The sequence below is a fragment of the Heptranchias perlo genome, unplaced genomic scaffold (genome assembly GCF_035084215.1).
Source record: "Heptranchias perlo isolate sHepPer1 unplaced genomic scaffold, sHepPer1.hap1 HAP1_SCAFFOLD_82, whole genome shotgun sequence".
In the NCBI taxonomy this organism is placed as follows: domain Eukaryota; kingdom Metazoa; phylum Chordata; class Chondrichthyes; order Hexanchiformes; family Hexanchidae; genus Heptranchias; species Heptranchias perlo.
In genome coordinates this window covers 1,011,735-1,083,823 of record NW_027139855.1, presented here as the reverse complement: position 1 = coordinate 1,083,823, position 72,089 = coordinate 1,011,735, and positions in this window count along the sequence as shown.

The following is a 72,089-nucleotide window of genomic DNA, read 5'->3' as shown; positions in this document are numbered from 1 at the left end:
CGAAAAGTTCTTGTATTTTAAGATAAAATCTTACGCTATTGAAGAAAAAACTCCCAGCTCGCTGAAATATGTTCATTTGCTGAAAACCAACAAAACCACGAAAAGTTCTTGTATTTGAAGATAAAATCTTTTTGCTTTGAAGAAGAAAGATCTCGCTGACTGAAATAAGTTCATTAGATGAAAACCAACAAAAATTGACAAGAACCACGAAAAGTTCTTGTATTTTAAGATAAAATCTTACGCTATTAAAGAAAAAACTTCCAGCTCGCTGAAATATGTTCATTTGCTGAAAACCAACAAAACCACGAAAAGTTCTTGTATTTGAAGATAAAATCTTTTTGCTTTGAAGAAGAAAGGTCTAGCTGACTGAAATAAGTTCATTAGATGAAAACCAACAAAAATTGACAAGAACCACGAAAATTTCTGGTATTTTAAGATAAAATCTTGCTCTATTAAGGAAAAAACTTCCAGCTCGCTGAAATATGTTGATTTGCTGAAAACCATCAAAACCACGAAAAGTTCTTGTATTTGAAGATAAAATCCTTTTTCTTTGAAGAAGAAAGGTCTAGCTGACTGAAATAAGTTCATTAGATGAAAACCAACAAAAATTGACAAGAACCACGAAAATTTCTGGTATTTTAAGATAAAATCTTACGCTATTAAAGAAAAAACTTCTGGCTCGCTGAAATATGTTCATTTGCTGAAAACCAACAAAACCACGAAAAGTTCTTGTCTTTGAAGATAAAATCTTTTAGCTGAAAAGAAGAAAGATCTAGCTGACTGAAATAAGTTCATTAGATGAAATCCAACAAAAATTGACAAGAACCACGAAAAGTTCTTGTATTTTAAGATAAAATCTTACTCTATTAAGGAAAAAACTTGCAGATCGCTGAAATATGTTCATTTGCTGAAAACCATCAAAACCACGAAAAGTTCTTGTATTTGAAGATAAAATCTTTTTGCTTTGAAGAAGAAAGATCTTGCTGACTGAAATAAGATCATTAGATGAAAACCAACAAAAATTGACAAGAACCACGAAAATTTCTGGTATTTTAAGATAAAATCTTACTCTATTAAGGAAAAAACTTCCAGCTCGCTGAAATATGTTGATTTGCTGAAAACCATCAAAACCACGAAAAGTTCTTGTATTTGAAGATAAAATCCTTTTTCTTTGAAGAAGAAATATCTGGCTGACTGAAATAAGTTCATCAGATGAAAACCAACAAAAATTGACAAGAACCACGAAAAGTTCTTATTTTTTAAGAGAAAATCTTACTCCAGTTAGGAAAAATCTTCCAGCTCGCTGAAATATGTTCATTTGGTGAAAACCATCAAAACCACGAAAAGTTCTTGTATTTGAAGATAAAATCTTTTTGCTTTGAAGAAGAAAGATCTTGCTGACTGAAATAAGTTCATTAGATGAAAACCAACAAAAATTGACAAGAACCACGAAAAGTTCTTGTATTTTAAGATAAAATCTTCCGCTATTAAAGAAAAAACTTCTGGCTTGCTGAAATATGTTCATTTGCTGAAAACCAACAAAACCAAGAAAAGTTCTTGTATTTGAAGATAAAATCTTTTTGCTTTGAAGAAGAAAGATCTCGCTGACTGAAATAAGTTCATTAGATGAAAACCAACAAAAATTGACAAGAACCACGAAAAGTTCTTGTATTTTAAGATAAAATCTTACGCTATTGAAGAAAAAACTCCCAGCTCGCTGAAATATGTTCATTTGCTGAAAAACAACAAAACCACGAAAAGTTCTTGTATTTGAAGATAAAATCTTTTTGCTTTGAAGAAGAAAGATCTCGCTGACTGAAATAAGTTCATTAGATGAAAACCAACAAAAATTGACAAGAACCACGAAAAGTTCTTGTATTTTAAGATAAAATCTTACGCTATTAAAGAAAAAACTTCCAGCTCGCTGAAATATGTTCATTTGCTGAAAACCAACAAAACCACGAAAAGTTCTTGTATTTGAAGATAAAATCTTTTTGCTTTGAAGAAGAAAGGTCTAGCTGACTGAAATAAGTTCATTAGATGAAAACCAACAAAAATTGACAAGAACCACGAAAATTTCTGGTATTTTAAGATAAAATCTTACTCTATTAAGGAAAAAACTTCCAGCTCGCTGAAATATGTTGATTTGCTGAAAACCATCAAAACCACGAAAAGTTCTTGTATTTGAAGATAAAATCCTTTTTCTTTGAAGAAGAAAGGTCTAGCTGACTGAAATAAGTTCATTAGATGAAAACCAACAAAAATTGACAAGAACCACGAAAATTTCTGGTATTTTAAGATAAAATCTTACGCTATTAAAGAAAAAACTTCTGGCTCGCTGAAATATGTTCATTTGCTGAAAACCAACAAAACCACGAAAAGTTCTTGTCTTTGAAGATAAAATCTTTTAGCTGAAAAGAAGAAAGATCTAGCTGACTGAAATAAGTTCATTAGATGAAATCCAACAAAAATTGACAAGAACCACGAAAAGTTCTTGTATTTTAAGATAAAATCTTACTCTATTAAGGAAAAAACTTGCAGATCGCTGAAATATGTTCATTTGCTGAAAACCATCAAAACCACGAAAAGTTCTTGTATTTGAAGATAAAATCTTTTTGCTTTGAAGAAGAAAGATCTTGCTGACTGAAATAAGATCATTAGATGAAAACCAACAAAAATTGACAAGAACCACGAAAATTTCTGGTATTTTAAGATAAAATCTTACTCTATTAAGGAAAAAACTTCCAGCTCGCTGAAATATGTTGATTTGCTGAAAACCATCAAAACCACGAAAAGTTCTTGTATTTGAAGATAAAATCCTTTTTCTTTGAAGAAGAAATATCTGGCTGACTGAAATAAGTTCATTAGATGAAAACCAACAAAAATTGACAAGAACCACGAAAAGTTCTTGTATTTTAAGATAAAATCTTACGCTATTAAAGAAAAAACTTCTGGCTCGCTGAAATATGTTCATTTGCTGAAAACCAACAAAACCACGAAAAGTTCTTGTATTTGAAGATAAAATCTTTTTGCTTTGAAGAAGAAAGATCTAGCTGACTGAAATAAGTTCATCAGATGAAAACCAACAAAAATTGACAAGAACCACGAAAAGTTCTTATTTTTTAAGAGAAAATCTTACTCTATTTAGGAAAAATCTTCCAGCTCGCTGAAATATGTTCATTTGGTGAAAACCATCAAAACCACGAAAAGTTCTTGTATTTGGAGATAAAATCTTTTTTCTTTGAAGAAGAAAGATCTAGCTGACTGAAATAAGTTCATTAGATGAAAACCAACAAAAATTGACAAGAACCACGAAAAGTTCTTGTATTTTAAGATAAAATCTTACGCTATTGAGGAAAAAACTTCCAGCTCGCTGAAATATGTTCATTTGCTGAAAACCATCAAAACCACGAAAAGTTCTTGTATTTGAAGATAAAATCCTTTTTCTTTATAGAAGAAAGATCTCGCTGACTGAAATAAGTTCATTAGATGAAAACCAACAAAAATTGACAAGAACCACGAAAAGTTCTTGTATTTTAAGATAAAATCTTACGCTATTAAAGAAAAAACATCTGGCTCGCTGAAATATGTTCATTTGCTGAAAACCAACAAAACCAAGAAAAGTTCTTGTATTTGAAGATAAAATCTTTTTGCTTTGAAGAAGAAAGATCTCGCTGACTGAAATAAGTTCATTAGATGAAAACCAACAAAAATTGACAAGAACCACGAAAAGTTCTTGTATTTTAAGATAAAATCTTACGCTATTAAAGAAAAATCTCCCAGCTCGCTGAAATATGTTCATTTGCTGAAAACCAACAAAATCACGAAAAGTTCTTGCATTTGAAGATAAAATCTTTTTGCTTTGAAGAAGAAAGATCTCGCTGACTGAAATAAGTTCATTAGATGAAAACCAACAAAAATTGACAAGAACCACGAAAAGTTCTTGTATTTTAAGATAAAATCTTACGCTATTAAAGAAAAAACTCCCAGCTCGCTGAAATATGTTCATTTGCTGAAAACCAACAAAACCACGAAAAGTTCTTGTATTTGAAGATAAAATCTTTTTACTTTGAAGAAGAAAGGTCTTGCTGACTGAAAAAAGTTCATTAGATGAAAACCAACAAAAATTGACAAGAACCACGAAAATTTCTGGTATTTTAAGATAAAATCTTACTCTATTAAGGAAAAAACTTCCAGCTCGCTGAAATATGTTGATTTGCTGAAAACCATCAAAACCACGAAAAGTTCTTGTATTTGAAGATAAAATCCTTTTTCTTTGAAGAAGAAAGATCTGGCTGACTGAAATTAGTTCATTCGATGAAAACCAACAAAAATTGACAAGAACCACGAAAACTTCTTGTATTTTAAGATAATATCTTACGCTATTAAAGAAAAAACTTCTGGCTCGCTGAAATATGTTCATTTGCTGAAAACCAACAAAACCACGAAAAGTTCTTGTCTTTGAAGATAAAATCTTTTAGCTGAAAAGAAGAAAGATCCAGCTGACTGAAATAAGTTCATTGGATGAAATCCAACAAAAATTGACAAGAACCACGAAAAGTTCTTGTATTTTAAGATAAAATCTTACTCTATTAAGGAAAAAACTTGCAGATCGCTGAAATATGTTCATTTGCTGAAAACCATCAAAACCACGAAAAGTTCTTGTATTTGAAGATAAAATCTTTTTGCTTTGAAGAAGAAAGATCCAGCTGACTGAAATAAGTTCATTTGATGAAAACCAACAAAAATTGACAAGAACCACGAAAAGTTCTTGTATTTTAAGATAAAATCTTACGCTATTAAAGAAAAAACTTCTGGCTCGCTGAAATATGTTCATTTGCTGAAAACCAACAAAACAACGAAAAGTTCTTGTATTGGAAGATAAAATCTTTTTGCTTTGAAGAAGAAAGATCTAGCTGACTGAAATAAGTTCATCAGATGAAAACCAACAAAAATTGACAAGAACCACGAAAAGTTCTTATTTTTTAAGAGAAAATCTTACTCTATTTAGGAAAAATCTTCCAGCTCGCTGAAATATGTTCATTTGGTGAAAACCATCAAAACCACGAAAAGTTCTTGTATTTGAAGATAAAATCTTTTTGCTTTGAAGAAGAAAGATCTTGCTGACTGAAATAAGTTCATTAGATGAAAACCAACAAAAATTGACAAGAACCACGAAAAGTTCTTGTATTTTAAGATAAAATCTTCCGCTATTAAAGAAAAAACTTCTGGCTCGCTGAAATATGTTCATTTGCTGAAAACCAACAAAACCAAGAAAAGTTCTTGTATTTGAAGATAAAATCTTTTTGCTTTGAAGAAGAAAGATCTCGCTGACTGAAATAAGTTCATTAGATGAAAACCAACAAAAATTGACAAGAAACACGAAAAGTTCTTGTATTTTAAGATAAAATCTTACGCTATTGAAGAAAAAACTCCCAGCTCGCTGAAATATGTTCATTTGCTGAAAACCAACAAAACCACGAAAAGTTCTTGTATTTGAAGATAAAATCTTTTTGCTTTGAAGAAGAAAGATCTCGCTGACTGAAATAAGTTCATTAGATGAAAACCAACAAAAATTGACAAGAACCACGAAAAGTTCTTGTATTTTAAGATAAAATCTTACGCTATTAAAGAAAAAACTTCCAGCTCGCTGAAATATGTTCATTTGCTGAAAACCAACAAAACCACGAAAAGTTCTTGTATTTGAAGATAAAATCTTTTTGCTTTGAAGAAGAAAGGTCCAGCTGACTGAAATAAGTTCATTAGATGAAAACCAACAAAAATTGACAAGAACCACGAAAATTTCTGGTATTTTAAGATAAAATCTTACTCCATTAAGGAAAAAACTTCCAGCTCGCTGAAATATGTTGATTTGCTGAAAACCATCAAAACCACGAAAAGTTCTTGTATTTGAAGATAAAATCCTTTTTCTTTGAAGAAGAAAGATCTGGCTGACTGAAATAAGTTCATGAGATCAAAACCAACAAAAATTGACAAGAACCACGAAAACTTCTTGTATTTTAAGATAATATCTTACGCTATTAAAGAAAAAACTTCTGGCTCGCTGAAATATGTTCATTTGCTGAAAACCAACAAAACCACGAAAAGTTCTTGTCTTTGAAGATAAAATCTTTTAGCTGAAAAGAAGAAAGATCTAGCTGACTGAAATAAGTTCATTAGATGAAATCCAACAAAAATTGACAAGAACCACGAAAAGTTCTTGTATTTTAAGATAAAATCTTACTCTATTAAGGAAAAAACTTGCAGATCGCTGAAATATGTTCATTTGCTGAAAACCATCAAAACCACGAAAAGTTCTTGTATTTGAAGATAAAATCTTTTTGCTTTGAAGAAGAAAGATCTTGCTGACTGAAATAAGATCATTAGATGAAAACCAACAAAAATTGACAAGAACCACGAAAATTTCTGGTATTTTAAGATAAAATCTTACTCTATTAAGGAAAAAACTTCCAGCTCGCTGAAATATGTTGATTTGCTGAAAACCATCAAAACCACGAAAAGTTCTTGTATTTGAAGATAAAATCCTTTTTCTTTGAAGAAGAAATATCTGGCTGACTGAAATAAGTTCATTAGATGAAAACCAACAAAAATTGACAAGAACCACGAAAAGTTCTTGTATTTTAAGATAAAATCTTACGCTATTAAAGAAAAAACTTCTGGCTCGCTGAAATATGTTCATTTGCTGAAAACCAACAAAACCACGAAAAGTTCTTGTATTTGAAGATAAAATCTTTTTGCTTTGAAGAAGAAAGATCTAGCTGACTGAAATAAGTTCATCAGATGAAAACCAACAAAAATTGACAAGAACCACGAAAAGTTCTTATTTTTTAAGAGAAAATCTTACTCTATTTAGGAAAAATCTTCCAGCTCGCTGAAATATGTTCATTTGGTGAAAACCATCAAAACCACGAAAAGTTCTTGTATTTGAAGATAAAATCTTTTTGCTTTGAAGAAGAAAGATCTTGCTGACTGAAATAAGTTCATTAGATGAAAACGAACAAAAATTGACAAGAACCACGAAAAGTTCTTGTATTTTAAGATAAAATCTTACACTATTAAGGAAAAAACTTCCAGCTCGCTGAAATATGTTCATTTGCTGAAAACCATCAAAACCACGAAAAGTTCTTGTATTTGAAGATAAAATCTTTTTGCTTTGAAGAAGAAAGATCGAGCTGACTGCAATAAGTTCATTAGATGAAAACCAACAAAAATTGACAAGAACCACGAAAAGTTCTTGTATTTTAAGATAAAATCTTACTCTATTAAGGAAAAAACTTCCAGCTCGCTGAAATATGTTCATTTGCTGAAAACAATCAAAACCACGAAAAGTTCTTGTATTTGAAGATAAAATCTTTTTGCTTTGAAGAAGAAAGATCTCGCTGACTGAAATAAGTTCATGAGATGAAAACCAACAAAAATTGACAAGAACCACGAAAAGTTCTTGTATTTTAAGATAAAATCTTACTCTATTAAGGAAAAAACTTGCAGATCGCTGAAATATGTTCATTTGCTGAAAACCATCAAAACCACGAAAAGTTCTTGTATTTGAAGATAAAATCTTTTTGCTTTGAAGAAGAAAGATCTTGCTGACTGAAATAAGATCATTAGATGAAAACCAACAAAAATTGACAAGAACCACGAAAATTTCTGGTATTTTAAGATAAAATCTTACTCTATTAAGGAAAAAACTTCCAGCTCGCTGAAATATGTTGATTTGCTGAAAACCATCAAAACCACGAAAAGTTCTTGTATTTGAAGATAAAATCCTTTTTCTTTGAAGAAGAAATATCTGGCTGACTGAAATAAGTTCATTAGATGAAAACCAACAAAAATTGACAAGAACCACGAAACGTTCTTGTATTTTAAGATAAAATCTTACGCTATTAAAGAAAAAACTTCTGGCTCGCTGAAATATGTTCATTTGCTGAAAACCAACAAAACCACGAAAAGTTCTTGTATTTGAAGATAAAATCTTTTTGCTTTGAAGAAGAAAGATCTAGCTGACTGAAATAAGTTCATCAGATGAAAACCAACAAAAATTGACAAGAACCACGAAAAGTTCTTATTTTTTAAGAGAAAATCTTACTCTATTTAGGAAAAATCTTCCAGCTCGCTGAAATATGTTCATTTGGTGAAAACCATCAAAACCACGAAAAGTTCTTGTATTTGAAGATAAAATCTTTTTGCTTTGAAGAAGAAAGATCTTGCTGACTGAAATAAGTTCATTAGATGAAAACGAACAAAAATTGACAAGAACCACGAAAAGTTCTTGTATTTTAAGATAAAATCTTACACTATTAAGGAAAAAACTTCCAGCTCGCTGAAATATGTTCATTTGCTGAAAACCATCAAAACCACGAAAAGTTCTTGTATTTGAAGATAAAATCTTTTTGCTTTGAAGAAGAAAGATCGAGCTGACTGCAATAAGTTCATTAGATGAAAACCAACAAAAATTGACAAGAACCACGAAAAGTTCTTGTATTTTAAGATAAAATCTTACTCTATTAAGGAAAAAACTTCCAGCTCGCTGAAATATGTTCATTTGCTGAAAACAATCAAAACCACGAAAAGTTCTTGTATTTGAAGATAAAATCTTTTTGCTTTGAAGAAGAAAGATCTCGCTGACTGAAATAAGTTCATGAGATGAAAACCAACAAAAATTGACAAGAACCACGAAAAGTTCTTGTATTTTAAGATAAAATCTTACGCTATTAAAGAAAAAACTCCCAGCTCGCTGAAATATGTTCATTTGCTGAAAACCAACAAAACCACGAAAAGTTCTTGTATTTGAAGATAAAATCTTTTTGCTTTGAAGAAGAAAGATCCAGCTGACTGAAATAAGTTCATTAGATGAAAACCAACAAAAATTGACAAGAACCACGAAAAGTTCTTGTATTTTAAGACAAAATCTTACTCTATTAAGGAAAAAACTTCCAGCTCGCTGAAATATGTTGATTTGCTGAAAACCATCAAAACCACGAAAAGTTCTTGTATTTGAAGATAAAATCCTTTTTCTTTGAAGAAGAAAGATCTGGCTGACTGAAATAAGTTCATGAGATCAAAACCAACAAAAATTGACAAGAACCACGAAAACTTCTTGTATTTTAAGATAATATCTTACGCTATTAAAGAAAAAACTTCTGGCTCGCTGAAATATGTTCATTTGCTGAAAACCAACAAAACCACGAAAAGTTCTTGTCTTTGAAGATAAAATCTTTTAGCTGAAAAGAAGAAAGATCTAGCTGACTGAAATAAGTTCATTAGATGAAATCCAACAAAAATTGACAAGAACCACGAAAAGTTCTTGTATTTTAAGATAAAATCTTACTCTATTAAGGAAAAAACTTGCAGATCGCTGAAATATGTTCATTTGCTGAAAACCATCAAAACCACGAAAAGTTCTTGTATTTGAAGATAAAATCTTTTTGCTTTGAAGAAGAAAGATCTTGCTGACTGAAATAAGATCATTAGATGAAAACCAACAAAAATTGACAAGAACCACGAAAATTTCTGGTATTTTAAGATAAAATCTTACTCTATTAAGGAAAAAACTTCCAGCTCGCTGAAATATGTTGATTTGCTGAAAACCATCAAAACCACGAAAAGTTCTTGTATTTGAAGATAAAATCCTTTTTCTTTGAAGAAGAAATATCTGGCTGACTGAAATAAGTTCATTAGATGAAAACCAACAAAAATTGACAAGAACCACGAAAAGTTCTTGTATTTTAAGATAAAATCTTACGCTATTAAAGAAAAAACTTCTGGCTCGCTGAAATATGTTCATTTGCTGAAAACCAACAAAACCACGAAAAGTTCTTGTATTTGAAGATAAAATCTTTTTGCTTTGAAGAAGAAAGATCTAGCTGACTGAAATAAGTTCATCAGATGAAAACCAACAAAAATTGACAAGAACCACGAAAAGTTCTTATTTTTTAAGAGAAAATCTTACTCTATTTAGGAAAAATCTTCCAGCTCGCTGAAATATGTTCATTTGGTGAAAACCATCAAAACCACGAAAAGTTCTTGTATTTGAAGATAAAATCTTTTTGCTTTGAAGAAAAAAGATCTTGCTGACTGAAATAAGTTCATTAGATGAAAACGAACAAAAATTGACAAGAACCACGAAAAGTTCTTGTATTTTAAGATAAAATCTTACACTATTAAGGAAAAAACTTCCAGCTCGCTGAAATATGTTCATTTGCTGAAAACCATCAAAACCACGAAAAGTTCTTGTATTTGAAGATAAAATCTTTTTGCTTTGAAGAAGAAAGATCGAGCTGACTGCAATAAGTTCATTAGATGAAAACCAACAAAAATTGACAAGAACCACGAAAAGTTCTTGTATTTTAAGATAAAATCTTACTCTATTAAGGAAAAAACTTCCAGCTCGCTGAAATATGTTCATTTGCTGAAAACAATCAAAACCACGAAAAGTTCTTGTATTTGAAGATAAAATCTTTTTGCTTTGAAGAAGAAAGATCTCGCTGACTGAAATAAGTTCATGAGATGAAAACCAACAAAAATTGACAAGAACCACGAAAAGTTCTTGTATTTTAAGATAAAATCTTACGCTATTCAAGAAAAAACTCCCAGCTAGCTGAAATATGTTCATTTGCTGAAAACCAACAAAACCACGAAAAGTTCTTGTATTTGAAGATAAAATCTTTTTGCTTTGAAGAAGAAAGATCCAGCTGACTGAAATAAGTTCATTAGATGAAAACCAACAAAAATTGACAAGAACCACGAAAAGTTCTTGTATTTTAAGACAAAATCTTACTCTATTAAGGAAAAAACTTCCAGCTCGCTGAAATATGTTGATTTGCTGAAAACCATCAAAACCACGAAAAGTTCTTGTATTTGAAGATAAAATCCTTTTTCGTTGAAGAAGAAAGATCTGGCTGACTGAAATAAGTTCATGAGATGAAAACCAACAAAAATTGACAAGAACCACGAAAACTTCTTGTATTTTAAGATAATATCTTACGCTATTAAAGAAAAAACTTCTGTCTCGCTGAAATATGTTCATTTGCTGAAAACCAACAAAACCACGAAAAGTTCTTGTGTTTGAAGATAAAATCTTTTAGCTTATAAGAAGAAAGATCTGGCTGACTGAAATAAGTTCATTCGATGAAAACCAACAAAAATTGACAAGAACCACGAAAAGTTCTTGTATTTTAAGATAAAATCTTAATCTATTAAGGAAAAAACTTCCAGCTCGCTGAAATATGTTCATTTGCTGAAAACCATCAAAACCACGAAAAGTTCTTGTATTTGAAGATGAAATCTTTTTGCTTTGAAGAAGAAAGATCCAGCTGACTGAAATAAGTTCATCAGATGAAAACCAACAAAAATTGACAAGAACCACGAAAAGTTCTTGTATTTTAAGATAAAATCTTACTCTATTTAGGAAAAATCTTCCAGCTCGCTGAAATATGTTCATTTGGTGAAAACCATCAAAACCACGAAAAGTTCTTGCATTTGAAGATAAAATCTTTTTGCTTTGAAGAAGAAAGATCTTGCTGACTGAAATAACTTCATTAGATGAAAACGAACAAAAATTGACAAGAACCACGAAAAGTTTTTGTATTTTAAGATAAAATCTTACACTATTAAGAAAAAAACTTCCAGCTCGCTGAAATATGTTCATTTGCTGAAAACCATCAAAACCACGAAAAGTTCTTGTATTTGAAGATAAAATCTTTTTGCTTTGAAGAAGAAAGATCTCGCTGACTGAAATAAGTTCATTAGATGAAAACCAACAAAAATTGACAAGAACCACGAAAAGTTCTTGTATTTTAAGATAAAATCTTACGCTATTAAAGAAAAAACTCCCAGCTCGCTGAAATATGTTCATTTGCTGAAAACCAACAAAACCACGAAAAGTTCTTGTATTTGAAGATAAAATCTTTTTGCTTTGAAGAAGAAAGATCCAGCTGACTGAAATAAGTTCATTGGATGAAAACCAACAAAAATTGACAAGAACCACGAAAATTTCTGGTAATTTGAGATAAAATCTTACACTATTAAGGAAAAAGCTTCCAGCTCGCTGAAATATGTTCATTTGCTGAAAACCATCAAAACCACGAAAAGTTCTCGTATTTGAAGATAAAATCTTTTTGCTTTGAAGAAGAAAGATCTAGCTGACTGAAATAAGTTCATGAGATAAAAACCAACAAAAATTGACAAGAACCACGAAAAGTTCTTGTATTTTAAGATAAAATCTTACACTATTAAAGAAAAAACTCCCAGCTCGCTGAAATATGTTCATTTGCTGAAAACCATCAAAACCACGAAAAGTTCTTGTATTTCAAGATAAAATCTTTTAGCTTTGAAGAAGAAAGATCTCGCTGACTGAAATAAGTTCATGAGATGAAAACCAACAAAAATTGACAAGAACCACGAAAACTTCTTGTATTTTAAGATAAAATCTTACTCTATTAAGGAAAAAACTTCCAGCTCGCTGAAATATGTTCATTTGCTGAAAACCATCAAAACCACGAAAAGTTCTTGTATTTGAAGATAAAATCTTTTTGCTTTGAAGAAGAAAGATCTAGCTGACTGAAATAAGTTCATCAGATGAAAACCAACAAAAATTGACAAGAACCACGAAAATTTCTTGTATTTTAAGATAAAATCTTATTCTATTTCGGAAAAATCTTCCAGCTCGCTGAAATATGTTCATTTGGTGAAAACCATCAAAACCACGAAAAGTTCTTGTATTTGAAGATAAAATCTTTTTGCTTTGAAGAAGAAAGATCTCGCTGCCTGAAATAAGTTCATTAGATGAAAACCAACGAAAATTGACAAGAACCACGAAAACTTCTTGTATTTTAAGATAAAATCTTACTCTATTAAGGAAAAAACTTCCAGCTCGCTGAAATATGTTTATTTGCTGAAAACCAACAAAAGCACGAAAAGTTCTTGTATTTGAAGATAAAATCTTTTTGCTTTGAAGAAGAAAGATCTAGCTGACTGAAATAAGTTCATCAGATGAAAACCAACAAAAATTGACAAGAACCACGAAAATTTCTTGTATTTTAAGATAAAATCTTATTCTATTTCGGAAAAATCTTCCAGCTCGCTGAAATATGTTCATTTGGTGAAAACCATCAAAACCACGAAAAGTTCTTGTATTTGAAGATAAAATCTTTTTGCTTTGAAGAAGAAAGATCTCGCTGACTGAAATAAGTTCATTAGATGAAAACCAACAAAAATTGACAAGAACCACGAAAAGTTCTTGTATTTTAAGATAAAATCTTACACTATTAAAGAAAAAACTCACAGCTCGCTGAAATATGTTCATTTGCTGAAAACCAACAAAAGCACGAAAAGTTCTTGTATTTGAAGATAAAATCTTTTAGCTTTGAAGAAGAAAGATCTGGCTGACTGAAATAAGTTCATTAGATGAAAACCAACGAAAATTGACAAGAACCACAAAAACTTCTTGTATTTTAAGATAATATCTTACGCTATTAAAGAAAAAACTTCTGGCTCGCTGAAATATGTTCATTTGCTGAAAACCATCAAAACCACGAAAAGTTCTTGTATTTGAAGATAACATATTTTTGCTTTGAAGAAGAAAGATCGAGCTGACTGAAATAAGTTCATGAGATGAAAACCAACAAAAATTGACAAGAACCACGAAAATTTCTTGTATTTTAAGATAAAATCTTACACTATTAAAGAAAAAACTCCCAGCTTGCTGAAATATGTTCATTTGCTGAAAACCATCAAAACCACGAAAAGTTCTTGTATTTCAAGATAAAATCTTTTTGCTTTGAAGAAGAAAGATCTCGCTGACTGAAATAAGTTCATGAGATGAAAACCAACAAAAATTGACAAGAACCACGAAAACTTCTTGTATTTTAAGATAAAATCTTACTCTATTAAGGAAAAAACTTCCAGCTCGCTGGAATATGTTCATTTGCTGAAAACCATCAAAACCACGAAAAGTTCTTGTATTTGAAGATAAAATCTTTTTGCTTTGAAGAAGAAAGATCTAGCTGACTGAAATAAGTTCATGAGATGAAAACCAACAAAAATTGTCAAGAACCACGAAAACTTCTTGTATTTTAAGATAAAATCTTACTCTATTAAGGAAAAAACTTCCAGCTCGCTGAAATATGTTCATTTGCTGAAAACCATCAAAACCACGAAAAGTTCTTGTATTTGAAGATAAAAACTTTTTGCTTTGAAGAAGAAAGATCGAGCTGACTGAAATAAGTTCATCAGATGAAAACCAACAAAAATTGACAAGAACCACGAAAATTTCTTGTATTTTAAGATAAAATCTTATTCTATTTCGGAAAAATCTTCCAGCTCGCTGAAATATGTTCATTTGGTGAAAACCATCAAAACCACGAAAAGTTCTTGTATTTGAAGATAAAATCCTTTTGCTTTGAAGAAGAAAGATCTGGCTGACTGAAATAAGTTCATTAGATGAAAACCAACAAAAATTGACAAGAACCACGAAAACTTCTTGTATTTTAAGATAATATCTTACGCTATTAAAGAAAAAACTTCTGGATCGCTGTAATATGTTCATTTGCTGAAAACCAACAAAACCACGAAAAGTTCTTGTATTTGAAGATAAAATCTTTTTGCTTTGAAGAAGAAAGATCTGGCTGACTGAAATAAGTTCATTAGATGAAAACCAACAAAAATTGACAAGAACCACGAAAAGTTCTTGTATTTTAAGATAAAATCTTACGCTATTAAGAAAAAACTTCCAGCTCGTTGAAATATGTTCATTTGCTGAAAACCATCAAAACCACGAAAAGTTCTTGTATTTGAAGATAAAATCTTTCTGCTTTGAAGAAGAAATATCTCGCTGACTGAAATAAGTTCATTAGATGAAAACCAACAAAAATTGACAAGAACCACGAAAAGTTCTTGTATTTTAAGATAAAATCTTACACTATTAATGAAAAAACTCACAGCTCGCTGAAATATGTTCATTTGCTGAAAACCAACAAAAGCACGAAAAGTTCTTGTATTTGAAGATAAAATCTTTTTGCTTTGAAGAAGAAAGATGTAGCTGACTGAAATAAGTTCTTTCGATGAAAACCAACAAAAATTGACAAGAACCACGAAAAGTTCTTGTATTTTAAGATAAAATCTTACGCTATTCAGAAAAAACTTCCAGCTCATTGAAATATGTTCATTTGCTGAAAACCATCAAAACCACGAAAAGTTCTTGTATTTCAAGATAAAATCTTTCTGCTTTGAAGAAGAAATATCTCGCTGACTGAAATAAGTTCATTAGATGAAAACCAACAAAAATTGACAAGAACCACGAAAAGTTCTTGTATTTTAAGATAAAATCTTACACTATTAATGAAAAAACTCACAGCTCGCTGAAATATGTTCATTTGCTGAAAACCAACAAAAGCACGAAAAGTTCTTGTATTTGAAGATAAAATCTTTTTGCTTTGAAGAAGAAAGATCTTGCTGACTGAAATAAGTTCATGAGATGAAAACCAACAAAAATTGACAAGAACCACGAAAAGTTCTTGTATTTTAAGATAAAATCTTACACTATTAAAGAAAAAACTCCCAGCTCGCTGAAATATGTTCATTTGCTGAAAACAATCAAAACCACGAAAAGTTCTTGTATTTGAAGATAAAATCTTTTTGCTTTGAAGAAGAAAGATCCAGCTGACTGAAATAAGTTCATTCGATTAAAACCAACAAAAATTGACAAGAACCACGAAAACTTCTTGTATTTTAAGATAAAATCTTACGCTATTAAAGAAAAAACTTCTGGCTCGCTGAAATATGTTCATTTGCTGAAAACCATCAAAACCACGAAAAGTTCTTGTATTTGAAGATAAAATCTTTTTGCTTTGAAGAAGAAAGATCTAGCTGACTGAAATAAGTTCATTAGATGAAAACCAACAAAAATTGACAAGAACCACGAAAAGTTCTTGTATTTTAAGATAAAATCTTACGCTATTAAGGAAAAAACTTCCAGCTCGCTGAAATATGTTCATTTGCTGAAAACCATCAAAACCACGAAAAGTTGTTGTATTTGAAGATAAAATCTTTTTGCTTTGAAGAAGAAAGATCTAGCTGACTGAAATAAGTTCATTAGATGAAAACCCACAAAAAGTGACAAGAACCACGAAAAGTTCTTGTATTTTAAGATAAAATCTTACGCTATTAAAGAAAAAACTTCCAGCTCGCTGAAATCTGTTCATTTGCTGAAAACCAACAAAACCACGAAAAGTTCTTGTATTTGAAGATAAAATCTTTTTGCTTTGAAGAAGCAAGATCTCGCTGACTGAAATAAGTTCATTAGATGAAAACCAACAAAAATTGACAAGAACCACGAAAACTTCTTGTATTTTAAGATAAAATCTTACGCTATTAAAGAATAAACTCCCAGCTCACTGAAATATGTTCATTTGCTGAAAACCAACAAAACCACGAAAAGTTCTTGTATTTGAAGATAAAATCTTACTCTATTAAGGAAAAAACTTCCAGATCGCTGAAATATGTTCATTTGCTGAAAACCATCAAAACCACGAAAAGTTCTTGTATTTGAAGATAAAATCTTTTTGCTTTGAAGAAGAACGATCCAGCTGACTGAAATAAGTTCATTTGATGAAAACCAACAAAAATTGACAAGAACCACGAAAAGTTCTTGTATTTTAAGATAAAATCTTACACTATTAAAGAAAAAACTCCCAGCTCTCTGAAATATGTTCATTTGCTGAAAACCAACAAAACCACGAAAAGTTCTTGTATTTGAAGATAAAATCTTTTTGCTTTGAAGAAGAAAGATCTATTTCACTGAAATAAGTTGATTAGATGAAAACCAACAAAAATTGACAAGAACCACGAAAAGTTCTTGTATTTTAAGATAAAATCTTACACTATTAAAGAAAAAATTCCCAGCTCGCTGAAATATGTTCATTTGCTGAAAACCATCAAAACCACGAAAAGTTCTTGTATTTGAAGATAAAATCTTTTTGCTTTGAAGAAGAAAGATCCAGCTGACTGAAATAAGTTCATTAGATTAAAACCAACAAAAATTGACAAGAACCACGAAAACTTCTTGTATTTTAAGATAAAATCTTACGCTATTAAAGAAAAAACTTCTGGCTCGCTGAAATATGTTCATTTGCTGAAAACCATCAAAACCACGAAAAGTTCTTGTATTTGAAGATAAAATCTTTTTGCTTTGAAGAAGAAAGATCTAGCTGACTGAAATAAGTTCATTAGATGAAAACCAACAAAAATTGACAAGAACCACGAAAAGTTCTTGTATTTTAAGATAAAATCTTACGCTATTAAAGAAAAAACTTCCAGCTCGCTGAAATCTGTTCATTTGCTGAAAACCAACAAAACCACGAAAAGTTCTTGTATTTGAAGATAAAATCTTTTTGATTTGAAGAAGAAAGATCTAGCTGACTGAAATAAGTTCATCAGATGAAAACCAACAAAAATTGACAAGAACCACGAAAAGTTCTTGTATTTTAAGATAAAATCTTACATTATTAAAGAAAAAACTCACAGCTCGCTGAAATATGTTCATTTGCTGAAAACAAACAAAACCACGAAACGTTCTTGTATTTGAAGATAAAATCTTTTTGCTTTGAAGAAGAAAGATCTTACTGACTGAAATAAGTTCATTAGATGAAAACCAACAAAAATTGACAAGAACCACGAAAAGTTCTTGTATTTTAAGATAAAATCTTACGCTATTAAGGAAAAAACTTCCAGCTCGCTGAAATATGTTGATTTGCTGAAAACCATCAAAACCACGAAAAGTTCTTGTATTTGAAGATAAAATCCTTTTTCTTTGAAGAAGAAAGATCTCGCTGACTGAAATAAGTTCATTAGATGAAAACCAACAAAAATTGACAAGAACCACGAAAAGTTCTTGTATTTTAAGATAAAATCTTACGCTATTAAAGAAAAAACTTCTGGCTCGCTGAAATATGTTCATTTCCTGAAAACCAACAAAACCACGAAAAGTTCTTGTATTTGAAGATAAAATCTTTTTGCTTTGAAGAAGAAAGATCTCGCTGACTGAAATCAGTTCATTAGATGAAAACCAACAAAAATTGACAAGAACCACGAAAAGTTCTTGTATTTTAAGATAAAATCTTACACTATTAAAGAAAAAACTCCCAGCTCGCTGAAATATGTTCATTTGCTGAAAACCAACAAAACCACGAAAAGTTCTTGTATTTGAAGATAAAATCTTTTTGCTTTGAACAAGAAAGATCAAGCTGACTGAAATAAGTTCATTGGATGAAATCCAACAAAAATTGACAAGAACCACGTAAAGTTCTTGTATTTGAAGATAAAATCTTACTCTATTAATGAAAAAACTTCCAGATCGCTGAAATATGTTCATTTGCTGAAAACCAACAAAACCACGAAAAGTTCTTGTATTTGAAGATAAAATCTTTTTGCTTTGAAGAAGAAAGATCTCGCTGACTGAAATAAGTTCATCAGATGAAAACCAACAAAAATTGACAAGAACCACGAAAAGTTCTTGTATTTTAAGATAAAATCTTACGCTATTAAAGAATAAACTCCCAGCTCACTGAAATATGTTCATTTGCTGAAAACCAACAAAACCACGAAAAGTTCTTGTATTTGAAGATCGAATCTTTTTGCTTTGAAGAAGAAAGATCTGGCTGACTGAAATAAGTTCATCAGATGAAAACCAACAAAAATTGACAAGAACCACGAAAAGTTCTTGTATTTTAAGATAAAATCTTACTCTATCAAGGAAAAAACTTCCAGCTCGCTGAAATATGTTCATTTGCTGAAAACAATCAAAACCACGAAAAGTTCTTGTATTTGAAGATAAAATCTTTTTGCTTTGAAGAAGAAAGATCCAGCTGACTGAAATAAGTTCATCAGATGAAAACCAACAAAAATTGACAAGAACCACGAAAAGTTCTTGTATTTTAAGATAAAATCTTACTCTATCAAGGAAAAAACTTCCAGCTCGCTGAAATATGTTGATTTGCTGAAAACCATCAAAACCACGAAAAGTTCTTGTATTTGAAGATAAAATCATTTTTCTTTGAAGAAGAAAGATCTCGCTGACTGAAATAAGTTCATTCGATGAAAACCAACAAAAATTGACAAGAACCACGAAAAGTTCTTGTATTTTAAGATAAAATCTTACGCTATTAAAGAAAAAACTTCTGGCTCGCTGAAATATGTTCATTTGCTGAAAACCAACAAAACCACGAAAAGTTCTTGTATTTGAAGATAAAATCTTTTTGCTTTGAAGAAGAAAGATCTCGCTGACTGAAATCAGTTCATTAGATGAAAACCAACAAAAATTGACAAGAACCACGAAAAGTTCTTGTATTTTAAGATAAAATCTTACACTATTAAAGAAAAAACTCCCAGCTCGCTGAAATATGTTCATTTGCTGAAAACCAACAAAACCACGAAAAGTTCTTGTATTTGAAGATAAAATCTTTTTGCTTTGAAGAAGAAAGATCAAGCTGACTGAAATAAGTTCATTGGATGAAATCCAACAAAAATTGACAAGAACCACGTAAAGTTCTTGTATTTGAAGATAAAATCTTACTCTATTAAGGAAAAAACTTCCAGATCGCTGAAATATGTTCATTTGCTGAAAACCAACAAAACCACGAAAAGTTCTTGTATTTGAAGATAAAATCTTTTTGCTTTGAAGAAGAAAGATCTCGCTGACTGAAATAAATTCATGAGATGAAAACCAACAAAAATTGACAAGAACCACGAAAAGTTCTTGTATTTTCAGATAAAATCTTCCTCTATTAAGGAAAAAACTTCCAGCTCGCTGAAATATGTTCATTTGCTGAAAACCATCAAAACCACGAAAAGTTCTTGTATTTGAAGATAAAATCATTTTGCTTTGAAGAAGAAAGATCTAGCTGACAGAAATAAGTTCATTGGAAGAAAACCAACAAAAATTGACAAGAACCACGAAAAGTTCTTGTATTTTAAGATAAAATCTTACGCTATTAAGGAAAAAACTTCCAGCTCGCTGAAATATGTTCATTTGCTGAAAACCATCAAAACCACGAACAGTTGTTGTATTTGAAGATAAAATCTTTTTGCTTTGAAGAAGAAAGATCGAGCTGACTGAAATAAGTTCATTAGATGAAAACCAAAAAAATTGACAAGAACCACGAAAGGTTCTTGTATTTTAAGATAAAATCTTACGCTATTAAGGAAAAAACTTCCAGCTCGCTGAAATTTGTTCATTTGCTGAAAACCATCAAAACCACGAAAAATTCTTGTATTTTAAGATAAAATCTTCCGCTATTAAAGAAAAAACTTCTTGCTCGCTGAAATCTGTTCATTTGCTGAAAACCAACAAAACCACGAAAAGTTCTTGTATTTGAAGATAAAATCCTTTTGCTTTGAAGAAGAAAGATCTAGCTGACTGAAATATGTTCATTAGATGAAAACCAACAAAAATTGACAAGAACCACGAAAAGTTCTTGTATTTTAAGATAAAATCTTACACTATTAAAGAAAAAACTCACAGCTCGCTGAAATATGTTCATTTGCTGAAAACCAACAAAACCACGAAAAGTTCTTGTATTTGAAGATAAAATCTTTTTGCTTTGAAGAAGAAAGATCTTACTGACTGAAATAAGTTCATTAGATGAAAACCAACAAAAATTGACAAGAACCACGAAAACTTCTTGTATTTTAAGATAAAATCTTACGCTATTAAAGAAAAAACTCCCAGCTCACTGAAATATGTTCATTTGCTGAAAACCAACAAAACCACGAAAAGTTCTTGTATTTGAAGATAGAATCTTTTTGCTTTGAAGAAGAAAGATCAGGCTGACTGAAATAAGTTCATTAGATGAAAACCAACAAAAATTGACAAGAACCACGAAAACTTCTTGTATTTTAAGATAAAATCTTACTCTATTAAGGAAAAAACTTCCAGCTCGCTGAAATATGTTCATTTGCTGAAAACAATCAAAACCACGAAAAGTTCTTGTATTTGAAGATAAAATCTTTTTGCTTTGAAGAAGAAAGATCTAGCTGACTGAAATAAGTTCATTCGATGAAAACCAACAAAAATTGACAAGAACCACGAAAAGTTCTTGTATTTTAAGATAAAATCTTACGCTATTGAGGAAAAAACTTCCAGCTCGCTGAAATATGTTCATTTGCTGAAAACCATCAAAACCACGAAAAGTTCTTGTATTTGAAGATAAAATCCTTTTTCTTTGAAGAAGAAAGATCTCGCTGACTGAAATAAGTTCATTAGATGAAAACCAACAAAAATTGACAAGAACCACGAAAAGTTCTTGTATTTTAAGATAAAATCTTACGCTATTAAAGAAAAAACATCTGGCTCGCTGAAATATGTTCATTTGCTGAAAACCAACAAAACCAAGAAAAGTTCTTGTATTTGAAGATAAAATCTTTTTGCTTTGAAGAAGAAAGATCTCGCTGACTGAAATAAGTTCATTAGATGAAAACCAACAAAAATTGACAAGAACCACGAAAAGTTCTTGTATTTTAAGATAAAATCTTACGCTATTAAGGAAAAAACTTCCAGCTCGCTGAAATTTGTTCATTTGCTGAAAACCATCAAAACCACGAAAAATTCTTGTATTTTAAGATAAAATCTTCCGCTATTAAAGAAAAAACTTCTTGCTCGCTGAAATCTGTTCATTTGCTGAAAACCAACAAAACCACGAAAAGTTCTTGTATTTGAAGATAAAATCCTTTTGCTTTGAAGAAGAAAGATCTAGCTGACTGAAATATGTTCATTAGATGAAAACCAACAAAAATTGACAAGAACCACGAAAAGTTCTTGTATTTTAAGATAAAATCTTACACTATTAAAGAAAAAACTCACAGCTCGCTGAAATATGTTCATTTGCTGAAAACCAACAAAACCACGAAAAGTTCTTGTATTTGAAGATAAAATCTTTTTGCTTTGAAGAAGAAAGATCTTACTGACTGAAATAAGTTCATTAGATGAAAACCAACAAAAATTGACAAGAACCACGAAAACTTCTTGTATTTTAAGATAAAATCTTACGCTATTAAAGAAAAAACTCCCAGCTCACTGAAATATGTTCATTTGCTGAAAACCAACAAAACCACGAAAAGTTCTTGTATTTGAAGATAGAATCTTTTTGCTTTGAAGAAGAAAGATCAGGCTGACTGAAATAAGTTCATTAGATGAAAACCAACAAAAATTGACAAGAACCACGAAAACTTCTTGTATTTTAAGATAAAATCTTACTCTATTAAGGAAAAAACTTCCAGCTCGCTGAAATATGTTCATTTGCTGAAAACAATCAAAACCACGAAAAGTTCTTGTATTTGAAGATAAAATCTTTTTGCTTTGAAGAAGAAAGATCTAGCTGACTGAAATAAGTTCATTCGATGAAAACCAACAAAAATTGACAAGAACCACGAAAAGTTCTTGTATTTTAAGATAAAATCTTACGCTATTGAGGAAAAAACTTCCAGCTCGCTGAAATATGTTCATTTGCTGAAAACCATCAAAACCACGAAAAGTTCTTGTATTTGAAGATAAAATCCTTTTTCTTTGAAGAAGAAAGATCTCGCTGACTGAAATAAGTTCATTAGATGAAAACCAACAAAAATTGACAAGAACCACGAAAAGTTCTTGTATTTTAAGATAAAATCTTACGCTATTAAAGAAAAAACATCTGGCTCGCTGAAATATGTTCATTTGCTGAAAACCAACAAAACCAAGAAAAGTTCTTGTATTTGAAGATAAAATCTTTTTGCTTTGAAGAAGAAAGATCTCGCTGACTGAAATAAGTTCATTAGATGAAAACCAACAAAAATTGACAAGAACCACGAAAAGTTCTTGTATTTTAAGATAAAATCTTACGCTATTAAAGAAAAATCTCCCAGCTCGCTGAAATATGTTCATTTGCTGAAAACCAACAAAAGCACGAAAAGTTCTTGTATTTGAAGATAAAATCTTTTTGCTTTGAAGAAGAAAGATCTCGCTGACTGAAATAAGTTCATTAGATGAAAACCAACAAAAATTGACAAGAACCACGAAAAGTTCTTGTATTTTAAGATAAAATCTTACGCTATTAAAGAAAAAACTCCCAGCTCGCTGAAATATGTTCATTTGCTGAAAACCAACAAAACCACGAAAAGTTCTTGTATTTGAAGATAAAATCTTTTTGCTTTGAAGAAGAAAGGTCTAGCTGACTGAAAAAAGTTCATTAGATGAAAACCAACAAAAATTGACAAGAACCACGAAAATTTCTGGTATTTTAAGATAAAATCTTACTCTATTAAGGAAAAAACTTCCAGCTCGCTGAAATATGTTGATTTGCTGAAAACCATCAAAACCACGAAAAGTTCTTGTATTTGAAGATAAAATCCTTTTTCTTTGAAGAAGAAAGATCTGGCTGACTGAAATAAGTTCATCAGATGAAAACCAACAAAAATTGACAAGAACCACGAAAACTTCTTGTATTTTAAGATAATATCTTACGCTATAAAAGAAAAAACTTCTGGCTCGCTGAAATATGTTCATTTGCTGAAAACCAACAAAACCACGAAAAGTTCTTGTGTTTGAAGATAAAATCTTTTAGCTTATAAGAAGAAAGATCTAGCTGACTGAAATAAGTTCATTAGATGAAATCCAACAAAAATTGACAAGAACCACGAAAAGTTCTTGTATTTTAAGATAAAATCTTACTCTATTCAGGAAAAAACTTCCAGATCGCTGAAATATGTTCATTTGCTGAAAACCATCAAAACCACGAAAAGTTCTTGTATTTGAAGATAAAATCTTTTTGCTTTGAAGAAGAAAGATCTCGCTGACTGAAATAAGTTCATTAGATGAAAACCAACAAAAATTGACAAGAACCACGAAAATTTCTGGTATTTTAAGATAAAATCTTACTCTATTAAGGAAAAAACTTCCAGCTCGCTGAAATATGTTCATTTGCTGAAAACCATCAAAACCACGAAAAGTTCTTGTATTGGAAGATAAAATCTTTTTGCTTTGAAGAAGAAAGATCTAGCTGACTGAAATAAGTTCATCAGATGAAAACCAACAAAAATTGACAAGAACCACGAAAAGTTCTTATTTTTTAAGAGAAAATCTTACTCCAGTTAGGAAAAATCTTCCAGCTCGCTGAAATATGTTCATTTGGTGAAAACCATCAAAACCACGAAAAGTTCTTGTATTTGAAGATAAAATCTTTTTGCTTTGAAGAAGAAAGATCTTGCTGACTGAAATAAGTTCATTAGATGAAAACCAACAAAAATTGACAAGAACCACGAAAAGTTCTTGTATTTTAAGATAAAATCTTCCGCTATTAAAGAAAAAACTTCTGGCTCGCTGAAATATGTTCATTTGCTGAAAACCAACAAAACCAAGAAAAGTTCTTGTATTTGAAGATAAAATCTTTTTGCTTTGAAGAAGAAAGATCTCGCTGACTGAAATAAGTTCATTAGATGAAAACCAACAAAAATTGACAAGAACCACGAAAAGTTCTTGTATTTTAAGATAAAATCTTACGCTATTGAAGAAAAAACTCCCAGCTCGCTGAAATATGTTCATTTGCTGAAAACCAACAAAACCACGAAAAGTTCTTGTATTTGAAGATAAAATCTTTTTGCTTTGAAGAAGAAAGATCTCGCTGACTGAAATAAGTTCATTAGAGAGAAAACCAACAAAAATTGACAAGAACCACGAAAAGTTCTTATTTTTTAAGAGAAAATCTTACTCTATTTAGGAAAAATCTTCCAGCTCGCTGAAATATGTTCATTTGGTGAAAACCATCAAAACCACGAAAAGTTCTTGTATTTGAAGATAAAATCTTTTTGCTTTGAAGAAGAAAGATCTTGCTGACTGAAATAAGTTCATTGGATGAAATCCAACAAAAATTGACAAGAACCACGTAAAGTTCTTGTATTTGAAGATAAAATCTTACTCTATTAAGGAAAAAACTTCCAGATCGCTGAAATATGTTCATTTGCTGAAAACCAACAAAACCACGAAAAGTTCTTGTATTTGAAGATAAAATCTTTTTGCTTTGAAGAAGAAAGATCTAGCTGACTGAAATAAGTTCATTAGATGAAAACCAACAAAAATTGACAAGAACCACGAAAAGTTCTTGTATTTTCAGATAAAATCTTACTCTATTAAGGAAAAAACTTCCAGCTCGCTGAAATTTGTTCATTTGCTGAAAACCATCAAAACCACGAAAAATTCTTGTATTTTAAGATAAAATCTTCCGCTATTAAAGAAAAAACTTCTTGCTCGCTGAAATCTGTTCATTTGCTGAAAATCAACAAAACCACGAAAAGTTCTTGTATTTGAAGATAAAATCTTTTTGCTTTGAAGAAGAAAGATCTTACTGACTGAAATAAGTTCATTAGATGAAAACCAACAAAAATTGACAAGAACCACGAAAACTTCTTGTATTTTAAGATAAAATCTTACGCTATTAAAGAAAAAACTCCCAGCTCACTGAAATATGTTCATTTGCTGAAAACCAACAAAACCACGAAAAGTTCTTGTATTTGAAGATAGAATCTTTTTGCTTTGAAGAAGAAAGATCAGGCTGACTGAAATAAGTTCATTAGATGAAAACCAACAAAAATTGACAAGAACCACGAAAACTTCTTGTATTTTAAGATAATATGTTACGCTATTAAAGAAAAAACTTCTGGCTCGCTGAAATATGTTCATTTGCTGAAAACCAACAAAACCACGAAAAGTTCTTGTATTTGAAGATAAAATCTTTTTGCTTTGAAGAAGAAAGATCTAGCTGACTGAAATAAGTTCATTAGATGAAAACCAACAAAAATTGACAAGAACCACGAAAAGTTCTTGTATTTTAAGATAAAATCTTACTCTATTAAGGAAAAAACTTCCAGCTCGCTGAAATATGTTCATTTGCTGAAAACAATCAAAACCACGAAAAGTTCTTGTATTTGAAGATAAAATCTTTTTGCTTTGAAGAAGAAAGATCGAGCTGACTGAAATAAGTTCATTAGATGAAAACCAACAAAAATTGACAAGAACCACGAAAAGTTCTTGTATTTTAAGATAAAATCTTACGCTATTGAGGAAAAAACTTCCAGCTCGCTGAAATATGTTCATTTGCTGAAAACCATCAAAACCACGAAAAGTTCTTGTATTTGAAGATAAAATCCTTTTTCTTTGAAGAAGAAAGATCTCGCTGACTGAAATAAGTTCATAAGATGAAAACCAACAAAAATTGACAAGAACCACGAAAAGTTCTTGTATTTTAAGATAAAATCTTACGCCATTAAAGAAAAAACATCTGGCTCGCTGAAATATGTTCATTTGCTGAAAACCAACAAAACCAAGAAAAGTTCTTGTATTTGAAGATAAAATCTTTTTGCTTTGAAGAAGAAAGATCTTACTGACTGAAATAAGTTCATTAGATGAAAACCAACAAAAATTGACAAGAACCACGAAAACTTCTTGTATTTTAAGATAAAATCTTACGCTATTAAAGAATAAACTCCCAGCTCACTGAAATATGTTCATTTGCTGAAAACCAACAAAACCACGAAAAGTTCTTGTATTTGAAGATCGAATCTTTTTGCTTTGAAGAAGAAAGATCTGGCTGACTGAAATAAGTTCATCAGATGAAAACCAACAAAAATTGACAAGAACCACGAAAAGTTCTTGTATTTTAAGATAAAATCTTACTCTATTAAGGAAAAAACTTCCAGCTCGCTGAAATATGTTCATTTGCTGAAAACAATCAAAACCACGAAAAGTTCTTGTATTTGAAGATAAAATCTTTTTGCTTTGAAGAAGAAAGATCTGGCTGACTGAAATAAGTTCATGAGATGAAAACCAACAAAAATTGACAAGAACCACGAAAAGTTCTTGTATTTTAAGATAAAATCTTACGCTATCAAGGAAAAAACTTCCAGCTCGCTGAAATATGTTGATTTGCTGAAAACCATCAAAACCACGAAAAGTTCTTGTATTTGAAGATAAAATCCTTTTTCTTTGAAGAAGAAAGATCTCGCTGACTGAAATAAGTTCATTAGATGAAAACCAACAAAAATTGACAAGAACCACGAAAAGTTCTTGTATTTTAAGATAAAATCTTACGCTATTAAAGAAAAAACTTCTGGCTCGCTGAAATATGTTCATTTGCTGAAAACCAACAAAACCACGAAAAGTTCTTGTATTTGAAGATAAAATCTTTTTGCTTTGAAGAAGAAAGATCAAGCTGACTGAAATAAGTTCATTGGATGAAATCCAACAAACATTCACAAGAACCACGTAAAGTTCTTGTATTTGAAGATAAAATCTTACTCTATTAAGGAAAAAACTTCCAGATCGCTGAAATATGTTCATTTGCTGAAAACCAACAAAACCACGAAAAGTTCTTGTATTTGAAGATAAAATCTTTTTGCTTTGAAGAAGAAAGATCTCGCTGACTGAAATAAGTTCATTAGATGAAAACCAACAAAAATTGACAAGAACCACGAAAAGTTCTTGTATTTTCAGATAAAATCTTACTCTATTAAGGAAAAAACTTCCAGCTCGCTGAAATTTGTTCATTTGCTGAAAACCATCAAAACCACGAAAAATTCTTGTATTTTAAGATAAAATCTTCCGCTATTAAAGAAAAAACTTCTTGCTCGCTGAAATCTGTTCATTTGCTGAAAACCAACAAAACCACGAAAAGTTCTTGTATTTGAAGATAAAATCCTTTTGCTTTGAAGAAGAAAGATCTAGCTGACTGAAATATGTTCATTCGATGAAAACCAACAAAAATTGACAAGAACCACGAAAAGTTCTTGTATTTTAAGATAAAATCTTACACTGTTAAAGAAAAAACTCACAGCTCGCTGAAATATGTTCATTTGCTGAAAACCAACAAAACCACGAAAAGTTCTTGTATTTGAAGATAAAATCTTTTTGCTTTGAAGAAGAAAGATCTTACTGACTGAAATAAGTTCATTAGATGAAAACCAACAAAAATTGACAAGAACCACGAAAACTTCTTGTATTTTAAGATAAAATCTTACGCTATTAAAGAAAAAACTCCCAGCTCACTGAAATATGTTCATTTGCTGAAAACCAACAAAACCACGAAAAGTTCTTGTATTTGAAGATAGAATCTTTTTGCTTTGAAGAAGAAAGATCAGGCTGACTGAAATAAGTTCATTAGATGAAAACCAACAAAAATTGACAAGAACCACGAAAACTTCTTGTATTTTAAGATAATATGTTACGCTATTAAAGAAAAAACTTCTGGCTCGCTGAAATATGTTCATTTGCTGAAAACCAACAAAACCACGAAAAGTTCTTGTATTTGAAGATAAAATCTTTTTGCTTTGAAGAGGAAAGATCTAGCTGACTGAAATAAGTTCATTAGATGAAAACCAACAAAAATTGACAAGAACCACAAAAAGTTCTTGTATTTTAAGATAAAATCTTACTCTATTAAGGAAAAAACTTCCAGCTCGCTGAAATATGTTCATTTGCTGAAAACAATCAAAACCACGAAAAGTTCTTGTATTTGAAGATAAAATCTTTTTGCTTTGAAGAAGAAAGATCTAGCTGACTGAAATAAGTTCATTAGATGAAAACCAACAAAAATTGACAAGAACCACGAAAAGTTCTTGTATTTTAAGATAAAATCTTACGCTATTAAAGAAAAAACATCTGGCTCGCTGAAATATGTTCATTTGCTGAAAACCAACAAAACCAAGAAAAGTTCTTGTATTTGAAGATAAAATCTTTTTGCTTTGAAGAAGAAAGATCTCGCTGACTGAAATAAGTTCATTAGATGAAAACCAACAAAAATTGACAAGAACCACGAAAAGTTCTTGTATTTTAAGATAAAATCTTACGCTATTAAAGAAAAATCTCCCAGCTCGCTGAAATATGTTCATTTGCTGAAAACCAACAAAAGCACGAAAAGTTCTTGTATTTGAAGATAAAATCTTTTTGCTTTGAAGAAGAAAGATCTCGCTGACTGAAATAAGTTCATTAGATGAAAACCAACAAAAATTGACAAGAACCACGAAAAGTTCTTGTATTTTAAGATAAAATCTTACGCTATTAAAGAAAAAACTCCCAGCTCGCTGAAATATGTTCATTTGCTGAAAACCACAAAACCACGAAAAGTTCTTGTCTTTGAAGATAAAATCTTTTAGCTGAAAAGAAGAAAGATCTAGCTGACTGAAATAAGTTCATTAGATGAAATCCAACAAAAATTGACAAGAACCACGAAAAGTTCTTGTATTTTAAGATAAAATCTTACTCTATTAAGGAAAAAACTTGCAGATCGCTGAAATATGTTCATTTGCTGAAAACCATCAAAACCACGAAAAGTTCTTGTATTTGAAGATAAAATCTTTTTGCTTTGAAGAAGAAAGATCCAGCTGACTGAAATAAGTTCATTTGATGAAAACCAACAAAAATTGACAAGAACCACGAAAAGTTCTTGTATTTTAAGATAAAATCTTACGCTATTAAAGAAAAAACTTCTGGCTCGCTGAAATATGTTCATTTGCTGAAAACCAACAAAACAACGAAAAGTTCTTGTATTTGAAGATAAAATCTTTTTGCTTTGAAGAAGAAAGATCTCGCTGACTGAAATAAGTTCATTAGATGAAAACCAACAAAAATTGACAAGAACCACGAAACGTTCTTGTATTTTAAGATAAAATCTTACTCTATTAAGGAAAAAACTTCCAGCTCGCTGAAATATGTTCATTTGCTGAAAACCATCAAAACCACGAAAAGTTCTTGTATTGGAAGATAAAATCTTTTTGCTTTGAAGAAGAAAGATCTAGCTGACTGAAATAAGTTCATCAGATGAAAACCAACAAAAATTGACAAGAACCACGAAAAGTTCTTATTTTTTAAGAGAAAATCTTACTCCAGTTAGGAAAAATCTTCCAGCTCGCTGAAATATGTTCATTTGGTGAAAACCATCAAAACCACGAAAAGTTCTTGTATTTGAAGATAAAATCTTTTTGCTTTGAAGAAGAAAGATCTTGCTGACTGAAATAAGTTCATTCGATGAAAACCAACAAAAATTGACAAGAACCACGAAAAGTTCTTGTATTTTAAGATAAAATCTTCCGCTATTAAAGAAAAAACTTCTGGCTCGCTGAAATATGTTCATTTGCTGAAAACCAACAAAACCAAGAAAAGTTCTTGTATTTGAAGATAAAATCTTTTTGCTTTGAAGAAGAAAGATCTCGCTGACTGAAATAAGTTCATTAGATGAAAACCAACAAAAATTGACAAGAACCACGAAAAGTTCTTGTATTTTAAGATAAAATCTTACGCTATTAAAGAAAAAACTCCCAGCTCGCTGAAATATGTTCATTTGCTGAAAACCAACAAAACCACGAAAAGTTCTTGTATTTGAAGATAAAATCATTTTGCTTTGAAGAAGAAAGGTCTAGCTGACTGAAATAAGTTCATTAGATGAAAACCAACAAAAATTGACAAGAACCACGAAAATTTCTGGTATTTTAAGATAAAATCTTACTCTATTAAGGAAAAAACTTCCAGCTCGCTGAAATATGTTGATTTGCTGAAAACCAACAAAACCACGAAAAGTTCTTGTGTTTGAAGATAAAATCTTTTAGCTTATAAGAAGAAAGATCTCGCTGACTGAAATAAGTTCATGAGATGAAAACCAACAAAAATTGACAAGAACCACGAAAAGTTCTTGTATTTTAAGATAAAATCTTACGCTATTAAAGAAAAAACTTCTGGCTCGCTGAAATATGTTCATTTGCTGAAAACCAACAAAACCACGAAAAGTTCTTGTATTTGAAGATAAAATCTTTTTGCTTTGAAGAAGAAAGATCTCGCTGACTGAAATAAGTTCATTAGATGAAAACCAACAAAAATTGACAAGAACCACGAAAAGTTCTTGTATTTTAAGATAAAATCTTACTCTATTAAGGAAAAAACTTCCAGCTCGCTGAAATATGTTCATTTGCTGAAAACCATCAAAACCACGAAAAGTTCTTGTATTTGAAGATAAAATCTTTTTGCTTTGAAGAAGAAAGATCTAGCTGACTGAAATAAGTTCATCAGATGAAAACCAACAAAAATTGACAAGAACCACGAAAAGTTCTTATTTTTTAAGAGAAAATCTTACTCTATTTAGGAAAAATCTTCCAGCTCGCTGAAATATGTTCATTTGGTGAAAACCATCAAAACCACGAAAAGTTCTTGTATTTGAAGATAAAATCTTTTTGCTTTGAAGAAGAAAGATCCAGCTGACTGAAATAAGTTCATTAGATGAAAACGAACAAAAATTGACAAGAACCACGAAAAGTTCTTGTATTTTAAGATAAAATCTTACACTATTAAGGAAAAAACTTCCAGCTCGCTGAAATATGTTCATTTGCTGAAAACCATCAAAACCACGAAAAGTTCTTGTATTTGAAGATAAAATCTTTTTGCTTTGAAGAAGAAAGATCGAGCTGACTGAAATAAGTTCATTAGATGAAAACCAACAAAAATTGACAAGAACCACGAAAAGTTCTTGTATTTTAAGATAAAATCTTACTCTATTAAGGAAAAAACTTCCAGCTCGCTGAAATATGTTCATTTGCTGAAAACAATCAAAACCACGAAAAGTTCTTGTATTTGAAGATAAAATCTTTTTGCTTTGAAGAAGAAAGATCTCGCTGACTGAAATAAGTTCATGAGATGAAAACCAACAAAAATTGACAAGAACCACGAAAAGTTCTTGTATTTTAAGATAAAATCTTACGCTATTAAAGAAAAAACTCCCAGCTCGCTGAAATATGTTCATTTGCTGAAAACCAACAAAACCACGAAAAGTTCTTGTATTTGAAGATAAAATCTTTTTGCTTTGAAGAAGAAAGATCCAGCTGACTGAAATAAGTTCATCAGATGAAAACCAACAAAAATTGACAAGAACCACGAAAAGTTCTTGTATTTTAAGACAAAATCTTACTCTATTAAGGAAAAAACTTCCAGCTCGCTGAAATATGTTGATTTGCTGAAAACCATCAAAACCACGAAACGTTCTTGTATTTGAAGATAAAATCCTTTTTCGTTGAAGAAGAAAGATCTGGCTGACTGAAATAAGTTCATTAGATGAAAACCAACAAAAATTGACAAGAACCACGAAAACTTCTTGTATTTTATGATAATATCTTACGCTATTAAAGAAAAAACTTCTGGCTCGCTGAAATATGTTCATTTGCTGAAAACCAACAAAACCACGAAAAGTTCTTGTGTTTGAAGATAAAATCTTTTAGCTTATAAGAAGAAAGATCTAGCTGACTGAAATAAGTTCATTAGATGAAATCCAACAAAAATTGACAAGAACCACGAAAAGTTCTTGTATTTTAAGATAAAATCTTACTCTATTAAGGAAAAAACTTGCAGATCGCTGAAATATGTTCATTTGCTGAAAACCATCAAAACCACGAAAAGTTCTTGTATTTGAAGATAAAATCTTTTTGCTTTGAAGAAGATCCAGCTGACTGAAATAAGTTCATTTGATGAAAACCAACAAAAATTGACAAGAACCACGAAAAGTTCTTGTATTTTAAGATAAAATCTTACGCTATTAAAGAAATAACTTCTGGCTCGCTGAAATATGTTCATTTGCTGAAAACCAACAAAACCACGAAAAGTTCTTGTATTTGAAGATAAAATCTTTTTGCTTTGAAGAAGAAAGATCTCGCTGACTGAAATAAGTTCATTCGATGAAAACCAACAAAAATTGACAAGAACCACGAAAAGTTCTTGTATTTTAAGATAAAATCTTACTCTATTAAGGAAAAAACTTCCAGCTCGCTGAAATATGTTCATTTGCTGAAAACCATCAAAACCACGAAAAGTTCTTGTATTTGAAGATAAAATCTTTTTGCTTTGAAGAAGAAAGATCCAGCTGACTGAAATAAGTTCATCAGATGAAAACCAACAAAAATTGACAAGAACCACGAAAAGTTCTTGTATTTTAAGATAAAATCTTACTCTATTTAGGAAAAATCTTCCAGCTCGCTGAAATATGTTCATTTGGTGAAAACCATCAAAACCACGAAAAGTTCTTGTATTTGAAGATAAAATCTTTTTGCTTTGAAGAAGAAAGATCTTGCTGACTGAAATAAGTTCATTAGATGAAAACGAACAAAAATTGACAAGAACCACGAAAAGTTTTTGTATTTTAAGATAAAATCTTACACTATTAATAAAAAAAATTCCAGCTCGCTGAAATATGTTCATTTGCTGAAAACCATCAAAACCACGAAAAGTTCTTGTATTTGAAGATAAAATCTTTTTGCTTTGAAGAAGAAAGATCTCGCTGACTGAAATAAGTTCATGAGATGAAAACCAACAAAAATTGACAAGAACCACGAAAAGTTCTTGTATTTTAAGATAAAATCTTACGCTATTAAAGAAAAAACTCCCAGCTCGCTGAAATATGTTCATTTGCTGAAAACCAACAAAACCACGAAAAGTTCTTGTATTTGAAGATAAAATCTTTTTGCTTTGAAGAAGAAAGATCCAGCTGACTGAAATAAGTTCATTAGATGAAAACCAACAAAAATTGACAAGTACCACGAAAAGTTCTTGTATTTTAAGACAAAATCTTACTCTATTAAGGAAAAAACTTCCAGCTCGCTGAAATATGTTGATTTGCTGAAAACCATCAAAACCACGAAAAGTTCTTGTATTTGAAGATAAAATCCTTTTTCGTTGAAGAAGAAAGATCTGGCTGACTGAAATAAGTTCATTAGATGAAAACCAACAAAAATTGACAAGAACCACGAAAACTTCTTGTATTTTAAGATAATATCTTACGCTATTAAAGAAAAAACTTCTGGCTCGCTGAAATATGTTCATTTGCTGAAAACCAACAAAACCACGAAAAGTTCTTGTGTTTGAAGATAAAATCTTTTAGCTTATAAGAACAAAGATCTAGCTGACTGAAATAAGTTCATTAGATGAAATCCAACAAAAATTGACAAGAACCACGAAAAGTTCTTGTATTTTAAGATAAAATCTTACGCTATTAAAGAAATAACTTCTGGCTCGCTGAAATATGTTAATTTGCTGAAAACCAACAAAACCACGAAAAGTTCTTGTATTTGAAGATAAAATCTTTTTGCTTTGAAGAAGAAAGATCTCGCTGACTGAAATAAGTTCATTCGATGAAAACCAACAAAAATTGACAAGAACCACGAAAAGTTCTTGTATTTTAAGATAAAATCTTACTCTATTAAGGAAAAAACTTCCAGCTCGCTGAAATATGTTCATTTGCTGAAAACCATCAAAACCACGAAAAGTTCTTGTATTTGAAGATAAAATCTTTTTGCTTTGAAGAAGAAAGATCCAGCTGACTGAAATAAGTTCATCAGATGAAAACCAACAAAAATTGACAAGAACCACGAAAAGTTCTTGTATTTTAAGATAAAATCTTACTCTATTTAGGAAAAATCTTCCAGCTCGCTGAAATATGTTCATTTGCTGAAAACCATCAAAACCACGAAAAGTTCTTGTATTTGAAGATAAAATCTTTTTGCTTTGAAGAAGAAAGATCCAGCTGACTGAAATAAGTTCATCAGATGAAAACCAACAAAAATTGACAAGAACCACGAAAAGTTCTTGTATTTTAAGATAAAATCTTACTCTATTTAGGAAAAATCTTCCAGCTCGCTGAAATATGTTCCTTTGGTGAAAACCATCAAAACCACGAAAAGTTCTTGTATTTGAAGATAAAATCTTTTTGCTTTGAAGAAGAAAGATCTTGCTGACTGAAATAAGTTCATTAGATGAAAACGAACAAAAATTGACAAGAACCACGAAAAGTTTTTGTATTTTAAGATAAAATCTTACACTATTAATAAAAAAAATTCCAGCTCGCTGAAATATGTTCATTTGCTGAAAACCATCAAAACCACGAAAAGTTCTTGTATTTGAAGATAAAATCTTTTTGCTTTGAAGAAGAAAGATCTCGCTGACTGAAATAAGTTCATGAGATGAAAACCAACAAAAATTGACAAGAACCACGAAAAGTTCTTGTATTTTAAGATAAAATCTTACGCTATTAAAGAAAAAACTCCCAGCTCGCTGAAATATGTTCATTTGCTGAAAACCAACAAAACCACGAAAAGTTCTTGTATTTGAAGATAAAATCTTTTTGCTTTGAAGAAGAAAGATCCAGCTGACTGAAATAAGTTCATTAGATGAAAACCAACAAAAATTGACAAGTACCACGAAAAGTTCTTGTATTTTAAGACAAAATCTTACTCTATTAAGGAAAAAACTTCCAGCTCGCTGAAATATGTTGATTTGCTGAAAACCATCAAAACCACGAAAAGTTCTTGTATTTGAAGATAAAATCCTTTTTCGTTGAAGAAGAAAGATCTGGCTGACTGAAATAAGTTCATTAGATGAAAACCAACAAAAATTGACAAGAACCACGAAAACTTCTTGTATTTTAAGATAATATCTTACGCTATTAAAGAAAAAACTTCTGGCTCGCTGAAATATGTTCATTTGCTGAAAACCAACAAAACCACGAAAAGTTCTTGTGTTTGAAGATAAAATCTTTTAGCTTATAAGAACAAAGATCTAGCTGACTGAAATAAGTTCATTAGATGAAATCCAACAAAAATTGACAAGAACCACGAAAAGTTCTTGTATTTTAAGATAAAATCTTACGCTATTAAAGAAATAACTTCTGGCTCGCTGAAATATGTTCATTTGCTGAAAACCAACAAAACCACGAAAAGTTCTTGTATTTGAAGATAAAATCTTTTTGCTTTGAAGAAGAAAGATCTCGCTGACTGAAATAAGTTCATTCGATGAAAACCAACAAAAATTGACAAGAACCACGAAAAGTTCTTGTATTTTAAGATAAAATCTTACTCTATTAAGGAAAAAACTTCCAGCTCGCTGAAATATGTTCATTTGCTGAAAACCATCAAAACCACGAAAAGTTCTTGTATTTGAAGATAAAATCTTTTTGCTTTGAAGAAGAAAGATCCAGCTGACTGAAATAAGTTCATCAGATGAAAACCAACAAAAATTGACAAGAACCACGAAAAGTTCTTGTATTTTAAGATAAAATCTTACTCTATTTAGGAAAAATCTTCCAGCTCGCTGAAATATGTTCATTTGGTGAAAACCATCAAAACCACGAAAAGTTCTTGTATTTGAAGATAAAATCTTTTTGCTTTGAAGAAGAAAGATCTTGCTGACTGAAATAAGTTCATTAGATGAAAACGAACAAAAATTGACAAGAACCACGAAAAGTTTTTGTATTTTAAGATAAAATCTTACACTATTAATAAAAAAAATTCCAGCTCGCTGAAATATGTTCATTTGCTGAAAACCATCAAAACCACGAAAAGTTCTTGTATTTGAAGATAAAATCTTTTTGCTTTGAAGAAGAAAGATCTCGCTGACTGAAATAAGTTCATTAGATGAAAACCAACAAAAATTGACAAGAACCACGAAAAGTTCTTGTATTTTAAGATAAAATCTTACGCTATTAAAGAAAAAACTCCCAGCTCGCTGAAATATGTTCATTTGCTGAAAACCAACAAAACCACGAAAAGTTCTTGTATTTGAAGATAAAATCTTTTTGCTTTGAAGAAGAAAGATCCAGCTGACTGAAATAAGTTCATTGGATGAAAACCAACAAAAATTGACAAGAACCACGAAAAGTTCTTGTATTTTAAGATAAAATCTTACGCTATTAAAGAAATAACTTCTGGCTCGCTGAAATATGTTCATTTGCTGAAAACCAACAAAACCACGAAAAGTTCTTGTATTTGAAGATAAAATCTTTTTGCTTTGAAGAAGAAAGATCTCGCTGACTGAAATAAGTTCATTCGATGAAAACCAACAAAAATTGACAAGAACCACGAAAAGTTCTTGTATTTTAAGATAAAATCTTACTCTATTAAGGAAAAAACTTCCAGCTCGCTGAAATATGTTCATTTGCTGAAAACCATCAAAACCACGAAAAGTTCTTGTATTTGAAGATAAAATCTTTTTGCTTTGAAGAAGAAAGATCCAGCTGACTGAAATAAGTTCATCAGATGAAAACCAACAAAAATTGACAAGAACCACGAAAAGTTTTTGTATTTTAAGATAAAATCTTACACTATTAATAAAAAAAATTCCAGCTCGCTGAAATATGTTCATTTGCTGAAAACCATCAAAACCACGAAAAGTTCTTGTATTTGAAGATAAAATCTTTTTGCTTTGAAGAAGAAAGATCTCGCTGACTGAAATAAGTTCATTAGATGAAAACCAACAAAAATTGACAAGAACCACGAAAAGTTCTTGTATTTTAAGATAAAATCTTACGCTATTAAAGAAAAAACTCCCAGCTCGCTGAAATATGTTCATTTGCTGAAAACCAACAAAACCACGAAAAGTTCTTGTATTTGAAGATAAAATCTTTTTGCTTTGAAGAAGAAAGATCCAGCTGACTGAAATAAGTTCATTGGATGAAAACCAACAAAAATTGACAAGAACCACGAAAATTTCTGGTATTTTGAGATAAAATCTTACACTATTAAGGAAAAAACTTCCAGCTCGCTGAAATATGTTCATTTGCTGAAAACCATCAAAACCACGAAAAGTTCTTGTATTTGAAGATAAAATCTTTTTGCTTTGAAGAAGAAAGATCTAGCTGACTGAAATAAGTTCATTAGATGAAAACCAACAAAAATTGACAAGAACCACGAAAAGTTCTTGTATTTTAAGATAAAATCTTACGCTATTAAGAAAAAACTTCCAGCTCGCTGAAATATGTTCATTTGCTGAAAACCATCAAAACCACGAAAAGTTCTTGTATTTGAAGATAACATCGTTTTGCTTTGAAGAAGAAAGATCTAGCTGACTGAAATAAGTTCATGAGATGAAAACCAACAAAAATTGACAAGAACCACGAAAAATTCTTGTATTTTAAGATAAAATCTTACACTATTAAAGAAAAAACTCCCAGCTCGCTGAAATATGTTCATTTGCTGAAAACCATCAAAACCACGAAAAGTTCTTGTATTTCAAGATAAAATCTTTTTGCTTTGAAGAAGAAAGATCTCGCTGACTGAAATAAATTCATGAGATGAAAACCAACAAAAATTGACAAGAACCACGAAAACTTCTTGTATTTTAAGATAAAATCTTACTCCATTAAGGAAAAAACTTCCAGCTCGCTGAAATATGTTCATTTGCTGAAAACCATCAAAACCACGAAAAGTTCTTGTATTTGAAGATAAAATCTTTTTGCTTTGAAGAAGAAAGATCTCGCTGACTGAAATAAATTCATGAGATGAAAACCAACAAAAATTGACAAGAACCACGAAAACTTCTTGTATTTTAAGATAAAATCTTACTCCATTAAGGAAAAAACTTCCAGCTCGCTGAAATATGTTCATTTGCTGAAAACCATCAAAACCACGAAAAGTTCTTGTATTTGAAGATAAAATCTTTTTGCTTTGAAGAAGAAAGATCTAGCTGACTGAAATAAGTTCATCAGATGAAAACCAACAAAAATTGACAAGAACCACGAAAATTTCTTGTATTTTAAGATAAAATCTTATTCTATTTCGGAAAAATCTTCCAGCTCGCTGAAATATGTTCATTTGGTGAAAACCATCAAAACCACGAAAAGTTCTTGTATTTGAAGATAAAATCTTTTTGCTTTGAAGAAGAAAGATCTCGCTGCCTGAAATAAGTTCATTAGATGAAAACCAACAAAAATTGACAAGAACCACGAAAACTTCTTGTATTTTAAGATAAAATCTTACTCTATTAAGGAAAAAACTTCCAGCTCGCTGAAATATGTTCATTTGCTGAAAACCATCAAAACCACGAAAAGTTCTTGTATTTGAAGATAAAATCTTTTTGCTTTGAAGAAGAAAGATCTAGCTGACTGAAATAAGTTCATCAGATGAAAACCAACAAAAATTGACAAGAACCACGAAAATTTCTTGTATTTTAAGATAAAATCTTATTCTATTTCGGAAAAATCTTCCAGCTCGCTTAAATATGTTCATTTGGTGAAAACCATCAAAACCACGAAAAGTTCGTGTATTTGAAGATGAAATCTTTTTGCTTTGAAGAAGAAAGATCTCGCTGACTGAAATAAGTTCATTCGATGAAAACCAACAAAAATTGACAAGAACCACGAAAAGTTCTTGTATTTTAAGATAAAATCTTACACTATTAAAGAAAAAACTCACAGCTCGCTGAAATATGTTTATTTCCTGAAAACCATCAAAACCACGAAAAGTTCATGTATTTGAAGATAAAATCTTTTTGCTTTGAAGAAGAAAGATCTCGCTGACTGTAATAAGTTCATTAGATGAAAACCAACAAAAATTGACAAGAACCACGAAAAGTTCTTGTATTTTAAGATAAAATCTTACACTATTAAAGAAAAAACTCACAGCTCGCTGAAATATGTTCATTTGCTGAAAACCAACAAAAGCACGAAAAGTTCTTGTATTTGAAGATAAAATCTTTTTGCTTTGAAGAAGAAAAATCTTGCTGACTGAAATAAGTTCATTAGATGAAAACCAACAAAAATTGACAAGAACCACGAAAACTTCTTGTATTTTAAGATAAAATCTTACGTTATTAAAGAATAAACTCCCAGCTCACTGAAATATGTTCATTGCTGAAAACCAACAAAACCACGAAAAGTTCTTGTATTTGAAGATAGAATCTTTTAGCTTTGAAGAAGAAAGATCTGGCTGACTGAAATAAGTTCATTAGATGAAAACCAACAAAAATTGACAAGAACCACGAAAACTTCTTGTATTTTAAGATAATATCTTACGCTATTAAAGAAAAAACTTCTGGCTCACTGAAATATGTTCATTTGCTGAAAACCAACAAAACCACGAAAAGTTCTTGTATTTGAAGATAAAATCTTTTTGCTTTGAAGAAGAAAGATCTCGCTGACTGAAATAAGTTCATCAGATGAAAACCAACAAAAATTGACAAGAACCACGAAAATTTCTTGTGTTTTAAGATAAAATCTTACTCTATTTCGGAAAAATCTTCCAGCTCGCTGAAATATGTTCATTTGCTGAAAACCATCAAAACCACGAAAAGTTCTTGTATTTGAAGATAAAATCTTTTTGCTTTGAAGAAGAAAGATCTAGCTGACTGAAATAAGTTCATCAGATGAAAACCAACAAAAATTGACAAGAACCACGAAAATTTCTTGTATTTTAAGATAAAATCTTATTCTATTTCGGAAAAATCTTCCAGCTCGCTGAAATATGTTCATTTGGTGAAAACCATCAAAACCACGAAAAGTTCGTGTATTTGAAGATGAAATCTTTTTGCTTTGAAGAAGAAAGATCTCGCTGACTGAAATAAGTTCATTCGATGAAAACCAACAAAAATTGACAAGAACCACGAAAAGTTCTTGTATTTTAAGATAAAATCTTACACTATTAAAGAAAAAACTCACAGCTCGCTGAAATATGTTTATTTCCTGAAAACCATCAAAACCACGAAAAGTTCATGTATTTGAAGATAAAATCTTTTTGCTTTGAAGAAGAAAGATCTCGCTGACTGAAATAATTTCATTAGATGAAAACCAACAAAAATTGACAAGAACCACGAAAAGTTCTTGTATTTTAAGATAAAATCTTACACTATTAAAGAAAAAACTCACAGCTCGCTGAAATATGTTCATTTGCTGAAAACCAACAAAAGCACGAAAAGTTCTTGTATTTGAAGATAAAATCTTTTTGCTTTGAAGAAGAAAGATCTTGCTGACTGAAATAAGTTCATTAGATGAAAACCAACAAAAATTGACAAGAACCACGAAAACGTCTTGTATTTTAAGATAAAGTCTTACGTTATTAAAGAATAAACTCCCAGCTCACTGAAATATGTTCATTTGCTGAAAACCAACAAAACCACGAAAAGTTCTTGTATTTGAAGATAGAATCTTTTAGCTTTGAAGAAGAAAGATCTGGCTGACTGAAATAAGTTCATTAGATGAAAACCAACAAAAATTGACAAGAACCACGAAAACTTCTTGTATTTTAAGATAATATCTTACGCTATTAAAGAAAAAACTTCTGTCTCGCTGAAATATGTTCATTTGCTGAAAACCATCAAAACCACGAAAAGTTCTTGTATTTGAAGATAAAATCTTTTTGCTTTGAAGAAGAAAGATCTAGCTGACTGAAATAAGTTCATCAGATGAAAACCAACAAAAATTGACAAGAACCACGAAAAGTTATTGTATTTTAAGATAAAATCTTACACTATTAAGGAAAAATCTTCCAGCTCGCTGAAATATGTTCATAAGGTGAAAACCATCAAAACCACGAAAAGTTCTTGTATTTGAAGATAAAATCTTTTTGCTTTGAAGAAGAAAGATCTCGCTGACTGAAATAAGTTCATGAGATGAAAACCAACAAAAATTGACAAGAACCACGAAAAGTTCTTGTATTTTAAGATAAAATCTTACACTATTATAGAAAAAACTCACAGCTCGCTGAAATATGTTCATTTGCTGAAAACCAACAAAAGCACGAAAAGTTCTTGTATTTGAAGATAAAATCTTTTTGCTTTGAAGAAGAAAAATCTTGCTGACTGAAATAAGTTCATTAGATGAAAACCAACAAAAATTGACAAGAACCACGAAAACTTCTTGTATTTTAAGATAAAATCTTACGTTATTAAAGAATAAACTCCCAGCTCACTGAAATATGTTCATTGCTGAAAACCAACAAAACCACGAAAAGTTCTTGTATTTGAAGATAGAATCTTTTAGCTTTGAAGAAGAAAGATCTGGCTGACTGAAATAAGTTCATTAGATGAAAACCAACAAAAATTGACAAGAACCACGAAAACTTCTTGTATTTTAAGATAATATCTTACGCTATTAAAGAAAAAACTTCTGGCTCGCTGAAATATGTTCATTTGCTGAAAACCAACAAAACCACGAAAAGTTCTTGTATTTGAAGATAAAATCTTTTTGCTTTGAAGAAGAAAGATCTCACTGACTGAAATAAGTTCATTAGATGAAAACCAACAAAAATTGACAAGAACCACGAAAACTTCTTGTATTTTAAGATAATATCTTACGCTATTAAAGAAAAAACTTCTGGCTCGCTGAAATATGTTCATTTGCTGAAAACCAACAAAACCACGAAAAGTTCTTGTGTTTGAAGATAAAATCTTTTAGCTTATAAGAAGAAAGATCTAGCTGACTGAAATAAGTTCATTAGATGAAATCCAACAAAAATTGACAAGAACCACGAAAAGTTCTTGTATTTTAAGATAAAATCTTACTCTATTAAGGAAAAAACTTGCAGATCGCTGAAATATGTTCATTTGCTGAAAACCATCAAAACCACGAAAAGTTCTTGTATTTGAAGATAAAATCTTTTTGCTTTGAAGAAGAAAGATCCAGCTGACTGAAATAAGTTCATTTGATGAAAACCAACAAAAATTGACAAGAACCACGAAAAGTTCTTGTATTTTAAGATAAAATCTTACGCTATTAAAGAAATAACTTCTGGCTCGCTGAAATATGTTCATTTGCTGAAAACCAACAAAACCACGAAAAGTTCTTGTATTTGAAGATAAAATTTTTTTGCTTTGAAGAAGAAAGATCTCGCTGACTGAAATAAGTTCATTCGATGAAAACCAACAAAAATTGACAAGAACCACGAAAAGTTCTTGTATTTTAAGATAAAATCTTACTCTATTAAGGAAAAAACTTCCAGCTCGCTGAAATATGTTCATTTGCTGAAAACCATCAAAACCACGAAAAGTTCTTGTATTTGAAGATAAAATCTTTTTGCTTTGAAGAAGAAAGATCCAGCTGACTGAAATAAGTTCATCAGATGAAAACCAACAAAAATTGACAAGAACCACGAAAAGTTCTTGTATTTTAAGATAAAATCTTACTCTATTTAGGAAAAATCTTCCAGCTCGCTGAAATATGTTCATTTGGTGAAAACCATCAAAACCACGAAAAGTTCTTGTATTTGAAGATAAAATCTTTTTGCTTTGAAGAAGAAAGATCTTGCTGACTGAAATAAGTTCATTAGATGAAAACGAACAAAAATTGACAAGAACCACGAAAAGTTTTTGTATTTTAAGATAAAATCTTACACTATTAAGAAAAAAACTTCCAGCTCGCTGAAATATGTTCATTTGCTGAAAACCATCAAAACCACGAAAAGTTCTTGTATTTGAAGATAAAATCTTTTTGCTTTGAAGAAGAAAGATCTCGCTGACTGAAATAAGTTCATTAGATGAAAACCAACAAAAATTGACAAGAACCACGAAAAGTTCTTGTATTTTAAGATAAAATCTTACGCTATTAAAGAAAAAACTCCCAGCTCGCTGAAATATGTTCATTTGCTGAAAACCAACAAAACCACGAAAAGTTCTTGTATTTGAAGATAAAATCTTTTTGCTTTGAAGAAGAAAGATCTCGCTGACTGAAATAAGTTCATTGGATGAAAAGCAACAAAAATTGACAAGAACCACGAAAATTTCTGGTATTTTGAGATAAAATCTTACACTATTAAGGAAAAAACTTCCAGCTCGCTGAAATATGTTCATTTGCTGAAAACCATCAAAACCACGAAAACTTCTTGTATTTGAAGATAAAATCTTTTTGCTTTGAAGAAGAAAGATCTAGCTGACTGAAATAAGTTCATTAGATGAAAACCAACAAAAATTGACAAGAACCACGAAAAGTTCTTGTATTTTAAGATAAAATCTTACGCTATTAAGAAAAAACTTCCAGCTCGCTGAAATATGTTCATTTGCTGAAAACCATCAAAACCACGAAAAGTTCTTGTATTTGAAGATAACATCTTTTTGCTTTGAAGAAGAAAGATCTAGCTGACTGAAATAAGTTCATGAGATGAAAACCAACAAAAATTGACAAGAACCACGAAAAGTTCTTGTATTTTAAGATAAAATCTTACACTATCAAAGAAAAAACTCCCAGCTCGCTGAAATATGTTCATTTGCTGAAAACCATCAAAACCACGAAAAGTTCTTGTATTTGAAGATAAAATCTTTTTGCTTTGAAGAAGAAAGATCCAGCTGACTGAAATAAGTTCATTTGATGAAAACCAACAAAAATTGACAAGAACCACGAAAAGTTCTTGTATTTTAAGATAAAATCTTACGCTATTAAAGAAATAACTTCTGGCTCGCTGAAATATGTTCATTTGCTGAAAACCAACAAAACCACGAAAAGTTCTTGTATTTGAAGATAAAATCTTTTTGCTTTGAAGAAGAAAGATCTCGCTGACTGAAATAAGTTCATTAGATGAAAACCAACAAAAATTGACAAGAACCACGAAAAGTTCTTGTATTTTAAGATAAAATCTTACTCTATTAAGGAAAAAACTTACAGCTCGCTGAAATATGTTCATTTGCTGAAAACCATCAAAACCACGAAAAGTTCTTGTATTTGAAGATAAAATCTTTTTGCTTTGAAGAAGAAAGATCCAGCTGACTGAAATAAGTTCATCAGATGAAAACCAACAAAAATTGACAAGAACCACGAAAAGTTCTTGTATTTTAAGATAAAATCTTACTCTATTTAGGAAAAATCTTCCAGCTCGCTGAAATATGTTCATTTGGTGAAAACCATCAAAACCACGAAAAGTTCTTGTATTTGAAGATAAAATCTTTTTGCTTTGAAGAAGAAAGATCTTGCTGACTGAAATAAGTTCATTAGATGAAAACGAACAAAAATTGACAAGAACCACGAAAAGTTTTTGTATTTTAAGATAAAATCTTACACTATTAAGAAAAAAACTTCCAGCTCGCTGAAATATGTTCATTTGCTGAAAACCATCAAAACCACGAAAAGTTCTTGTATTTGAAGATAAAATCTTTTTGCTTTGAAGAAGAAAGATCTCGCTGACTGAAATAAGTTCATTAGATGAAAACCAACAAAAATTGACAAGAACCACGAAAAGTTCTTGTATTTTAAGATAAAATCTTACGCTATTAAAGAAAAAACTCCCAGCTCGCTGAAATATGTTCATTTGCTGAAAACCAACAAAACCACGAAAAGTTCTTGTATTTGAAGATAAAATCTTTTTGCTTTGAAGAAGAAAGATCCAGCTGACTGAAATAAGTTCATTGGATGAAAACCAACAAAAATTGACAACAACCACGAAAATTTCTGGTATTTTGAGATAAAATCTTACACTATTAAGGAAAAAACTTCCAGCTCGCTGAAATATGTTCATTTGCTGAAAACCATCAAAACCACGAAAAGTTCTTGTATTTGAAGATAAAATCTTTTTGCTTTGAAGAAGAAAGATCTTGCTGACTGAAATAAGTTCATTAGATGAAAACGAACAAAAATTGACAAGAACCACGAAAAGTTTTTGTATTTTAAGATAAAATCTTACACTATTAAGAAAAAAACTTCCAGCTCGCTGAAATATGTTCATTTGCTGAAAACCATCAAAACCACGAAAAGTTCTTGTATTTGAAGATAAAATCTTTTTGCTTTGAAGAAGAAAGATCTCGCTGACTGAAATAAGTTCATTAGATGAAAACCAACAAAAATTGACAAGAACCACGAAAAGTTCTTGTATTTTAAGATAAAATCTTACACTATCAAAGAAAAAACTCCCAGCTCGCTGAAATATGTTCATTTGCTGAAAACCATCAAAACCACGAAAAGTTCTTGTATTTGAAGATAAAATCTTTTTGCTTTGAAGAAGAAAGATCCAGCTGACTGAAATAAGTTCATTTGATGAAAACCAACAAAAATTGACAAGAACCACGAAAAGTTCTTGTATTTTAAGATAAAATCTTACGCTATTAAAGAAATAACTTCTGGCTCGCTGAAATATGTTCATTTGCTGAAAACCAACAAAACCACGAAAAGTTCTTGTATTTGAAGATAAAATCTTTTTGCTTTGAAGAAGAAAGATCTCGCTGACTGAAATAAGTTCATTAGATGAAAACCAACAAAAATTGACAAGAACCACGAAAAGTTCTTGTATTTTAAGATAAAATCTTACTCTATTAAGGAAAAAACTTACAGCTCGCTGAAATATGTTCATTTGCTGAAAACCATCAAAACCACGAAAAGTTCTTGTATTTGAAGATAAAATCTTTTTGCTTTGAAGAAGAAAGATCCAGCTGACTGAAATAAGTTCATCAGATGAAAACCAACAAAAATTGACAAGAACCACGAAAAGTTCTTGTATTTTAAGATAAAATCTTACTCTATTTAGGAAAAATCTTCCAGCTCGCTGAAATATGTTCATTTGGTGAAAACCATCAAAACCACGAAAAGTTCTTGTATTTGAAGATAAAATCTTTTTGCTTTGAAGAAGAAAGATCTTGCTGACTGAAATAAGTTCATTAGATGAAAACGAACAAAAATTGACAAGAACCACGAAAAGTTTTTGTATTTTAAGATAAAATCTTACACTATTAAGAAAAAAACTTCCAGCTCGCTGAAATATGTTCATTTGCTGAAAACCATCAAAACCACGAAAAGTTCTTGTATTTGAAGATAAAATCTTTTTGCTTTGAAGAAGAAAGATCTCGCTGACTGAAATAAGTTCATTAGATGAAAACCAACAAAAATTGACAAGAACCACGAAAAGTTCTTGTATTTTAAGATAAAATCTTACGCTATTAAAGAAAAAACTCCCAGCTCGCTGAAATATGTTCATTTGCTGAAAACCAACAAAACCACGAAAAGTTCTTGTATTTGAAGATAAAATCTTTTTGCTTTGAAGAAGAAAGATCCAGCTGACTGAAATAAGTTCATTGGATGAAAACCAACAAAAATTGACAACAACCACGAAAATTTCTGGTATTTTGAGATAAAATCTTACACTATTAAGGAAAAAACTTCCAGCTCGCTGAAATATGTTCATTTGCTGAAAACCATCAAAACCACGAAAAGTTCTTGTATTTGAAGATAAAATCTTTTTGCTTTGAAGAAGAAAGATCTTGCTGACTGAAATAAGTTCATTAGATGAAAACGAACAAAAATTGACAAGAACCACGAAAAGTTTTTGTATTTTAAGATAAAATCTTACACTATTAAGAAAAAAACTTCCAGCTCGCTGAAATATGTTCATTTGCTGAAAACCATCAAAACCACGAAAAGTTCTTGTATTTGAAGATAAAATCTTTTTGCTTTGAAGAAGAAAGATCTCGCTGACTGAAATAAGTTCATTAGATGAAAACCAACAAAAATTGACAAGAACCACGAAAAGTTCTTGTATTTTAAGATAAAATCTTACGCTATTAAAGAAAAAACTCCCAGCTCGCTGAAATATGTTCATTTGCTGAAAACCAACAAAACCACGAAAAGTTCTTGTATTTGAAGATAAAATCTTTTTGCTTTGAAGAAGAAAGATCTCGCTGACTGAAATAAGTTCATTAGATGAAAACCAACAAAAATTGACAAGAACCACGAAAATTTCTGGTATTTTGAGATAAAATCTTACACTATTAAGGAAAAAACTTCCAGCTCGCTGAAATATGTTCATTTGCTGAAAACCATCAAAACCACGAAAACTTCTTGTATTTGAAGATAAAATCTTTTTGCGTTGAAGAAGAAAGATCTAGCTGACTGAAATAAGTTCATTAGATGAAAACCAACAAAAATTGACAAGAACCACGAAAAGTTCTTGTATTTTAAGATAAAATCTTACGCTATTCAGAAAAAACTTCCAGCTCGCTGAAATATGTTCATTTGCTGAAAACCATCAAAACCACGAAAAGTTCTTGTATTTGAAGATAACATCTTTTTGCTTTGAAGAAGAAAGATCTAGCTGACTGAAATAAGTTCATGAGATGAAAACCAACAAAAATTGACAAGAACCACGAAAAGTTCTTGTATTTTAAGATAAAATCTTACACTATCAAAGAAAAAACTCCCAGCTCGCTGAAATATGTTCATTTGCTGAAAACCATCAAAACCACGAAAAGTTCTTGTATTTGAAGATAAAATCTTTTTGCTTTGAAGAAGAAAGATCCAGCTGACTGAAATAAGTTCATTTGATGAAAACCAACAAAAATTGACAAGAACCACGAAAAGTTCTTGTATTTGAAGATAAAATCTTTTTGCTTTGAAGAAGAAAGATCCAGCTGACTGAAATAAGTTCATTGGATGAAAACCAACAAAAATTGACAAGAACCACGAAAAGTTCTTGTATTTTAAGATAAAATCTTACGCTATTAAAGAAATAACTTCTGGCTCGCTGAAATATGTTCATTTGCTGAAAACCAACAAAACCACGAAAAGTTCTTGTATTTGAAGATAAAATCTTTTTGCTTTGAAGAAGAAAGATCTCGCTGACTGAAATAAGTTCATTCGATGAAAACCAACAAAAATTGACAAGAACCACGAAAAGTTCTTGTATTTTAAGATAAAATCTTACTCTATTAAGGAAAAAACTTCCAGCTCGCTGAAATATGTTCATTTGCTGAAAACCATCAAAACCACGAAAAGTTCTTGTATTTGAAGATAAAATCTTTTTGCTTTGAAGAAGAAAGATCCAGCTGACTGAAATAAGTTCATCAGATGAAAACCAACAAAAATTGACAAGAACCACGAAAAGTTTTTGTATTTTAAGATAAAATCTTACACTATTAATAAAAAAAATTCCAGCTCGCTGAAATATGTTCATTTGCTGAAAACCATCAAAACCACGAAAAGTTCTTGTATTTGAAGATAAAATCTTTTTGCTTTGAAGAAGAAAGATCTCGCTGACTGAAATAAGTTCATTGGATGAAAACCAACAAAAATTGACAAGAACCACGAAAAGTTCTTGTATTTTAAGATAAAATCTTACGCTATTAAAGAAAAAACTCCCAGCTCGCTGAAATATGTTCATTTGCTGAAAACCAACAAAACCACGAAAAGTTCTTGTATTTGAAGATAAAATCTTTTTGCTTTGAAGAAGAAAGATCCAGCTGACTGAAATAAGTTCATTGGATGAAAACCAACAAAAATTGACAAGAACCACGAAAATTTCTGGTATTTTGAGATAAAATCTTACACTATTAAGGAAAAAACTTCCAGCTCGCTGAAATATGTTCATTTGCTGAAAACCATCAAAACCACGAAAAGTTCTTGTATTTGAAGATAAAATCTTTTTGCTTTGAAGAAGAAAGATCTAGCTGACTGAAATAAGTTCATTAGATGAAAACCAACAAAAATTGACAAGAACCACGAAAAGTTCTTGTATTTTAAGATAAAATCTTACGCTATTAAGAAAAAACTTCCAGCTCGCTGAAATATGTTCATTTGCTGAAAACCATCAAAACCACGAAAAGTTCTTGTATTTGAAGATAACATCGTTTTGCTTTGAAGAAGAAAGATCTAGCTGACTGAAATAAGTTCATGAGATGAAAACCAACAAAAATTGACAAGAACCACGAAAAATTCTTGTATTTTAAGATAAAATCTTACACTATTAAAGAAAAAACTCCCAGCTCGCTGAAATATGTTCATTTGCTGAAAACCATCAAAACCACGAAAAGTTCTTGTATTTCAAGATAAAATCTTTTTGCTTTGAAGAAGAAAGATCTCGCTGACTGAAATAAATTCATGAGATGAAAACCAACAAAAATTGACAAGAACCACGAAAACTTCTTGTATTTTAAGATAAAATCTTACTCCATTAAGGAAAAAACTTCCAGCTCGCTGAAATATGTTCATTTGCTGAAAACCATCAAAACCACGAAAAGTTCTTGTATTTGAAGATAAAATCTTTTTGCTTTGAAGAAGAAAGATCTCACTGACTGAAATAAATTCATGAGATGAAAACCAACAAAAATTGACAAGAACCACGAAAACTTCTTGTATTTTAAGATAAAATCTTACTCCATTAAGGAAAAAACTTCCAGCTCGCTGAAATATGTTCATTTGCTGAAAACCATCAAAACCACGAAAAGTTCTTGTATTTGAAGATAAAATCTTTTTGCTTTGAAGAAGAAAGATCTAGCTGACTGAAATAAGTTCATCAGATGAAAACCAACAAAAATTGACAAGAACCACGAAAATTTCTTGTATTTTAAGATAAAATCTTATTCTATTTCGGAAAAATCTTCCAGCTCGCTGAAATATGTTCATTTGGTGAAAACCATCAAAACCACGAAAAGTTCTTGTATTTGAAGATAAAATCTTTTTGCTTTGAAGAAGAAAGATCTCGCTGCCTGAAATAAGTTCATTAGATGAAAACCAACAAAAATTGACAAGAACCACGAAAACTTCTTGTATTTTAAGATAAAATCTTACTCTATTAAGGAAAAAACTTCCAGCTCGCTGAAATATGTTCATTTGCTGAAAACCATCAAAACCACGAAAAGTTCTTGTATTTGAAGATAAAATCTTTTTGCTTTGAAGAAGAAAGATCTAGCTGACTGAAATAAGTTCATCAGATGAAAACCAACAAAAATTGACAAGAACCACGAAAATTTCTTGTATTTTAAGATAAAATCTTATTCTATTTCGGAAAAATCTTCCAGCTCGCTTAAATATGTTCATTTGGTGAAAACCATCAAAACCACGAAAAGTTCGTGTATTTGAAGATGAAATCTTTTTGCTTTGAAGAAGAAAGATCTCGCTGACTGAAATAAGTTCATTCGATGAAAACCAACAAAAATTGACAAGAACCACGAAAAGTTCTTGTATTTTAAGATAAAATCTTACACTATTAAAGAAAAAACTCACAGCTCGCTGAAATATGTTTATTTCCTGAAAACCATCAAAACCACGAAAAGTTCATGTATTTGAAGATAAAATCTTTTTGCTTTGAAGAAGAAAGATCTCGCTGACTGTAATAAGTTCATTAGATGAAAACCAACAAAAATTGACAAGAACCACGAAAAGTTCTTGTATTTTAAGATAAAATCTTACACTATTAAAGAAAAAACTCACAGCTCGCTGAAATATGTTCATTTGCTGAAAACCAACAAAAGCACGAAAAGTTCTTGTATTTGAAGATAAAATCTTTTTGCTTTGAAGAAGAAAAATCTTGCTGACTGAAATAAGTTCATTAGATGAAAACCAACAAAAATTGACAAGAACCACGAAAACTTCTTGTATTTTAAGATAAAATCTTACGTTATTAAAGAATAAACTCCCAGCTCACTGAAATATGTTCATTGCTGAAAACCAACAAAACCACGAAAAGTTCTTGTATTTGAAGATAGAATCTTTTAGCTTTGAAGAAGAAAGATCTGGCTGACTGAAATAAGTTCATTAGATGAAAACCAACAAAAATTGACAAGAACCACGAAAACTTCTTGTATTTTAAGATAATATCTTACGCTATTAAAGAAAAAACTTCTGGCTCGCTGAAATATGTTCATTTGCTGAAAACCAACAAAACCACGAAAAGTTCTTGTATTTGAAGATAAAATCTTTTTGCTTTGAAGAAGAAAGATCTCGCTGACTGAAATAAGTTCATCAGATGAAAACCAACAAAAATTGACAAGAACCACGAAAATTTCTTGTGTTTTAAGATAAAATCTTACTCTATTTCGGAAAAATCTTCCAGCTCGCTGAAATATGTTCATTTGCTGAAAACCATCAAAACCACGAAAAGTTCTTGTATTTGAAGATAAAATCTTTTTGCTTTGAAGAAGAAAGATCTAGCTGACTGAAATAAGTTCATCAGATGAAAACCAACAAAAATTGACAAGAACCACGAAAATTTCTTGTATTTTAAGATAAAATCTTATTCTATTTCGGAAAAATCTTCCAGCTCGCTGAAATATGTTCATTTGGTGAAAACCATCAAAACCACGAAAAGTTCGTGTATTTGAAGATGAAATCTTTTTGCTTTGAAGAAGAAAGATCTCGCTGACTGAAATAAGTTCATTCGATGAAAACCAACAAAAATTGACAAGAACCACGAAAAGTTCTTGTATTTTAAGATAAAATCTTACACTATTAAAGAAAAAACTCACAGCTCGCTGAAATATGTTTATTTCCTGAAAACCATCAAAACCACGAAAAGTTCATGTATTTGAAGATAAAATCTTTTTGCTTTGAAGAAGAAAGATCTCGCTGACTGAAATAATTTCATTAGATGAAAACCAACAAAAATTGACAAGAACCACGAAAAGTTCTTGTATTTTAAGATAAAATCTTACACTATTAAAGAAAAAACTCACAGCTCGCTGAAATATGTTCATTTGCTGAAAACCAACAAAAGCACGAAAAGTTCTTGTATTTGAAGATAAAATCTTTTTGCTTTGAAGAAGAAAGATCTTGCTGACTGAAATAAGTTCATTAGATGAAAACCAACAAAAATTGACAAGAACCACGAAAACGTCTTGTATTTTAAGATAAAGTCTTACGTTATTAAAGAATAAACTCCCAGCTCACTGAAATATGTTCATTTGCTGAAAACCAACAAAACCACGAAAAGTTCTTGTATTTGAAGATAGAATCTTTTAGCTTTGAAGAAGAAAGATCTGGCTGACTGAAATAAGTTCATTAGATGAAAACCAACAAAAATTGACAAGAACCACGAAAACTTCTTGTATTTTAAGATAATATCTTACGCTATTAAAGAAAAAACTTCTGTCTCGCTGAAATATGTTCATTTGCTGAAAACCATCAAAACCACGAAAAGTTCTTGTATTTGAAGATAAAATCTTTTTGCTTTGAAGAAGAAAGATCTAGCTGACTGAAATAAGTTCATCAGATGAAAACCAACAAAAATTGACAAGAACCACGAAAAGTTATTGTATTTTAAGATAAAATCTTACACTATTAAGGAAAAATCTTCCAGCTCGCTGAAATATGTTCATAAGGTGAAAACCATCAAAACCACGAAAAGTTCTTGTATTTGAAGATAAAATCTTTTTGCTTTGAAGAAGAAAGATCTCGCTGACTGAAATAAGTTCATGAGATGAAAACCAACAAAAATTGACAAGAACCACGAAAAGTTCTTGTATTTTAAGATAAAATCTTACACTATTATAGAAAAAACTCACAGCTCGCTGAAATATGTTCATTTGCTGAAAACCAACAAAAGCACGAAAAGTTCTTGTATTTGAAGATAAAATCTTTTTGCTTTGAAGAAGAAAAATCTTGCTGACTGAAATAAGTTCATTAGATGAAAACCAACAAAAATTGACAAGAACCACGAAAACTTCTTGTATTTTAAAATAAAATCTTACGTTATTAAAGAATAAACTCCCAGCTCACTGAAATATGTTCATTGCTGAAAACCAACAAAACCACGAAAAGTTCTTGTATTTGAAGATAGAATCTTTAAGCTTTGAAGAAGAAAGATCTGGCTGACTGAAATAAGTTCATTAGATGAAAACCAACAAAAATTGACAAGAACCACGAAAACTTCTTGTATTTTAAGATAATATCTTACGCTATTAAAGAAAAAACTTCTGGCTCGCTGAAATATGTTCATTTGCTGAAAACCAACAAAACCACGAAAAGTTCTTGTATTTGAAGATAAAATCTTTTTGCTTTGAAGAAGAAAGATCTCACTGACTGAAATAAGTTCATTAGATGAAAACCAACAAAAATTGACAAGAACCACGAAAACTTCTTGTATTTTAAGATAATATCTTACGCTATTAAAGAAAAAACTTCTGGCTCGCTGAAATATGTTCATTTGCTGAAAACCAACAAAACCACGAAAAGTTCTTGTGTTTGAAGATAAAATCTTTTAGCTTATAAGAAGAAAGATCTAGCTGACTGAAATAAGTTCATTAGATGAAATCCAACAAAAATTGACAAGAACCACGAAAAGTTCTTGTATTTTAAGATAAAATCTTACTCTATTAAGGAAAAAACTTGCAGATCGCTGAAATATGTTCATTTGCTGAAAACCATCAAAACCACGAAAAGTTCTTGTATTTGAAGATAAAATCTTTTTGCTTTGAAGAAGAAAGATCCAGCTGACTGAAATAAGTTCATTTGATGAAAACCAACAAAAATTGACAAGAACCACGAAAAGTTCTTGTATTTTAAGATAAAATCTTACGCTATTAAAGAAATAACTTCTGGCTCGCTGAAATATGTTCATTTGCTGAAAACCAACAAAACCACGAAAAGTTCTTGTATTTGAAGATAAAATTTTTTTGCTTTGAAGAAGAAAGATCTCGCTGACTGAAATAAGTTCATTCGATGAAAACCAACAAAAATTGACAAGAACCACGAAAAGTTCTTGTATTTTAAGATAAAATCTTACTCTATTAAGGAAAAAACTTCCAGCTCGCTGAAATATGTTCATTTGCTGAAAACCATCAAAACCACGAAAAGTTCTTGTATTTGAAGATAAAATCTTTTTGCTTTGAAGAAGAAAGATCCAGCTGACTGAAATAAGTTCATCAGATGAAAACCAACAAAAATTGACAAGAACCACGAAAAGTTCTTGTATTTTAAGATAAAATCTTACTCTATTTAGGAAAAATCTTCCAGCTCGCTGAAATATGTTCATTTGGTGAAAACCATCAAAACCACGAAAAGTTCTTGTATTTGAAGATAAAATCTTTTTGCTTTGAAGAAGAAAGATCTTGCTGACTGAAATAAGTTCATTAGATGAAAACGAACAAAAATTGACAAGAACCACGAAAAGTTTTTGTATTTTAAGATAAAATCTTACACTATTAAGAAAAAAACTTCCAGCTCGCTGAAATATGTTCATTTGCTGAAAACCATCAAAACCACGAAAAGTTCTTGTATTTGAAGATAAAATCTTTTTGCTTTGAAGAAGAAAGATCTCGCTGACTGAAATAAGTTCATTAGATGAAAACCAACAAAAATTGACAAGAACCACGAAAAGTTCTTGTATTTTAAGATAAAATCTTACGCTATTAAAGAAAAAACTCCCAGCTCGCTGAAATATGTTCATTTGCTGAAAACCAACAAAACCACGAAAAGTTCTTGTATTTGAAGATAAAATCTTTTTGCTTTGAAGAAGAAAGATCTCGCTGACTGAAATAAGTTCATTGGATGAAAAGCAACAAAAATTGACAAGAACCACGAAAATTTCTGGTATTTTGAGATAAAATCTTACACTATTAAGGAAAAAACTTCCAGCTCGCTGAAATATGTTCATTTGCTGAAAACCATCAAAACCACGAAAACTTCTTGTATTTGAAGATAAAATCTTTTTGCTTTGAAGAAGAAAGATCTAGCTGACTGAAATAAGTTCATTAGATGAAAACCAACAAAAATTGACAAGAACCACGAAAAGTTCTTGTATTTTAAGATAAAATCTTACGCTATTAAGAAAAAACTTCCAGCTCGCTGAAATATGTTCATTTGCTGAAAACCATCAAAACCACGAAAAGTTCTTGTATTTGAAGATAACATCTTTTTGCTTTGAAGAAGAAAGATCTAGCTGACTGAAATAAGTTCATGAGATGAAAACCAACAAAAATTGACAAGAACCACGAAAAGTTCTTGTATTTTAAGATAAAATCTTACACTATCAAAGAAAAAACTCCCAGCTCGCTGAAATATGTTCATTTGCTGAAAACCATCAAAACCACGAAAAGTTCTTGTATTTGAAGATAAAATCTTTTTGCTTTGAAGAAGAAAGATCCAGCTGACTGAAATAAGTTCATTTGATGAAAACCAACAAAAATTGACAAGAACCACGAAAAGTTCTTGTATTTTAAGATAAAATCTTACGCTATTAAAGAAATAACTTCTGGCTCGCTGAAATATGTTCATTTGCTGAAAACCAACAAAACCACGAAAAGTTCTTGTATTTGAAGATAAAATCTTTTTGCTTTGAAGAAGAAAGATCTCGCTGACTGAAATAAGTTCATTAGATGACAACCAACAAAAATTGACAAGAACCACGAAAAGTTCTTGTATTTTAAGATAAAATCTTACTCTATTAAGGAAAAAACTTACAGCTCGCTGAAATATGTTCATTTGCTGAAAACCATCAAAACCACGAAAAGTTCTTGTATTTGAAGATAAAATCTTTTTGCTTTGAAGAAGAAAGATCCAGCTGACTGAAATAAGTTCATCAGATGAAAACCAACAAAAATTGACAAGAACCACGAAAAGTTCTTGTATTTTAAGATAAAATCTTACTCTATTTAGGAAAAATCTTCCAGCTCGCTGAAATATGTTCATTTGGTGAAAACCATCAAAACCACGAAAAGTTCTTGTATTTGAAGATAAAATCTTTTTGCTTTGAAGAAGAAAGATCTTGCTGACTGAAATAAGTTCATTAGATGAAAACGAACAAAAATTGACAAGAACCACGAAAAGTTTTTGTATTTTAAGATAAAATCTTACACTATTAAGAAAAAAACTTCCAGCTCGCTGAAATATGTTCATTTGCTGAAAACCATCAAAACCACGAAAAGTTCTTGTATTTGAAGATAAAATCTTTTTGCTTTGAAGAAGAAAGATCTCGCTGACTGAAATAAGTTCATTAGATGAAAACCAACAAAAATTGACAAGAACCACGAAAAGTTCTTGTATTTTAAGATAAAATCTTACGCTATTAAAGAAAAAACTCCCAGCTCGCTGAAATATGTTCATTTGCTGAAAACCAACAAAACCACGAAAAGTTCTTGTATTTGAAGATAAAATCTTTTTGCTTTGAAGAAGAAAGATCCAGCTGACTGAAATAAGTTCATTGGATGAAAACCAACAAAAATTGACAACAACCACGAAAATTTCTGGTATTTTGAGATAAAATCTTACACTATTAAGGAAAAAACTTCCAGCTCGCTGAAATATGTTCATTTGCTGAAAACCATCAAAACCACGAAAAGTTCTTGTATTTGAAGATAAAATCTTTTTGCTTTGAAGAAGAAAGATCTTGCTGACTGAAATAAGTTCATTAGATGAAAACGAACAAAAATTGACAAGAACCACGAAAAGTTTTTGTATTTTAAGATAAAATCTTACACTATTAAGAAAAAAACTTCCAGCTCGCTGAAATATGTTCATTTGCTGAAAACCATCAAAACCACGAAAAGTTCTTGTATTTGAAGATAAAATCTTTTTGCTTTGAAGAAGAAAGATCTCGCTGACTGAAATAAGTTCATTAGATGAAAACCAACAAAAATTGACAAGAACCACGAAAAGTTCTTGTATTTTAAGATAAAATCTTACGCTATTAAAGAAAAAACTCCCAGCTCGCTGAAATATGTTCATTTGCTGAAAACCAACAAAACCACGAAAAGTTCTTGTATTTGAAGATAAAATCTTTTTGCTTTGAAGAAGAAAGATCTCGCTGACTGAAATAAGTTCATTAGATGAAAACCAACAAAAATTGACAAGAACCACGAAAATTTCTGGTATTTTGAGATAAAATCTTACACTATTAAGGAAAAAACTTCCAGCTCGCTGAAATATGTTCATTTGCTGAAAACCATCAAAACCACGAAAACTTCTTGTATTTGAAGATAAAATCTTTTTGCGTTGAAGAAGAAAGATCTCGCTGACTGAAATAAGTTCATTAGATGAAAACCAACAAAAATTGACAAGAACCACGAAAAGTTCTTGTATTTTAAGATAAAATCTTACGCTATTCAGAAAAAACTTCCAGCTCGCTGAAATATGTTCATTTGCTGAAAACCATCAAAACCACGAAAAGTTCTTGTATTTGAAGATAACATCTTTTTGCTTTGAAGAAGAAAGATCTAGCTGACTGAAATAAGTTCATGAGATGAAAACCAACAAAAATTGACAAGAACCACGAAAAGTTCTTGTATTTTAAGATAAAATCTTACACTATCAAAGAAAAAACTCCCAGCTCGCTGAAATATGTTCATTTGCTGAAAACCATCAAAACCACGAAAAGTTCTTGTATTTGAAGATAAAATCTTTTTGCTTTGAAGAAGAAAGATCCAGCTGACTGAAATAAGTTCATTTGATGAAAACCAACAAAAATTGACAAGAACCACGAAAAGTTCTTGTATTTTAAGATAAAATCTTACGCTATTAAAGAAATAACTTCTGGCTCGCTGAAATATGTTCATTTGCTGAAAACCAACAAAACCACGAAAAGTTCTTGTATTTGAAGATAAAATCTTTTTGCTTTGAAGAAGAAAGATCTCGCTGACTGAAATAAGTTCATTGGATGAAAACCAACAAAAATTGACAAGAACCACGAAAAGTTCTTGTATTTTAAGATAAAATCTTACTCTATTAAGGAAAAAACTCCCAGCTCGCTGAAATATGTTCATTTGCTGAAAACCATCAAAACCACGAAAAGTTCTTGTATTTGAAGATAAAATCTTTTTGCTTTGAAGAAGAAAGATCCAGCTGACTGAAATAAGTTCATTTGATGAAAACCAACAAAAATTGACAAGAACCACGAAAAGTTCTTGTATTTTAAGATAAAATCTTACGCTATTAAAGAAATAACTTCTGGCTCGCTGAAATATGTTCATTTGCTGAAAACCAACAAAACCACGAAAAGTTCTTGTATTTGAAGATAAAATCTTTTTGCTTTGAAGAAGAAAGATCTCGCTGACTGAAATAAGTTCATTGGATGAAAACCAACAAAAATTGACAAGAACCACGAAAAGTTCTTGTATTTTAAGATAAAATCTTACTCTATTAAGGAAAAAACTTACAGCTCGCTGAAATATGTTCATTTGCTGAAAACCATCAAAACCACGAAAAGTTCTTGTATTTGAAGATAAAATCTTTTTGCTTTGAAGAAGAAAGATCCAGCTGACTGAAATAAGTTCATCAGATGAAAACCAACAAAAATTGACAAGAACCACGAAAAGTTCTTGTATTTTAAGATAAAATCTTACTCTATTTAGGAAAAATCTTCCAGCTCGCTGAAATATGTTCATTTGGTGAAAACCATCAAAACCACGAAAAGTTCTTGTATTTGAAGATAAAATCTTTTTGCTTTGAAGAAGAAAGATCTTGCTGACTGAAATAAGTTCATTAGATGAAAACGAACAAAAATTGACAAGAACCACGAAAAGTTTTTGTATTTTAAGATAAAATCTTACACTATTAAGAAAAAAACTTCCAGCTCGCTGAAATATGTTCATTTGCTGAAAACCATCAAAACCACGAAAAGTTTTTGTATTTGAAGATAACATCTTTTTGCTTTGAAGAAGAAAGATCTCGCTGACTGAAATAAGTTCATTAGATGAAAACCAACAAAAATTGACAAGAACCACGAAAAGTTCTTGTATTTTAAGATAAAATCTTACGCTATTAAAGAAAAAACTCCCAGCTCGCTGAAATATGTTCATTTGCTGAAAACCAACAAAACCACGAAAAGTTCTTGTATTTGAAGATAAAATCTTTTTGCTTTGAAGAAGAAAGATCCAGCTGACTGAAATAAGTTCATTGGATGAAAACCAACAAAAATTGACAAGAACCACGAAAATTTCTGGTATTTTGAGATAAAATCTTACACTATTAAGGAAAAAACTTCCAGCTCGCTGAAATATGTTCATTTGCTGAAAACCATCAAAACCACGAAAAGTTCTTGTATTTGAAGATAAAATCTTTTTGCTTTGAAGAAGAAAGATCTAGCTGACTGAAATAAGTTCATTAGATGAAAACCAACAAAAATTGACAAGAACCACGAAAAGTTCTTGTATTTTAAGATAAAATCTTACGCTATTAAGAAAAAACTTCCAAGACGCTGAAATATGTTCATTTGCTGAAAACCATCAAAACCACGAAAAGTTCTTGTATTTGAAGATAACATCTTTTTGCTTTGAAGAAGAAAGATCTAGCTGACTGAAATAAGTTCATGAGATGAAAACCAACAAAAATTGACAAGAACCACGAAAAGTTCTTGTATTTTAAGATAAAATCTTACACTATTAAAGAAAAAACTCCCAGCTCGCTGAAATATGTTCATTTGCTGAAAACCATCAAAACCACGAAAAGTTCTTGTATTTGAAGATAAAATCTTTTTGCTTTGAAGAAGAAAGATCTCGCTGCCTGAAATAAGTTCATGAGATGAAAACCAACAAAAATTGACAAGAACCACGAAAATTTCTTGTATTTTAAGATAAAATCTTATTCTATTTCGGAAAAATCTTCCAGCTCGCTGAAATATGTTCATTTGGTGAAAACCAACAAAAGCACGAAAAGTTCTTGTATTTGAAGATAAAATCTTTTTGCTTTGAAGAAGAAAGATCTAGCTGACTGAAATAAGTTCATCAGATGAAAACCAACAAAAATTGACAAGAACCACGAAAATTTCTTGTATTTTAAGATAAAATCTTATTCTATTTCGGAAAAATCTTCCAGCTCGCTGAAATATGTTCATTTGGTGAAAACCATCAAAACCACGAAAAGTTCTTGTATTTGAAGATAAAATCTTTTTGCTTTGAAGAAGAAAGATCTCGCTGACTGAAATAAGTTCATTAGATGAAAACCAACAAAAATTGACAAGAACCACGAAAAGTTCTTGTATTTTAAGATAAAATCTTACACTATTAAAGAAAAAACTCACAGCTCGCTGAAATATGTTCATTTGCTGAAAACCAACAAAAGCACGAAAAGTTCTTGTATTTGAAGATAAAATCTTTTTGCTTTGAAGAAGAAAGATCTTGCTGACTGAAATAAGTTCATGAGATGAAAACCAACAAAAATTGACAAGAACCACGAAAAGTTCTTGTATTTTAAGATAAAATCTTACACTATTAAAGAAAAAACTCCCAGCTCGCTGAAATATGTTCATTTGCTGAAAACCATCAAAACCACGAAAAGTTCTTGTATTTCAAGATAAAATCTTTTTGCTTTGAAGAAGAAAGATCTCGCTGACTGAAATAAGTTCATGAGATGAAAACCAACAAAAATTGTCAAGAACCACGAAAACTTCTTGTATTTTAAGATGAAATCTTACTCTATTAAGGAAAAAACTTCCAGCTCGCTGAAATATGTTCATTTGCTGAAAACCATCAAAACCACGAAAAGTTCTTGTATTTGAAGATAAAATCTTTTTGCTTTGAAGAAGAAAGATCTCGCTGACCGAAATAAGTTCATCAGATGAAAACCAACAAAAATTGACAAGAACCACGAAAATTTCTTGTATTTTAAGATAAAATCTTATTCTATTTCGGAAAAATCTTCCAGCTCGCTGAAATATGTTCATTTGGTGAAAACCATCAAAACCACGAAAAGTTCTTGTATTTGAAGATAAAATCTTTTTGCTTTGAAGAAGAAAGATCTCGCTGACTGAAATAAGTTCATGAGATGAAAACCAACAAAAATTGACAAGAACCACGAAAACTTCTTGTATTTTAAGATAAAATCTTACACTATTAAGGAAAAAACTTCCAGCTCGCTGAAATATGTTCATTTGCTGAAAACCATCAAAACCACGAAAAGTTCTTGTATTTGAAGATAAAAACTTTTTGCTTTGAAGAAGAAAGATCGAGCTGACTGAAATAAGTTCATCAGATGAAAACCAACAAAAATTGACAAGAACCACAAAAATTTCTTGTATTTTAAGATAAAATCTTATTCTATTTCGGAAAAATCTTCCAGCTCGCTGAAATATGTTCATTTGGTGAAAACCATCAAAACCACGAAAAGTTCTTGTATTTGAAGATAAAATCTTTTTGCTTTGAAGAAGAAAGATCTCGCTGACTGAAATAAGTTCATTAGATGAAAACCAACAAAAATTGACAAGAACCACGAAAAGTTCTTGTATTTTAATATAAAATCTTACACTATTAAAGAAAAAACTCACAGCTCGCTGAAATATGTTCATTTGCTGAAAACCAACAAAAGCACGAAAAGTTCTTGTATTTGAAGATAAAATCTTTTTGCTTTGAAGAAGAAAGATCTAGCTGACTGAAATAAGTTCATCAGATGAAAACCAACAAAAATTGACAAGAACCACGAAAATTTCTTGTATTTTAAGATAAAATCATATTCTATTTCGGAAAAATCTTCCAGCTCGCTGAAATATGTTCATTTGGTGAAAACCATGAAAACCACGAAAAGTTCTTGTATTTGAAGATAAAATCTTTTTGCTTTGAAGAAGAAAGATCTCGCTGACTGAAATAAGTTCATGAGATGAAAACCAACAAAAATTGACAAGAACCACGAAAAGTTCTTGTATTTTAAGATAAAATCTTACACTATTAAAGAAAAAACTCACAGCTCGCTGAAATATGTTCATTTGCTGAAAACCAACAAAAGCACGAAAAGTTCTTGTATTTGAAGATAAAATCTTTTTGCTTTGAAGAAGAAAAATCTTGCTGACTGAAATAAGTTCATTGGATGAAAACCAACAAAAATTGACAAGAACCACGAAAACTTCTTGTATTTTAAGATAAAATCTTACGTTATTAAAGAATAAACTCCCAGCTCTCTGAAATATGTTCATTTGCTGAAAACCAACAAAACCACGAAAAGTTCTTGTATTTGAAGATAGAATCTTTTAGCTTTGAAGAAGAAAGATCTGGCTGACTGAAATAAGTTCATTAGATGAAAACCAACAAAAATTGACAAGAACCACGAAAACTTCTTGTATTTTAAGATAATATCTTACGCTATTAAAGAAAAAACTTCTGGCTCGCTGAAATATGTTCATTTGCTGAAAACCAACAAAACCACGAAAAGTTCTTGTATTTGAAGATAAAATCTTTTTGCTTTGAAGAAGAAAGATCTCGCTGACTGAAATAAGTTCATTAGATGAAAACCAACAAAAATTGACAAGAACCACGAAAAGTTCCTGTATTTTAAGATAAAATCTTGCTCTATTAAGGAAAAAACTTCCAGCTCGCTGAAATATGTTCATTTGCTGAAAACAATCAAAACCACGAAAAGTTCTTGTATTTGAAGATAAAATCTTTTTGCTTTGAAGAAGAAAGATCTAGCTGACTGAAATAAGTTCATGAGATGAAAACCAACAAAAATTGACAAGAACCACGAAAAGTTCTTGTATTTTAAGATAAAATCTTACACTATTAAAGAAAAAACTCCCAGCTTGCTGAAATATGTTCATTTGCTGAAAACCATCAAAACCACGAAAAGTTCTTGTATTTCAAGATAAAATCTTTTTGCTTTGAAGAAGAAAGATCTCGCTGACTGAAATAAGTTCATGAGATGAAAACCAACAAAAATTGTCAAGAACCACGAAAACTTCTTGTATTTTAAGATAAAATCTTACTCTATTAAGGAAAAAACTTCCAGCTCGCTGAAATATGTTCATTTGCTGAAAACCATCAAAACCACGAAAAGTTCTTGTATTTGAAGATAAAATCTTTTTGCTTTGAAGAAGAAAGATCTCGCTGACTGAAATAAGTTCATCAGATGAAAACCAACAAAAATTGACAAGAACCACGAAAATTTCTTGTATTTTAAGATAAAATCTTATTCTATTTCGGAAAAATCTTCCAACTCGCTGAAATATGTTCATTTGGTGAAAACCATCAAAACCACGAAAAGTTCTTGTATTTGAAGATAAAATCTTTTTGCTTTGAAGAAGAAAGATCTCGCTGACTGAAATAAGTTCATTAGATGAAAACCAACAAAAATTGACAAGAACCACGAAAACTTCTTGTATTTTAAGATAAAATCTTACTCTATTAAGGAAAAAACTTCCAGCTCGCTGAAATATGTTCATTTGCTGAAAACCATCAAAACCACGAAAAGTTCTTGTATTTGAAGATAAAAACTTTTTGCTTTGAAGAAGAAAGATCGAGCTGACTGAAATAAGTTCATCAGATGAAAACCAACAAAAATTGACAAGAACCACGAAAATTTCTTGTATTTTAAGATAAAATCTTATTCTATTTCGGAAAAATCTTCCAGCTCGCTGAAATATGTTCATTTGGTGAAAACCATCAAAACCACGAAAAGATCTTGTATTTGAAGATAAAATCTTTTTGCTTTGAAGAAGAAAGATCTCGCTGACTGAAATAAGTTCATTAGATGAAAACCAACAAAAATTGACAAGAACCACGAAAAGTTCTTGTATTTTAATATAAAATCTTACACTATTAAAGAAAAAACTCACAGCTCGCTGAAATATGTTCATTTGCTGAAAACCAACAAAAGCACGAAAAGTTCTTGTATTTGAAGATAAAATCTTTTTGCTTTGAAGAAGAAAGATCTAGCTGACTGAAATAAGTTCATCAGATGAAAACCAACAAAAATTGACAAGAACCACGAAAATTTCTTGTATTTTAAGATAAAATCATATTCTATTTCGGAAAAATCTTCCAGCTCGCTGAAATATGTTCATTTGGTGAAAACCATCAAAACCACGAAAAGTTCTTGTATTTGAAGATAAAATCTTTTTGCTTTGAAGAAGAAAGATCTCGCTGACTGAAATAAGTTCATTAGATGAAAACCAACAAAAATTGACAAGAACCACGAAAAGTTCTTGTATTTTAAGATAAAATCTTACACTATTAAAGAAAAAACTCACAGCTCGCTGAAATATGTTCATTTGCTGAAAACCAACAAAAGCACGAAAAGTTCTTGTATTTGAAGATAAAATCTTTTTGCTTTGAAGAAGAAAAATCTTGCTGACTGAAATAAGTTCATTAGATGAAAACCAACAAAAATTGACAAGAACCACGAAAACTTCTTGTATTTTAAGATAAAATCTTACGTTATTAAAGAATAAACTCCCAGCTCACTGAAATATGTTCATTTGCTGAAAACCAACAAAACCACGAAAAGTTCTTGTATTTGAAGATAGAATCTTTTAGCTTTGAAGAAGAAAGATCTGGCTGACTGAAATAAGTTCATTAGATGAAAACCAACAAAAATTGACAAGAACCACGAAAACATCTTGTATTTTAAGATAATATCTTACGCTATTAAAGAAAAAACTTCTGGCTCGCTGAAATATGTTCATTTGCTGAAAACCAACAAAACCACGAAAAGTTCTTGCATTTGAAGATAAAATCTTTTTGCTTTGAAGAAGAAAGATCTCGCTGACTGAAATAAGTTCATTAGATGAAAACCAACAAAAATTGACAAGAACCACGAAAAGTTCTTGTATTTTAAGATAAAATCTTGCTCTATTAAGGAAAAAACTTCCAGCTCGCTGAAATATGTTCATTTGCTGAAAACAATTAAAACCACGAAAAGTTCTTGTATTTGAAGATAAAATCTTTTTGCTTTGAAGAAGAAAGATCTAGCTGACTGAAATAAGTTCATCAGATGAAAACCAACAAAAATTGACAAGAACCACGAAAAGTTCTTGTATTTTAAGATAAAATCTTACACTATTAAAGAAAAAACTCCCAGCTCGCTGAAATATGTTCATTTGCTGAAAACCATCAAAACCACGAAAAGTTCTTGTATTTGAAGATAAAGTCCTTTTTCTTTGAAGAAGAAAGATCTGGCTGACTGAAATAAGTTCATTGGATGAAAACCAACAAAAATTGACAAGAACCACGAAAAGTTCTTGTATTTTAAGATAAAATCTTACGCTATTAAAGAAAAAACTTCTGGCTCGCTGAAATATGTTCATTTGCTGAAAACCAACAAAACCACGAAAAGTTCTTGTATTTGAAGATAAAATCTTTTTGCTTTGAAGAAGAAAGATCTCGCTGACTGAAATAAGTTCATTAGACGAAAACCAACAAAAATTGACAAGAACCACGAAAAGTTCTTGTATTTTAAGATAAAATCTTACTCTATTAGGGAAAAAACTTCCAGCTCGCTGAAATATGTTCATTTGCTGAAAACCATCAAAACCACGAAAAGTTCTTGTATTTGAAGATAAAATCTTTTTGCTTTGAAGAAGAAAGATCTAGCTGACTGAAATAAGTTCATCAGATGAAAACCAACAAAAATTGACAAGAACCACGAAAATTTCTTGTATTTTAAGATAAAATCTTATTCTATTTCGGAAAAATCTTCCAGCTCGCTGAAATATGTTCATTTGGTGAAAACCATCAAAACCACGAAAAGTTCTTGTATTTGAAGATAAAATCTTTTTGCTTTGAAGAAGAAAGATCTCGCTGACTGAAATAAGTTCATTAGATGAAAACCAACAAAAATTGACAAGAACCACGAAAAGTTCTTGTATTTTAAGATAAAATCTTACACTATTAAAGAAAAAACTCACAGCTCGCTGAAATATGTTCATTTGCTGAAAACCAACAAAAGCACGAAAAGTTCTTGTATTTGAAGATAAAATCTTTTTGCTTTGAAGAAGAAAAATCTTGCTGACTGAAATAAGTTCATTAGATGAAAACCAACAAAAATTGACAAGAACCACGAAAACTTCTTGTATTTTAAGATAAAATCTTACGTTATTAAAGAATAAACTCCCAGCTCACTGAAATATGTTCATTGCTGAAAACCAACAAAACCACGAAAAGTTCTTGTATTTGAAGATAGAATCTTTTAGCTTTGAAGAAGAAAGATCTGGCTGACTGAAATAAGTTCATTCGATGAAAACCAACAAAAATTGACAAGAACCACGAAAAGTTCTTGTATTTTAAGATAATATCTTACGCGATTAAAGAAAAAACTTCTGGCTCGCTGAAATATGTTCATTTGCTGAAAACCAACAAAACCACGAAAAGTTCTTGTATTTGAAGATAAAATCTTTTTGCTTTGAAGAAGAAAGATCTCGCTGACTGAAATAAGTTCATTAGATGAAAACCAACAAAAATTGACAAGAACCACGAAAACTTCTTGTATTTTAAGATAATATCTTACGCTATTAAAGAAAAAACTTCTGGATCGCTGTAATATGTTCATTTGCTGAAAACCAACAAAACCACGAAAAGTTCTTGTATTTGAAGATAAAATCTTTTTGCTTTGAAGAACAAAGATCTAGCTGACTGAAATAAGTTCATCAGATGAAAACCAACAAAAATTGACAAGAACCACGAAAAGTTCTTGTTTTTTAAGATAAAATCTTACTCTATTTAGGAAAAATCTTCCAGCTCGCTGAAATATGTTCATTTGGTGAAAACCATCAAAACCACGAAAAGTTCTTGTATTTGAAGATAAAATCTTTTTGCTTTGAAGAAGAAAGATCTTGCTGACTGAAATAAGTTCATTAGATGAAAACCAACAAAAATTGACAAGAACCACGAAAAGTTCTTGTATTTTAAGATAAAATCTTACGCTATTAAAGAAAAAACTCCCAGCTCGCTGAAATATGTTCATTTGCTGAAAACCAACAAAACCACGAAAAGTTCTTGTATTTGAAGATAAAATCTTTTTGCTTTGAAGAAGAAAGATCTAGCTGACTGAAATAAGTTCATTAGATGAAAACCAACAAAAATTGACAAGAACCACGAAAAGTTCTTGTATTTTAAGATAAAATCTTACACTATTAAAGAAAAAACTCCCAGCTCGCTGAAATATGTTCATTTGCTGAAAACCATCAAAATCACGAAAAGTTCTTGTATTTCAAGATAAAATCTTTTTGCTTTGAAGAAGAAAGATCTCGCTGACTGAAATAAGTTCATTCGATGAAAACCAACAAAAATTGACAAGAACCACGAAAAGTTCTTGTATTTTAAGATAAAATCTTACGCTATTAAAGAAAAAACTCCCAGCTCGCTGAAATATGTTCATTTGCTGAAAACCAACAAAACCACGAAAAGTTCTTGTATTTGAAGATAAAATCTTTTTGCTTTGAAGAAGAAAGATCTAGCTGACTGAAATAAGTTCATTAGATGAAAACCAACAAAAATTGACAAGAACCACGAAAAGTTCTTGTATTTTAAGATAAAATCTTACTCTATTTAGGAAAAATCTTCCAGCTCGCTGAAATATGTTCATTTGGTGAAAACCATCAAAACCACGAAAAGTTCTTGTATTTGAAGATAAAATCTTTTTGCTTTGAAGAAGAAAGATCTTGCTGACTGAAATAAGTTCATTAGATGAAAACGAACAAAAATTGACAAGAACCACGAAAATTTCTGGTATTTTAAGATAAAATCTTACTCTATTAAGGAAAAAACTTCCAGCTCGCTGAAATATGTTCATTTGCTGAAAACCATCAAAACCACGAAAAGTTCTTGTATTTGAAGATAAAATCTTTTTGCTTTGAAGAAGAAAGATCTTGCTGACTGAAATAAGTTCATTAGATGAAAACGAACAAAAATTGACAAGAACCACGAAAAGTTCTTGTATTTTAAGATAAAATCTTACACTATTAAGGAAAAAACTTCCAGCTCGCTGAAATATGTTCATTTGCTGAAAACCATCAAAACCACAAAAAGTTCTTGTATTTGAAGATAAAATATTTTTGCTTTGAAGAAGAAAGATCTCGCTCACTGAAAAAAGTTCATGAGATGAAAACCAACAAAAATTGACAAGAACCACGAAAAGTTCTTGTATTTTAAGATAAAATCTTACGCTATTAAAGAAAAAACTCCCAGTTCGCTGAAATATGTTCATTTGCTGAAAACCAACAAAACCACGAAAAGTTCTTGTATTTGAAGATAAAATCTTTTTGCTTTGAAGAAGAAACATCTCGCTGACTGAAATAAGTTCATTAGATGAAAACCAACAAAAATTGACAAGAACCACGAAAAGTTCTTGTATTTTAAGATAAAATCTTACTCTATTAAGGAAAAAACTTCCAGCTCACTGAAATATGTTGATTTGCTGAAAACCATCAAAACCACGAAAAGTTCTTGTATTTGAAGATAAAATCTTTTTGCTTTGAAGAAGAAAGATCCAGCTGACTGAAATAAGTTCATTTGATGAAAACCAACAAAAATTGACAAGAACCACGAAAAGTTCTTGTATTTTAAGATAAAATCTTACGCTATTAAAGAAAAAACTTCTGGCTCGCTGAAATATGTTCATTTGCTGAAAACCAACAAAACTACGAAAACTTCTTGTATTTGAAGATAAAATCCTTTTTCTTTGAAGAAGAAAGATCTGGCTGACTGAAATAAGTTCATTGGATGAAAACCAACAAAAATTGACAAGAACCACGAAAACTTCTTGTATTTTAAGATAATATCTTACGCTATTAAAGAAAAAACTTCTGGATCGCTGAAATATGTTCATTTGCTGAAAACCAACAAAACCACGAAAAGTTCTTGTATTTGAAGATAAAATCTTTTTGCTTTGAAGAAGAAAGATCTCGCTGACTGAAATAAGTTCATGAGATGAAAACCAACAAAAATTGAGAAGAACCACGAAAAGTTCTTGTATTTTAAGATAAAATCTTACTCTATTAAGGAAAAAACTTCCAGCTCGCTGAAATATGTTCATTTGCTGAAAACCATCAAAACCACGAAAAGTTCTTGTATTTGAAGATAAAATCTTTTTGCTTTGAAGAAGAAAGATCCAGCTGACTGAAATAAGTTCATCAGATGAAAACCAACAAAAATTGACAAGAACCACGAAAATTTCTGGTATTTTAAGATAAAATCTTACTCTATTTAGGAAAAAACTTCCAGCTCGCTGAAATATGTTGATTTGCTGAAAACCATCAAAACCACGAAAAGTTCTTGTATTTGAAGATAAAATCTTTTTGCTTTGAAGAAGAAAGATCTTGCTGACTGAAATAAGTTCATTAGATGAAAACGAACAAAAATTGACAAGAACCACGAAAAGTTCTTGTATTTTAAGATAAAATCTTACTCTATTAAGGAAAAAACTTCCAGCTCGCTGAAATATGTTCATTTGCTGAAAACCATCAGAACCACGAAAAGTTCTTGTATTTGAAGATAAAATCTTTTTGCTTTGAAGAAGAAAGATCGAGCTGACTGAAATAAGTTCATCAGATGAAAACCAACAAAAATTGACAAGAACCACGAAAAGTTCTAGTATTTTAAGATAAAATCTTACTCTATTAAGGAAAAAACTTCCAGCTCGCTGAAATATGTTCATTTGCTGAAAACCATCAAAACCACGAAAATTTCTTGTATTTGAAGATAAAATCTTTTTGCTTTGAAGAAGAAAGATCCAGCTGACTGAAAGAAGTTCATCAGATGAATACCAACAAAAATTGACAAGAACCACGAAAAGTTCTTGTATTTTAAGATAAAATCTTACTCTATGAAGGAAAAATCTTCCAGCTCGCTGAATTATGTTCATTTGGTGAAAACCATCAAAACCACGAAAAGTTCTTGTATTTTAAGATGAAATCTTACTCTATGAAGGAAAAATCTTCCAGCTCGCTGAAATATGTTCATTTGGTGAAAACCATCAAAACCACGAAAAGTTCTTGTATTTGAAGATAAAATATTTTTGCTTTGAAGAAGAAAGATCTTGCTGACTGAAATAAGTTCATTAGATGAAAACGAACAAAAATTGACAAGAACCACGAAAAGTTCTTGTATTTTAAGATAAAATCTTAATCTATTAAGGAAAAACCTTCCAGCTCGTTGAAATATGTTCATTTGCTGAAAACCATCAAAACCACGAAAAGTTCTTGTATTTGAAGATAAAATCTTTTTGCTTTGAAGAAGAAAGATCTAGCTGACTGAAATAAGTTCATCAGATGAAAACCAACAAAAATTGACAAGAACCACGAAAAGTTCTTGTATTTTAAGATAAAATCTTACGCTATTGAAGAAAAAACTCCCAGCTCGCTGAAATATGTTCATTTGCTGAAAACCAACAAAACCACGAAAAGTTCTTGTATTTGAAGATAAAATCTTTTTGCTTTGAAGAAGAAAGATCCAGCTGACTGAAATAAGTTCATCAGATGAAAACCAACAAAAATTGACAACAACCACGAAAATTTCTGGTATTTCAAGATAAAATCTTACTCTATTAAGGAAAAAACTTCCAGCTCTCTGAAATATGTTCCTTTGCTGAAAATCATCAAAACCACGAAAAGTTCTTGTATTTGAAGATAAAATCTTTTTGCTTTGAAGAAGAAAGATCTAGCTGACTGAAATAAGTTCATTAGATGAAAACCAACAAAAATTGACAAGAACCACGAAAATTTCTGGTATTTTAAGATAAAATCTTACTCTATTAAGGAAAAAACTTCCAGCTCGCTGAAATATGTTGATTTGCTGAAAACCATCAAAACCACGAAAAGTTCTTGTATTTGAAGATAAAATCTTTTTGCTTTGAAGAAGAAAGATCTTGCTGACTGAAATAAGTTCATTAGATGAAAACGAACAAAAATTGACAAGAACCACGAAAAGTTCTTGTATTTTAAGATAAAATCTTACTCTATTAAGGAAAAAACTTCTGGCTCGCTGAAATATGTTCATTTGCTGAAAACCATCAAAACCACGAAAAGTTCTTGTATTTGAAGATAAAATCTTTTTGCTTTGAAGAAGAAAGATCCAGCTGACTGAAATAAGTTCATCAGATGAAAACCAACAAAAATTGACAACAACCACGAAAATTTCTGGTATTTCAAGATAAAATCTTACTCTATTAAGGAAAAAACTTCCAGCTCTCTGAAATATGTTCCTTTGCTGAAAATCATCAAAACCACGAAAAGTTCTTGTATTTGAAGATAAAATCTTTTTGCTTTGAAGAAGAAAGATCTAGCTGACTGAAATAAGTTCATTAGATGAAAACCAACAAAAATTGACAAGAACCACGAAAATTTCTGGTATTTTAAGATAAAATCTTACTCTCTTCAGGAAAAAACTTCCAGCTCGCTGAAATATGTTGATTTGCTGAAAACCATCAAAACCACGAAAAGTTCTTGTATTTGAAGATAAAATCTTTTTGCTTTGAAGAAGAAAGATCTTGCTGACTGAAATAAGTTCATTAGATGAAAACGAACAAAAATTGACAAGAACCACGAAAAGTTCTTGTATTTTAAGATAAAATCTTACTCTATTAAGGAAAAAACTTCTGGCTCGCTGAAATATGTTCATTTGCTGAAAACCATCAAAACCACGAAAAGTTCTTGTATTTGAAGATAACATCTTTTTGCTTTGAAGAAGAAAGATCTCGCTGACTGAAATAAGTTCATGAGATGAAAACCAACAAAAATTGACAAGAACCACGAAAAGTTCTTGTATTTTAAGATAAAATCTTACGCTATTAAAGAAAAAACTCCCAGCTCGCTGAAATATGTTCATTTGCTGAAAACCAACAAAACCACGAAAAGTTCTTGTATTTGAAGATAAAATCTTTTTGCTTTGAAGAAGAAAGAACCAGCTGACTGAAATAAGTTCATTAGATGAAAACCAACAAAAATTGACAAGA